The sequence below is a fragment of the Lissotriton helveticus genome, chromosome 2_1 (assembly GCF_964261635.1).
Source record: "Lissotriton helveticus chromosome 2_1, aLisHel1.1, whole genome shotgun sequence".
Classification (NCBI taxonomy): Eukaryota; Metazoa; Chordata; class Amphibia; order Caudata; family Salamandridae; genus Lissotriton; species Lissotriton helveticus.
The window spans coordinates 322,851,482-322,923,570 of record NC_136059.1 but is presented as its reverse complement, the minus strand read 5'-3'; positions in this window follow the sequence as shown (position 1 = coordinate 322,923,570).

Genomic DNA, 72,089 nt, shown 5'->3' with positions numbered 1-72,089 from the left:
AGAGATGATTAGCTTTGATCTGATAGATACCCCTAATTTTGCCTTGATTCTCGGGGGAACCCTGGTTAACAACTCATAACCCAAAAATTGATTGGGTGAACAGAACAGTTACTTTGGATTCCTCATTCTGTAGAACCAATTGCTATCAATACACTGTGCTAGTGTTACACAAGACGGACTAAGTCTCCCTCCTGAATATTCTGACATTAAAGACGTTTTTGATCCAGTGAAGGCTAGTGTGTTGCCCCCACATCGGTCATATGACTTCTGTATAGATCATATCCCAGTGGCCCCTTTACCTAATAACAGAGTATATGCTTTGACTGACGAAGAGACCAAATATTTAAGAACCTACCTAGACGACCTACTACAGTCTAGGTTCATCCGACATTCCACATCTCCGGTGTCATCTCCACTTTTTTTTTATCCCGAAGCCAGATAAATCTCTGCGCACGTGTATCGACTATAGAGGACTAAATAAGGCTACAATAAAAAAAAAATATCCTCTTCCTCTAATACCTGTGTTGTTGGATCAATTAAGACATTCTACTGTATACACTAAACTAGATCTGCGGGGAGCTTACCACCTTGTCCGAATAAAAGAGGGGGATGAGTGGAAGACAGCTTTCAAGACAAAGTTTGGTCTATTTGAGTACACAGTAATGCCCTTTGAGTTGTATAATGCCCCTGCGGCCTTTCAATTCTTTATGAGGTCCTACACGAATTCCTGGATGTTTGTGTCATAGTATACATAGACGACATCCTCATTTACTCTAAGAACCCGAAGAACATACCCAACATGTTTGTGCAGTATTATCAAAGTTAAAAGAAAATCATCTCTTTGCTAAATTAGAAAAATGTACTTTTAATGTCAACAAAGTGGACTTCTTAGGATACTGCCTGTCACCTCAAGGAATAATTATGGATGTAAAGAAAATTAGTGCTATTGCTGATTGGCCAGAACCATCATCTGTGAAGGATGTTCAGAAATTTCTGGGTTTCTCCAATTTTTATAGGAGGTTTATTTCTCATTTTGCAGACATTGCGGCCCCAATAACCACCTTGTTGCGGAAAGGGCAACGATTTTTTTGGTCTGATGAGGCGGCACACGCCTTTCAACTCCTGAAACAAAAGTTCACTTCAGCCCCAATTCTGAAACATCCTGATCCTGACTTGCCATTTTTTGTTGAATTAGATGCTTCATAAGTAGCTTTAGGAGGAGTTCTCTCTCAACGAGATGCAGTAGATGGCCAATTACATCCTATAGCCTTCTATTCCAAAAAGTTATTACCAGCTGAACAAAATTACACTGTGGCTGAAAGAGAACTATTAGCTATCAAAGTAGCCTTTTCTGAATGGAGGCAACATTTAATGGGAGCCAAGTACCCTGTTACCATCTTTTCTGACCATAAGAACCTACAGTTTTTTGGATCACTAAAAGCACTAACTCCACTTCAGATGCGCTGGTTAAATTTTTTTAGTACATTTGACTTCGTTGTAACCTATAGACCAGGTGCACAACAAATTCAATCTGATGTGTTATCTAGATACGGACATACCTCAGACATGAAACAAGACAAAATAGGAGAACCCATTATTCCTCCCCAAAAACTTTTGGCACCAGTACAACAGAAGGATTTCATCACAGATCTATATAATGCACACATGCAAATAGCACCTCAAGATTGGTTAAAGGATTCCCATAACACAATACAACGAGGTTTATTGTATCACGACAACATGCTGTTAGTGCCCACCACAGAATTACAAACACAGGTGATAATTTGGCATCACGCCTCACTGTTGGCAGGTCATCCTGGCTGGGTAAAAACCCTGGAAAATGTGCGAAAACACTTTAGGTGGGATAATATGAGTAAGGACATTAAGCAATTTGTTACTACCTGTCCAATTTGTGCAAGACATAAATCTTCTCATAAGGCCCCTGACGGTTTGTTAATACCAATGCCATCACCCAAACAACAGTGGCACACTGTGAGTGTAGACTTTATTGTAGGTTTACCACCAGTAAAATCCTTCACAACAGTGTTAGTGAAAGTGGATTTTTTGTCTAAAATGGCACATTTTGTACCATTACGGAAATTACCAACTGCGGCAGAATTTGCCGATATTTTTATAAGAGAAATTGTGCGTTTACATGGGTTGCCAAGTAAAGTGGTGTCAGACCGAGGTAGTCAGTTCAACTCTAGATTTTGGAAAAAATTATGCGAGAAACTGAAAATAGATGTGGCACTATCCACTGCTTTCCATCCAGAAACAGATGGACAAACTGAACGACTGAACCAAACCTTACTTCAAACGCTACGTTGTTTATTGGCTGATAATTCTAGTGAATGGTTGGAAGCTCTCCCTGTAGCGGAGTTTGTTTATAATAATACTGAGCATGCAGCTCTACTTTGCTCACCATTCTATTTCATGCAGGGGTATCATCGAAGAGCTATTCTCATTTTGTTAGAAGATTCCCTGTTGCCTACAGTAACAGATAGACTAATGAGATTCGGTGACATACAAGACAAGGCCAGGCAACATTTATTAAAGTACAAAGAAAGCATGAAAAGACAAGCAGACAAACACAGATCTGAGGCCCCAATGTATAAAATCGGTGACAAAGTATGGCTCTCCACAAAGAACCTAAATATAGAGGGATCCCGAAAGCTGCAACCACGTTTCATTGGACCCTTTAGTATAACTGCCATAGTAAACCCGGTAACAGTAAAATTGGATTTACCAAAAGAATACCCAGTACATGCTACATTCCATGTGTCCTTGCTTAAGCCGTACAACCCAAAAACCCGACCCGAACCACCACCTCCACCCATACCAATTAAGGGAAATCTAGAATATGAAGTGAAAAGCATAAAAGACGCAAAATGAATTCATGGACGTCTGTTTTATTTAGTAGAATGGAAAGGATATGACAAAACTGAGAATTCATGGGAACCAGCGTCCTATGTACATGCCCCACGGTTGATTAGACAGTTTTATCTAAAAAATCCAGGGAAACCCCGTCCAGTAGGAGGGCCTTTGAGGGGGGCGACTGTTAGGGTTTGTGCACAGCAAAGAGGATGTCCCCTCTCATTACACTAGTGGTCTCTGTAATAGCTCTCTTTAAACATACTATTGAAAGCCTTTCTTGTCATCTCGCCCCCTCCCTAAGACCTCTGTGTATGTTGCTCAAAGTATTCACAAGTTTGGACATTGCTGTCTTGTTTGCACATTGGACCTTGCTTTTACCAAGGCTTATTTAGAGCACCCCTCCCTAGGCCATGTGTTACTTCAACTCATTTGCATAATAACTGAAGCTCTGCACTCCTTTCAAGAACATGTGCAGCATGTGTTAATTCAACTCATTACCATAATAACTGAAGCTCTGCACACCTGCCTGTGCGAACCACACCCAGTTCTTCGAACCACACCCAGCTCTTCGAACCACACCCAGCCCTGTCTATAAAAGGCAGCCCCTGAGCCTCACCCAGTGCTTGTGCTCGTCTAGCTCCTGCTTACCTGAGAACAGATCCTTCGGCGCTTGCACTCCTGCTCTCTCCAGACCTTCATTGGCTTCAACGGGCACGGCTGCTGGCTCTTCCTTCTTCCGGTTTCCGGCTCTTTCTTGCCTCAGCCCCTCTTCTGTCCACTGCAATCGACCTGCAAAAGAGAAAGAGGACAAGGTTAGACTGATCAGTATCCCTTTTCAGCAACAAGTAAGTGCAAAACTTTTTATTACCTGAAAGAACTTTGACGGCGATTTCTGGATTCATGTATAGACAATTTGGAACAAGATATCTCCCACGAACTTTGTAGTTCAAACCCTTTGTTGCAAGAATACTTTGTGGAACTTTGTAAAATGAAACATTGTTTTACATGGAACTTTTAAGAATCGAACAGAGGAAACCATTGACAGCAAGGCAAACAGTAAATCAAGGACTTGCACAAATTACCTGCTGTATTTTGATGTAAAAGTACAGTATTCGTTTTATAAAAAGTCTGGAAATGTGTGAAAAGTGAGTTTTCTATTAAGAATTTAGACTTTAGTTATATTAAGGTGAATGTTTGATGTTGGAAATTCTGATAATGATATTCGTTTGATTTTATAGAAGTTTTACAGTAATAGAAAGCACATCCCAGAACAGTAACACATTCCAAACCTGGAAGCTAGAGACCAGGATCCAAGAGGTACTTTTAGAAGAGAATTTCTAATAGATTAAGGGTTAGTCAGGAACACATTTAGGGATAGGTTGCACTTATCTGTTCTTTGTTTATGTTTCATTAGGCACCAGTTTCTACAGAAGTCAGAGAGGGCCGCAGATTTTAGCAGCGCTTCAACAGTGGAAACGCTAGAACGGTGTTGTCTCTCTTTTTTTATTTTATCCACTTCCCCCCTTCCCTTGAGCTTCTGGTTCTTAGTGCACTGTTTAAAACTAGTGTGCTGGAACAAGCAGTTTCAGGGTGGGGTCGGACTGTCTTCAATCTCCATCAGAACTGAACCAGTGAGGACCATTTGCTGAGTACAGCAAGTGGTCTGGAGAGGCTCACAAAGGGGGTATGCCTTTGAAGCTTCTCCTGGGGGAGGAGGCTTGGCACCTCGTCCCAGGATGTGCATTGTTTCAGGCCCCCGAGGGGCAATCTCTTGACCCAGGGGTCCACAAACATGTCTGGGGTGGCATCCTCGGCAGCCACTCAGTCGGGTCACTGGGAGTTGGTCGAGTTTCAAGGGGCATCTCTAAGATGCCCTCTGTCGTGCATTTTACATTAAATCCCACACTGACATCAGTGTGGGTTTAATGTGCTGAGAAGTTTGATACCACACTTCTCAGTCTTCAGTGTAGCCATTATGGTGCTGTGGAGTTTGGAATGACAACCTCCCAGCACCATATAGTCTTAATGGCAGCACTACACTTACAGTGCACAGGAATGGACCTGGGTACTGTAGGGGTACAGGGCCTATGCACCTGTCCCCTCACCACTGGCATAGGACACCCAGCTAGAAGGATGACTGATGTATGTCAGGGCAGTGTTTTGTGGGCACGGCATGCTGTGGCATTAGAACAACTCTTGACTAAGACTGTGCGACATTCCAAATCCACTCCCAAAAGGCCGATAGAAATGCAATATTTTTTTATTTATTGACATTTATTTAAGGATGAATCTGGAAATACTTTTATTCCACTGGTGCTTCGACATCATGACGTGTGCCATGTCGACTATTTGTTTTGTTCTGCACCAAGACAAGCAGCCTGCCGAGGCAGTGTGTGTGTGTCAGGGCACAGGGCCTTTAAGGGTGGCACAATAAGAGCTGCAGCCCTTAGGGGCCTTCTCTGGTCACAGTGCCCTGGGTACCTAGGGTACCATTTACCAGGGGCTGACATGTTATGTTAAGGGGGATTTATAAATCGCACAGCTGCTCAGAGAGTGTCCCGGCGCTGAGACAAAAGAAAGATGCAGTTACAATAGGAAGAAAAGACGTTGACCCTAAAAGTAGAGTGATCAGCCTGCTTGTTGGAACAGCCAGGTTTTCAGTTTCTTCCTAAAAGCCAGAATATTTGAAGTTTGCCTAAGCGGTAGAGGGAGGTTATTCCAGGTTCTGGCCACCAGAACATGAAAGGAACGGCCCCCATAGCGGGCTTTAAAACATTTAGGAGTTGCTATCAGGTGTTGGTGAGCAGACATAAGGGGTCTGCCGGGAGTATAGAATGAAATCATTTTACAGGTGTAGAGTGCCCCCATACCATACAGAGCTTTGAAGGCCAGAACCACAGCTTTGTAGAGTATTCTGCAGCGGACTGGTAACCAGTGCAGTGTCTTCAGGTGATGGCCAATTGGGTTTAGGATTCAATGCAGTTTTAGGGAAGATACACAGGCCCTGGGTACCTGGTTGGCAGGAGCCCAGGGCACAATCAGTCAAAGCACATCAGCAATTCATCAAAAAGTGGGGCATACCATGCAAGAAAGAGGGCACTTTCTCACAGTTAAACATGAAAAATTTGAATGATCCATCATTGTAGTAGCGTAGCTTTATCACGGTAAAAAGTAGGTGCCCAAAGTTGAAAGTTAGTATATTAGGGAGAAACACCTTAGGTGAAGAAATGAAAGAGCACAAGATGTATATTTACAGTTAGAGGAGGCCAGTCATGTCACATTTATCAAGCCTGAACAGCGTGAAGACAACAAGTGTTAGAGAAGCACAGAATACATATTTACAGATCCAGGCGGTTCAATCATATCTTTTGAAGTACAAGAAAATAGAAAGGTAGGCAATGTCCTTGTTCTTATACATAATTATACACAAGTACACAGTCATAGATGTCAAATGAAAGATATATCTCGACCCATACGTTATATTGTTCACACAAACTTATCACCACGTGTAATTTAAAACAAAATAATATAGACATTACTCTGAATATTTTCATGATCTGTCCATATGGTGTAGAGATATAAAGCAGTAGATGTTTGTTCATTTAAAATGCATACAGTTCCAAATACATGTAACCCAATACTCATTTATTTAAGAATACATACCATTCCCAATCTGTATTTAATCCAAAATTAACCGCCTCAAGTTTGGTGATTCACGACGTCTCAAGCTTTCTTAATGCATGTTTCCTACCACCACCTCCTGGGTGTTCTTGAGCTACCCCCAGTCCATGGAATCTTAAGAGTGGCAACTCTGCGATCCTATGGTGTGTGTTTAAATGATTGGAAAGGGGATGGGTGCTGTTACAATTTCTATTGGCACAGATGTGTTCCTGGATTCTCTCTTTGAGTGGCCTGATGGTACTTATATATATATATATATATATATATTTGGAATTAAGTTCATAACAGTGTATTTTGGTTGTTTTGAATGAGAAGTGCTGTTTACAGTAAAAAAGACAGTTGATGTATTGTTGCATTTTATATATTAAGAAAGTTCTCTGTTTTTACGATCTTGCCAACCTCTTCATATCGATGTCTTTATTTAGCAGAGAAAGTTTCCTTCATTCGATATGTTGTTGGCACTGCTATGATTCAGTTCCTTTTTGATGACTCTTGCCAGACACTGCGAGAGCCGTGATGCTCTCCTACACAGTGTCATTAACTCTCACTGGGCTCCCGCAAGTCCACTGCGAGAGGCTAGTGCTTGCTCATTTATGCTCCTGAGCGTCTCACGAGAGCGTACTTTCATAATGGAATTTGTATTTGCAATGAACGTATCCTGTTGTAATATACATAATTTATATGCATCAGATTTTCGCTACCCTTTTTTAATGCTATCCTGCACGACACTCGTGAGATCCTAAAATTACTTTTGAAGAAGAATTTGCATTTTCCTTCTACCCAATACTTATCTCATATAATACTAGACTGGCCTCTCCACTGACACCTCGTATGAAGGTAACCAGTGTGTAGAGTAGGGTATAAAGAGACACAGCAATCCCACCTCTCCCCAGACTCAGTAGTATGCATAATAGGGTGAGCAAGGTACTCATCTCACATGTAAGACCTCACTATTCCATAGTAAGTATAACAAGTTTTAACCTCTCCACTGAGACCATTTCCCAGGGAAATACCAATATATAGTAGTGTGTGGGAATGGATTTTCCTATCCACTTACAGCTCTCCCTTAGCATGTCAGACATGTACAGTAGTGTGTAGGGAAACATTGTCCTGTCCACTAAAACATATGTCGAGGGCAACATGAATGACCAGAACGATGTGGGCAAGCAGTGTCCTCTCTGCTGACACCTCTCCCTAGGACAGCAGAGATACATAACGGTGTTAGAGAAGGGGGTGACCTGTTCTTACCAGGGTGGAAGGTGTCAGTAATAGGCTTTCAGGAAAATGTATCTCTCTGCTCATGCCTCTTCCCATGCTGACAGGTATACATAGTAGGCTGTGGGGCGGTACTGCCCTGTTTGCTAACAGATCCGTCTTGCATGATAAGTCTATGTACTACAGTGTGTGGAGAGACTGGCCTTTCTCCTGTGACCTATCTCTTGGAAGATGGTTGTGCAGATTAGACTGAGAAATGGGGCTTACCTCTCTGATTACACTTCTCCCCAGTATGGCAGATGTACAAGTAAGATGTAGAGATGAAATTACCTATATGCTGAGAAGTCTCTCTTGCATAACAATGATACAGACTATGGAAACACACTGCCCTATCAGCTAAGTAATCTCCCCAGAATAACATAGGTGCAAAATTGACTGTGGGTAGAGAATATTCTCTCAGCGCATACCTCTCATCATAGTGATGAATGTCCACAGTAGAGTATAAAGTGCAGTATCCGCTCTGTTCAAAAACTGTCATGCACAACTAGTGTCCATAGTGTCAGGCATATACCAATGGCGACAGTCATACGTAATACTGTGTGAACAGCAGGTAATAGGAGTGCACATTAGAGTATGAAGATGCACTGCTCTCTATGCCAATACCGCTCTCTTCTATCAGAGGTCCCTACACTACAGCGTGGAAAAGGACTGATCGCTCTATTAACACATCACTCTTGCATAACAAGTCGCCATAGCTGCATAACAAAATAATTGCCTTTTCCATTACCAAGTGTGTCTAGAATAAACAATGTGCATACTACAATAAAGATACATATACATGCAGCAGCATATTTACAGTCCCTGAAGACGGAACTGACAGTTTTGGTGAATATTTCAATACTATAATGAAATCGAAATTTATAATAAGTATTAAGCAAAAAAATCAAAAGTAACTTTAAACTTTTTCATTACAACAAAACAGTTTAACAACAATACAGAACTACAACAACTATATTAACAAATTATATGAATAACTATAATACAAAGAAATAAATTAGAAATGTATAAGGTTCTCTCTGTCACTCGTCAGCAGGTGCTAATGTCTCCCCCCTTTTTGCTTTATTTATCTAATGGATTTTGATGTTGGTAGCACTTATTTTCCACTCTTTTAGACAGCTTAGCCTGCTTAACAGTCTTTCGTTTTCATGCAATATCATAGAAGGCTAGGTGGCAATAAAGTCTCAGCAAATCAGCATATCTATACATTACAGTACACAAAGTCTAGCTTGTGCTGCTTAACTGCACATCTGTTGAGTCACTACCACATCCTTCCAACTTGAAAACATTGTGCTTCAATAAGTAGTTATTACTGAACAACACAATAATCTGGCTTTTGTTAACAAGGCCATTTTTGCTGCTTATGTGAGTAGATATTTATTTCCACAGTGACAAGTTTCCATTTTCATCCTGAAAAAATAGATAAATGGTACATACTGGTCAATAACTGATAACAGTAATATATCAGTATATTTTCTAAACCTTTCTACATGATTCAGCCACAATCACATATTTACATCTAATGCACCAGTAACATGTTATTCCTTGCTCCTGAAAAATACCTTACCCTCAGCCAGACTATTTTCATATGTTTGCAAATAAATTATAACATGCATGAAATCTGCTTCCATAACAATCACCTTGACACACCTTCACTAAAACTCCCCACAGTGTTCACCTTAAAAATAGCAAATTCACTACTCAAACATCTCATAGTGCTAAAATAGTCACACAATGAGATTCATAAGAACAGTAGAGCTTGTAGCAATACATTCTTTGTTTTATAATTTAAGAAACAGTACTTCCTTTACTGGCAAGGACATACAGTTGAAAAACTTCATTTTTTAACACAATCTGGAAACCTTGCTCACATCTATCTACGTTGCAATGTGTACTTCTCAAAAGCTATATTAACACAGCTACACCTCCCCAAACAGTGCTTTACTCCGTAAATATAGATTAGCAACATTAGTACACTTACTGACACCTCACAACAAAGTTTATAAAATATATTATTAAATACCTGAACATGGAGTTCTTTCCTAAATGAAGATCAACACGACAAACTCTTTCAGCTCCAAATAAATTAACTTCTGCTGAGCACAACTCAGACTTCCTTCTCTTCCACAGCACCCAGGACAGACTGAACTATATTTGGTTCTCTACCTAAACACATCAAGGCATTTCTTCAACCATGTAATAAGAATGGTAACTATTGGTTGAGCTGTGGCCCTTTTTTGTCCACTTCTCCCCATATGATCTTGCGATACTCCAGCGGCATCATAAAATACCTTGTAGCTGGACTAGTAATTTTGTATCCAAATCTCACTAGAGGATCATGGGATCGCCTCGTGGTAGGCTTTCCCGTGCTTGCAAGATCGAACAAACTCCATAAAAAATTATATTTGATTCATCACAGTACTTATAGCTTACACACTTTCTCTCAAAAACAAGCACCACAATATGCATTCCCACCACTGGAGTGTATTGAGAACTTATGTACTCCTTTTTACTATTCATGATCCTACAAGAGTCCCACGAGACAGTAAAAATTATACATTTATTTACTTCGCAGTAGTTATGCCTTACAGACCTACTTTCTAAACTTAAGGGGAAAGCATGCCTTTCTGCTGGCCCCCTTCTATAGCTTTTTTTTTATTTTATTTACACAACACCTCCAATTTTTCACAGTAAAAAGTAATGTCAGCCATTTCATTGCTAACATTTCAACAGCCAGCCAGGCAGAGCGCTCACTCTTGCGGTACTCGTGGGAGGCTCTTGCTTCCAAGAGAGCATGATGGCTCATGGGAAAATCAGGCCTCTTGGCTAATCACAGGGCCCTATTTTTGATTTTGTACTCTTGTGGGAGGCCCACAAGACTTTCGCGAGTCCAAGTGCAAAAATATTCAATTATTTTTTACCCTAAATTTTCCCCCCACCTTCTATTTTGACTATATCCAAAGTCGGATTGATCTCTTTAATTTCATTAGGAAGATAAAATTGAAAAAACGGTATGAAAAAAGTGATTAATACAATTAAGGGCAATAGAGCAATGAGTTTACCTTCCAGTTTTTATATTGGTGATGATGAATTGCTACAAATGCTCTGTGAACTTGATGAAAATGTGATGTGTGATGATGATCCATTACTTAAATTCGATGGTTTGGGGGTTACTTTGGCGCTGAGTTGCCCGAGTGGCTTTCATCCGAAACCTGTATTCTTCTACCCATTTTGCCTTTTTATACTATTGATGTGTTTTAGAGGGGTGTGATTAAGGATCTGAGAAAACTCAGATTTAAAAGAAATCACTGGGGTTTAAATTTGTCCAAGGAATATCGTAATGCAATAACTAAGTTACAGGAAAATAGTGACATTGTTTTCAGAAAATCAGATAAAGGTGGAAGCACTGTGATATCATCAAAAGATAAATATTTGGCAGAAGGCTACAGGCAACTTGCTGATTCCTCATTTTATATATCTTGCAACAAGACTGATATTGATCTAGCAAATAAAATGTATTGGAGTAAAGTGCCTGATTGGCGTGTGTGAGGGCTTCTTGAGTGGGGAAAATACCAGTTCCTTATTAAGAAACATCCAAAGATACCAGTCTTATATATATTCCTAAAGATTCATAAGGATTTAATCAGTTTATATTATTTTTAGGTAACATTTATAAAGTGCACTGTGACCAAAAATGGTATCCTGGCTAGACCTAACTAGACCTCTATGTAAGGAAGTCGAGCGATAAAAAACTGGAGCTAAAACTAGCTATCAAGAAGGAAAGAGCCAGGTTTTCAAAGACCTTCTGAATTTTAACAGGTCAGAATCGAATCTTAACAGAGCTGGCAGTTTATTCCAGAACTGAGCTGCTTTCGCTGTAAATGCACGTCCTCCTTGTCTGACTTTTTAAAATCTGAATATTTGGACATAATTGCATGTGGCCGATCAGAGGGATCTGCCAGGAGTGTATTTTATTGTTGAAGCTTGTAAGGGTTTCGGTCCTTTGTTGTGTAGTGCCTTATGTACAATACAGAGTGATTTAAATATAATACTCTGTTTGATAGGCAGCCAGTGAAGATCTTTCAGAGCATTTGTGGCAGAAGAGTGTGAATGTATGTTTAATGTTAGCTTTGCTGTAATTATCTGAATGCGTTCCAGCTTCTTTAATAGGTAGCTGGCAGCTCCTAATAAAAGGGCATTGCAGTAGTCCAGCCTGCTTAATATTACACCTCTAGAGATCAATGATTTGGCTGGGAGGTCAAGCAGTGGGTATAACTTCCTGACGGCATGGATCAATGCGATGCAAGTACCAGTGATTCCATTCACTTGCTTTTCCATACAGAGACATTCCTCTATAACAACCCCTAAATTTCGCACTGCAGTTGAGGTGCCCAGCTGGGTTTCCGTTGGCAATGGCCAGAAGTTAGGGAATAAAGATACCGGAATTTTTAGACAGGCAGCAAAGGTGCTCCATTTTGCTTCTGTTCTTAAGTGAATTTTCATTTATCCACTTACAGATGCCCAGGATACATGCCTGAAAGTTGCATTGAGTGACGTCCTGTACTTTATTTAATGACAAATTCAACTGGGTATCGACCGCGTAATTAATCAACTTCATCCGGTGGGACTTATTAAGAGAAATAGGGGGTTTAATATAAATATTGAATAAAATAGGGCTGCGGGAAGAGCCCTGGGGGATGCCATTTGAGGTCATTCTGAATTTAGAAAGAAAAGGGAGAAGAGATACAGCCTGAAAGAGGCCGAGCAGATAGGATTTTAGCCAGTTTAACATCGGACCACCGACACCCTCTGACATGAGTTTGGACAGAAGAGTGCGGTAGTTCACAGAGTCTAGGAGGACCAGTACCACAGATTGCCAGTTGTCTTTTATCCTCTGTATTTCATCAGCAGCGCAAATAAGAGCAGTCTCAGTTCCTCCAGCCATGGATAAGGTAGGTATTGCGAGAATATTGTACTTACATAACGCTCTAAAATTTTAATTGAAACAGAAGAAGGGAAATGGGTCTAAAATTAGCTAGAGCCTATGGGTCAGACTGAGCTTTTTTCCAGTATTAGCTTTACTGTAGCTCTTTTCCAAGAAACAGGCACAGTCTCAATTTTAAGGGAATGGTTACAGAGTTTCTGGAGAGGGCCTACCAGTTCATCTTCCCACTTTATCTATTGCTTTGATAGTAAGGGGTCAAGAGGAGACCCCTGATTTCATGGATCTATAAAATATTTTAAAAGCCTCAACAGAAATAGAGTCCAACATAGTCAACGCCGCTGAAATGAGATCCAAAGGGAGTAGCGACACAGGTTGAAAGGGAGTATTGGTGTTTGAAGTAAGGTTATTTAGTGCAGTAGGTTTATCAATTCCGTCTAAAATGGTTTTGTTCTTCTTATCAAAGTATTCTGATAAATCATCACATAATTTCTGAGAAGTTGTAATTTCTTGCTTAAACCGGGGAGGATTAGTGAAATACTCGAGTATTTCACTCCTCCAGGGAGGCCAATTGTTTTGCACAGTGACTGTCTTCTGGAAAATACATCTCGTTATGTCAATTATTTTTTTAGACCTTTTGTTGAGACACTCTGCTCATATGTCAGAGAAAGCAGTGATTTCCATAGGATCATTGATTGGATCACCTGGGAGAATCATTACTTGGTAATAGGCCTGGATGTAAATATCCTTTATACCTGTATCCCCCATGACTTAGGCGTGCAGGCCTGCCACCACGGTTTGAGAGCCATATCTGCTGCACGCCAAAAGGATCCCTGATATGATCTGGTTCTGTTTGAATAATAGCTTCTTTCTCTTTGACAGAAAGCATTACCAGCAAACCCAGGGCGGTGTTACGGGGACGTGCTTCGCCCACCAGTTAGGCATGTCTTTACATGGGCTGGTGAGAGGAGCAGTTTGTGGTTAACATCTATCTTTATGATGACTGGTATATTGACAACATCAATTGGAAGGAGTCCTGGAATTTTAGGGGGAGTTAAATAGAAAGAATTAAAATCTTGGTTTCACCAGTAATATCCACAACAAGACTTTAGTATGTCTGCTTCTAAAAATTTAGATAAAAGGACTCCAACATAGAAACCAAGCTATTCTGAAAAGTGAAAGCTGGGAAGTGTGTTACACACCCCAAATAATCATCCAAAAACCTGATTTGCAGCATGCCCTACGGTGAACTGATTAGGGCTAGAAGGGATTGCAGCAGATACAATTCTGAAATCCTGAGTGAGTAAAGTGGATAACCTGTAAAGAAAAGCTTTGCTTGTTGTAGGGAATAAGATTTCCAATGTAATTGAACCAGTGGCATTCCTCATTACAATCAGTAAACAGGCAAACAAGGTTAAGCACATGTTACACACACAGTGGCATGTCATTTATGCTGTTAAGATTATATCCCAACATTTGGCAGCTCCTCACAAAATCTCATTCAGGAGGAGTAAGTCATTAAAGGACATGCTTTGTAAAAATATGGTATCCATGACACAGGATGTGAACTATAAGAACTGCTGGTTTGTAACTTGCAAAAATTGCAAAGCCTGCAAATCCAGTAGAAACATACAGGTTGTCATTATACAAGCAACAAACCAGGAGTTTAAAATTCACAAGGGTTTGTCCTGCAATTCCGACTTCTGTGTTTATGCCCTGTACTACATTGGTAGTACAATCTATAGGGTGAAATAAAGTGTGTTGGAACACATGAGGCGGATCACCTGGTGCGACAAGCAAAACTCTGTTGAAAGACATTTCAGGGAGATCACTCTAGTGATAGCAGCAATTTACAATTTTTTTAATATGACTAGGTCCCTATAAATATTTAGGGTGGTGACAGAGTGCTGTCATTACATAGGCTTGAGATTCATTACGTGATCAATTTCAACACTCTGCACCCCTCTGGGTCAAACCTGGATGAAGAAGTGACTGTAAAATTGTGCTATTTAGTTCAGTTTATTTGGAATTACATGGTTGCTCTTTGCATACATTTAACTTTTCTGCTGTCCTTTATTAATCACAATGTTTTTAATTGTGTTTTATTATATTTTCCCACACAGGTTTAATTTGGGATGACTGTGTAGAGAATATGCAACTACTTAAGCCAAGCAAGAACTTTCCTTGTTTATATTCCACTATAATGATTCTGGGCTCCTTTTTAATTTGAGTTTATTTAATAGAGAGTCATTAAAGCCAACTTGGGTTCTACTCTGTGCAGTGTTGTTTATGATGATATGCAATTACCACCTTCAATTCTCATGGTGAATCAGAATATGAGTAATGTTTTCATCTTTGGAATGCTATTTAATTCTATTGATTTGTGCCGACATATTTTCATTTATTGTCTTGACTGTATGAGGAAGGCTTATTATTTTGTAAAGTATTTTTTAATTTATGCCATCTGCTGTTGTGGTACTGGAAGTAAGCCCATTTGGGGGCGATTTATTGTGATTCAATTATTCATCATTGTACCCCTTTTATGTTGTAGTTCATTCTATTGGAATAGAACAGCAGGTGGGCCACTATGATGAACCCTAGAGTAATGCATTAATATATGATGCCTCCTCACAATGTTAGGCTCTGTATTTTTTAGACCTTTTGGCGTTACTCATTACCCTTAGAACCTTCAAAGATGGAGCTTTGTTTCGAAGGGCTAGAATGATTAAAATGCAATTATTCATTTAAGAAGGATGTACGCTTGTGTCAGCAGATCTATTTGAGACAATGTTGTGCTTAGTACCAGTCACACTTCCAATATCTTCAATTTTGCTATTTGTGATGGAGTACTGAAAGTAAGCCCACTGGGGTATTTTCTACCATGATGCCACGAAAAACTATTTAAAATTGTTGTTCACTTTGGTTCAAGTTATTTTATTACATAAGAATGGCACATGGCTTCTAATGTTGAACCCTATATTATTGTACAATTATGCGATGTAAATATATGAAGTTTATGCTCTGAATTTATCATAATCAATGTATTGAAGCTTTATCTATTGTTTTTAAGCCTTCCAATTTGAAGCTGTTATTGGCTGTAATAAACATCCGAAGTCCTTTGTTAATTTCACCAGTACACAACTTGTTTAAAATATCAGACCTCACTTATGAGTGCAATCCCATGATCAGGACAACTACAGTTGTCGAAACATGTTGAGAGTGTGTTTGCCACAAATAAAGAAGATTAGTGAACTATACTCATCTGGAGTGCACATGCATGTCTCTGATATTGGCGGAGATTGTGACAATATATCGGGTTCTCACATCCGAACATGTGCCACAACTAAGTGAACATATATATATTGAAAATATCGATGTGCTACTTCTTTCCGATCTCCCTCCGGCAGTACCTGTGCACACGACGGCAGTAGCCTCCATCTCAATTTGTTTACTTTAGGGCAATTCTTGGAATTCCAAAAATAATTCCTGTGGCACACCTCCAGACAGCATAAAAAGATTTATTTATGCAATACAACGACGCGTATTGGCAAACGCCTTTTTCAAAAACGTGCTGCAGTGAATATTTTTGGAATTCCAAGAATTGCCCTAAAGTAAAGATATATATATATATATAAATATATATATATATATATATATATATATATATATATATATATATATATATATATATATATGTGTGTGTGTGTGTGTGTGTGTGTGTATATATATTCACTATATATTTACACATACATATATCTATATCTATCTTTCTATATATATACATATATTCCAGCTCCGATTCCACCCTTAATGCGCGGTTTACAGCACGCCGGGACGGGTGCGGTACGACGTGGCGGCGGGACCACGTAAATACTGCTGCTCACACTCCTTTTTGCAAAAAAGAAGTTACCGCACTCACAGGTCCATCAAACATCTGTTGTATTCACAAATGTAAATGCTCTGGTTGGGGCGCGTTTCTGCTAATGCCTTCCGTGGCCACTGTTTGTTTATCGGCGAGGTGCGCCATTTTAACATTTTATCGTACATGCGCAGTTTGCATGTTGCCATCAACACAGAAAGCGACTTCCTGTAGTCCGCTCGCAGCTATACATTGCGGGCGCCATTTTTAAATTACTGCAATGAGGTTCAGTCAGTATACAATTTCACAGCAATTGCTACGATTGTATCACCATATATAAAGAAAATTGCATAAAATCCTATAAAGTAAATTAATGACCAGTTATCCAGTTATGTTTTTGAAAACAACTTGATATTCCAATTCCTCGCAGTTGTATAACGTGGCACTGATATTCTTGCATGAAACGCGGAAGGGACGAGGTTTCAATCAAAGCGAACATTTGAACTGTGTCAGTATGTTTTCGGACGAGGCACGCCAGGAAGCGGCATAAGATGTTTTTAAAAGGGCCAAATCTGTCGAAACCAGCACTTCAACAAGAGTGGCAGGCATTCAAGGGGGACTCAAAGCGCAATTTATTAAGCTTGAGCGCCTTTACGAAAGAGAAATAAGAAAGTGGTGGGAGGTGACATCACTGCAAAATGACATTGAAGTTAACCGCATTCCACGCAGTTTGCGCATATACACTATACCCTCTTATGAAAATCCCAATCCAATGCTATTGGAGGAATGGGAGGCATACACCACCGAATCATCAATAGGAATGCTCAAGATAATAATAAAGTTTGCCTGGAGTTAGAGTGCCTTAAGGAAATAGAGGAACTTGAAACAGCTATCCTGACTGACAAGGACAACAAAACGAGAGAAGAATTGTGGGAAGGTTTGAAAAAACATCTGCTGGCTTATGAGGAGAAAATTAAACAGTGGAAACACAGCAAGTTTAATCGTGACACACAGGATTATGAGCAGGGGCGCGTGCTTACATCTGCGTGCAAATATGATGCCCCCAGGAGAGCTTTGAGATCGAATGTACCACGAAAAGTAGTCGAGACCTCTGAGTCTGACATTACAACGGATGCTGAACAACCTGGAGAAGAAGGGCTAGAACAGACACCCGCACATTCCCTTTTTAATGAGGAATTTGAATTAATGCGTCAAACTTGGCAGAGGGGAGGACGCGGCAAACCCTCGGAACGACAACAAAAAAAAGAAAGACAAGAAGAGGAGGCTACAACTAGTACAGGGGTAGCCTCACAAACAAGGAGCAAAGGGGCACCCAGAGATAATAGATGACAATGATGACGGCAATGAATTAACAATTGTAAATTTACCATCTAAGAAACTCTCGGAAATTGATAAAACTACATTGAAGAAAGGACTATCTTTTTGCCCCACAGCAAGGTTTGAATACACACAATCATGGATTGACCTCTTTTTATTTACACGGAAATTAAAATTGCAGAAATTTTTCGAACTAAAAGGATTAAGCAACCAGGCGCAACTACAAAATCCTGAGAACATAGAACCAAGAACTGAAGAACTGTCTGGTGATGACCTAAATTTATTGCGTGTATTGACTGATGATACTTCCATCTCAGAAACTCAAGAGGTAGCCAATACTGTAAGTTTTGGGATCAATCAGCGAAGAATGAAATCAGGGATGAAAAGTAAATCCAAATTCATCCCCAATATGGGGTTCGACACAATTGATGCTTTTGAGGCAGCAGTTTCTCTTGAATTACAACAATTAAGGACAAAGCCATCAAAGAATACCGGAAAGGGTTGTCCAAAATTAAATTTCTTATATGAACAGAAACAAGTCATCAAAAAAATCCAGGAAGACACAGAGATCATCTGCAAGCCATCGGATAAAGGGGGCAATATTGTCCTAATGACCAAAGAGTATTATGTTATGGAAGCGATGCGACAGCTATCTGACATCAATAACTATGTTAAGATTATGAAAACAAGATACATGGAGAGCATCGACAACTATCATGCATTAATACTAAAATGGTTTACTCGCGGAATGCTTGATAAGGATGAGTTTGGCTTTTTGAACTATCAACTTTTTACCACCTGCCAAACATACATAAACATGCAAGCAGACCCCCAGGCCGTCTGATTATATCATCTATCGGAAGTCTGACGGAGCATCTATCCCAATTTGTAGACTTTTTTTATCCCCCTTTGTAAAGACACTATCCTCTCATGTCCAAGACTCTACAGATTTTATCAGAATCATCTCTAACATCAGTTGGGAACCTGACATGTTGATGATACCTTTGGAAATAACCAGCCTATACACAAGTATAGACCACAATCAGGGTATCAAGGCTGTCAAACACTTTTTGAAAAGCAGATCCTTACATCTAACTGAACACAGTTTAAGTTAATTGAGTTTGTAAAATTTTGCCTCTGCAATAATATCTTTTCCAACAGCAACTGTACTTACAACCAAGAGGGAAAGCCATGGGAACCTGCTTCGCCCGCAGCTATGCAAATTTATTCGTGGGCTGGTGGGAGAAGCAGGTTGCCTGGGCTGATGAAAAACAGAGATGGGTTACATGTAGAGTTGGGTGGCACCGCTATATAGTTGACTTATTTATTCTATGGAAAGGTTCACGACAGGAAGCTGAGGAATATATAGCAATTCTGAATCAGAATGAAGTTAATCTTCACTTTATGGTAGAAATAAGTCCGACAGAGGTAAACTTCCTTGACCTGAAAGTATTTATAGCTGATGGGACGATCTGTACTTCCCTTTATCGCAAACCAACAGCGGGAAACTCAATTTTGGAAGCCATGATGTGGCTAGAATTATCAAACGCAACTGGCATATTTTAAAAACAGATGAAATAATAAGTGAAGATTAATCTACTTTTCCTAAGATTACCTATAGAAGAAGCAGGTCATTGAAAGACAGTATTGTGCAAAGCCACTTAGAAATTGATAAAAAGAATCTACCCATGCACAAAATGCAAAGCTTGCAAAAAATACTGTCCTTTGCAGTACCAGGCTTGAATACAGAAAGAAAAATCAACAAATGTATTACATGCAATACTCCATATCGTGTATACTGCCTCTCCTGTCCCTGTAACCTGTTGTATATAGGGAGCACAATTCACCCGAAGAAGTGTATTTTAGAAAATGCACACGCCATAGAGAAGAAAGACCCCCACATACCCCATTGCACGACATTTTGCTGAATCTCATGCCAGCAATAGAAATCTCCCGAGATTCTTTTGCATTGATCACATTTTCCCCATTGACAAGGAGGAAATAGGGAACTCCGTTTATGGAGGTTAGCTTAGAGTCCAGATACATAATCAATTTGCAAACGAGAACCCCGGGAGGGTTAAATAGAGAAGAACTGTCTATACATGTAGGTTAATCCTATCTGCCTCTCTATGCACTGTCATTATTGTACAGAATTCTTGTTTTCATTTCTTATATACTTTTTTTGTTTGAAGTACTCAAATGCTCATCCAGAGCTTTATGTTTGAGTAATTTGATGCAAAATGATTTCAAACGTATGCTCATACAGAGCTAAATCATGATTGCCTGTGCATAACTGGTCATTGATTTACTTTATAGAATTTTATGCAATTTTGTTTATATACGGTGATACAATCGTAGCAATTGATGTGAAATTGTATGCTGACTGAACCTCATTGCAGTAATTTAAAAATGGCGCCCGCAATGTATTGCTGCGAGTGGGCTCTGGGAAGCCGCTTTCTGGGTTGATGGCAACAAGCAAACTGCGCATGTATGATAAAATGTTAAAATGGCGCGCCTCACCGATAAACAAACTGTGGCCGAGGAAGGCGTTAGCCGAAAAGCGTCCCAACCAGAGCATTTACATTTGAGAATAAAACAGATGTTTGATGGACCCATGAGTGCGGTAACTTCTTTTTTGGGAAAGGTGTGTGAGCAGCAATATATATATATATATATATATATATATATATATATATATATCAAATCTGAAGTATGGCGGCTCTGAAGGAGAGGGATGATGCAGGAGCAGCCATCTGATTGGCTGCAGTTTGGTCCTACCTATAATTATATGGATTGGTATACAATCTCACTGGTTTTGGTTTTACTATATGAGACTTTGCTTTATATACTAATTATAATTACCGTTATTACCGTTGGACTCCTACATACCGTTGGACTCCTACATCGGAGACAGGGAATAATCAAGCATGTGAATCTATGAAGGATGTCAATACTAGAGAACCAAAGTGACCAGGTAAGTAACTTATTTTTTCTATCCCTACTCTAAATAAGCAATACAATTTACAATTATAATCAGAATATTTCACAGAGTGGTATTATGTTGGTAATCCTGCAATGAGAATCATAATCTCTTCTAATAATCACAGAAACTAATCACAATGCGTCTTGAACGTTATGCAGGTCCCCTAACTAATCACAGTATACAAAATTAATATAGGATATCTGTAAAACTATATTTAGAAATAAAATATCAGTTCTTGGGTGGTTAGACAAAATATCGGGAAAATATATTGCGCAGACAAAATATTGTGTCAAGAATATTGTGGACAAATATATAGTGGAGGTAAGCTTCTATAGGTAAGCAAAGTTTTACTATATATAAATCCACATAAATGTATCTTGTTGATGATGATGATATATATATATATATATATATATATATATATATATATATATATATATATATATATATATATATATATATATATATATATATATATATATATATATATATATATATACACTCACCGCGACACCGCGACCTGAACAAACTGCACTCTGGGAGTTGCAGTCCTCCCACTGTGAACTACGAGTGATTCCGGTTCAAACGAGGTTCAGGTGTGCTACAATCTACTTGAGAAGAGCCAGTACAAGAGACACTTAGGATTTCAGCGGCAGTGGCATTTGGGAAGGTAATGCATCTGACGAAGGCGAAAGCTGAAACATGTTATGCTACATCCTTCCTGCAAATTAAAATTTTAAAATCCCGTTGTGCCCCCTTTGTCTGCCTGGAGGAGGAAGAGGAGGACTGTTATTGCATACATATATATATATATATAATTACCTCCTGGCGATAGCCAGTAGGTATATATAGTTAGGACCTAGCTACCATAGGAAATCCGCAACATTCTATTGGGAATAACTTTGGAGCCGGTTGGGGAATTTGCGTGTAATTTTCCAAAATTTAGGCCAGCTCCGCTCCGCTTCTTCCCTGGAAGTTTCGGGGGGATTCATCATGCAGGGGCCGAGAAAAAAGGGGGGTCCCAAAACATGTTTTCCCCATGTTAATTTCCATAGGACGAATAGACAAGACTACAGCCCGAACCGCTGAACGGAATTACACCAAACTTTGCAAAATTGTAGGGACTGGTACGCAGAAGTGCCTTTTCTATATTTGGTGAAAATCCCTCCAGTAGTTCCTGAGAAAATCAAAAGAGAAAAAATATATATATCTATAGCAGCTTACTGTAAGCTTACCTTTCCGAGCATGAGCTGAATGCGAATTGGCTGTCAACTGTCTGTCAACACTCCAAACCAGAAAGTGTTTTTTTTAAATCGCGGGGTACGCGTACCGTACAGAGTACAGTAAGCTTATGGTAAGCTTACGGTAAGCCTACTGTACTCTGTACGGTACGCGTACGGTGCACGTACCCCACGATTTAAACATTTTTGGGGCCTGTGGGGTCCTTGTGGGACCCCCTGAGCAGGCCTAGGGGGCAGGGTGCTTCCCTTTGCGTGGTTTGCACCTTTGTTTCACTGCTTTCTTGTCCCTTGGTTCTACCAAGGCACAAGATGGCTGCCAACACTTTCTGGTTTGGAGTGTTGACAGACAGTGGCAGCCAATCAGCATGCCTTCCCGAGAAAGCTGCATGCTCATTGGCTGTCAACACTTCTAACCATAAAGTGTTGGCATCCATCTTGTGCTGGTGTTGACAGACAGTGGCAGCCAATCAGCATGCCTTCCCGAGAAAGCTGCATACTCATTGGCTGTCAACACTTCTAACCAGGAAGTGTTGACATCCATCTTGTGCTTGATAGACAAAGGCAAAAGAAAGCAAAAAAACAAACTTGAAGAACACAAAAAGGGGGTAGGGTAGATACACCCTGACACCCTAGGCCTGCCCAGGTGATCCCACAAGGACAAAAAAGGACCACTTTTTTTTTTTTACACCTGGTCTGTTTTTTTTTAAATTACCCCCCGGGGGACCAAATCGCGGGGGCATAGTGTTAAAGTGTGGGGGGGTCCACAATCCCCCCCACACTTCCTCGGGGACCGCCACCCCCGGGGCAAAGCAATGCAGCCCCTTGGCGCATACTGGAGGCTCCTGATGGGCTAGTTGGCCCCCAGGGACCCCCGGAATGCAAGGGGAATTAGTTCCTACTCTGCAAACACGCCAGGGGTTGCGCTGCAGAGAGGTGTAAAAAAGGGTGTGGCCTCATTACACCTCTATGCAATGCAGCCCCCTGGTGCATACTGCAGGTTCCAGGTGGGCTAATTGGCCCCCAGGGACCCCCAGTATGCAAGGGGAATTAGTTCCCCCTCTGCAAACACGCCCGGGGCTGCGTTGCAGAGAGGTGTAAAAAAGGGTGTGGCCTCATTACACCTCTCTGCAATGCAGCCCCCTGGCTTATACTGGAGGCTCCTGGTGACCTAGTTGCCCCCCAGGGATCCCCAGTATGCAAGGGGAATTAGTTCCTCCTCTGCAAACGCGCCAGGGGTTGCGCTGCAGAGTGTTGTAAAAAGGGGGCGTGCCCTCTGAACACCTGCCTACAAAAATTTTGTAAATCGGTATAAAAAAAACAATTTAATACATTTAAAAATTGTCATTTAAAAAACCTTACAAATTCAATTACAAACCATAGGTTTCAGGCATTATATAGTTAGGAATTAGCATTTAAAAAACCTTGCCAATTCACTGAAAAAAACCATAGGTTTCAGGCCTTATATAGTCAGGAATTAGCATTTTAAAAACCTTGCAAATTCACTGAAAAAACCATAGGTTTCAGGTCTTATATAGTTTGGAATTAGCTTTTAAAAAACCTTTGAAATTCACTCAAAAAACTATAAGTTTTAGGGGTGTTATAGTTAGCTGGACATTTCACTCATACAAAACCATTGAAATTGCTCCTATATAGTTAGTTGTACTAACTATATTTCGCGCACCCGCAATCCACTGCTGATGATGTCACATATTACATCATTCATGACATGGTCAGTGACATCACTGATGACATCTCAAATGACATCAATGATGACATCACTGATGACATCATCCACGTGACAATCACATACACCTTTTCATACACTAGTAAAATCTTTCATCACTCTTTGTAAAATACAGAGTATCATATTTGAATCCATTGACACAGCAATACAAGTATCTAAAAACCCACTCATTGATTCCTAGAGGTATACACACATCTAATCACTTACCTGTAGATTCACTCATACATGCTGTCAATGAACAATAGAACACTATCAAAAATACTTATACACCTATATCAACATTACACACCAGCACACAACCTATTCACATATGAAGTTATCCTACTCACTTATGCAAACAATGGATCATACTTACATACTTACTTAGCTACACACTTATACAAACACAACTTCATCTATTCATTTAGATAGTAAGTCATATTTAGTATATTATAAAATCATTATTACAAGTATACAGTTATCCATACAGTCACTCACACAATCATTGAGTCTTATGTATACTTATTTATATAAAACAACTGACACACACTGCCTTTTATTTTTCTAGTTTGTTGGACATGTACCATTGAGAAATATATTTGCTCATCGCCACACCCATAAAGATATTCACTCACCCAAACAACTGTTAGAACATGTAGTTTTAACTTCATATATCTACTGAATCAACTATTCACACATCTTTGGGCAGTCACACACCCTCCACCGAACCACACACACATTCACTCTCCCATACAAATACTCAATTAACTAATCAATAACTAATATAGACTTTCACATAGCTAGTAACCAACTGGAGAACCAGTTTACACAACAACTGACAAAGTGATACAGATATTCACACAGTTTAGTCACTATCCACTATATTTAGTGAGACACTATACATTGTTAAAGTCCTCCATCCAAATATTTATTTTTATATATCCACTCATACTTCAATGCAAATTGCTATATATATAATGCATATTTAAATAACGAAGCAAACCACATTCACTGGATGATGTCATCAGTGATGTCATCATTGATGTCATTTGAGATGTCATCAGTGATGTCACTGTGGAGAAGTGTGGCTCAATGGTTAGAGCGGCAGACCCTGATGCAGAGGTCTAGTCCGGGACCAGGGTTCAATTCCCTGCCTCGGCGGGTCTTGGGCACAAAAATTCCACGGACCTGATAATTCTCGCCTCGGTGCCTGTTCCAATCATGGAGTCCCACTCTGCAACTCTGGGCAATAGCTTGCTTAATCTCCACAACGGCCCCCACAACGCTAAGGATGCCTGGCCTCCACCTTGGGGGTGCCCAGGAGTGGACACCTCACAGGGAAAGCCAGGATGGGTTCCACAGCGGTATTCGTTCAAGCGCCTTGAGACCCTTGCGGGTGAGTAGTGCGCTATACAAGTATCAATTTACATTTACTGACCATGTCATGAATGATGTAATATGTGACATCATCAGCAGTGGATTGCGGGTGCGCGAAATATAGTTAGTACAACTAACTATATAGGAGCAATTTCAATGGTTTTGTATGAGTGCAATGTCCAGCTAACTATAACACCCCTAAAACGTATAGTTTTTTCAGTGAATTTCAAAGGTTTTTTAAAAGCTAATTCCTAACTATATAAGGCCTGAAACCTATGGTTTTTTCAGTGAATTTGCAAGGTTTTTAAAATGCTAATTCCTAACTATATAAGGCCTGAAACCTATGTTTTTTTCAGTGAATATATATATATATATATTACCTACTGGCGGTCGCCAGTAGGTATATATAGTTAGGATTTTTTCTCTATGGGTTTTTTGAAAATTCTATGTCTAATAACTTTGGCGTTTGTGGACGGAATCGGCTGAAATTTTCAGGAAAATGGCACATTTTGTTTCTGAGCAGCCCTTGAAAATTTGGGGGGGGTTCGTCCAGTGGGGGCCGAGAAAAAAGGGGGGTCCCAAAACGTGTTTTTAACATTGAGTTTTCCATAGGGCGGTTGGCCTCACTTTTAGCCCGAACGGCTGAATGGATTTGCACGAAACTTGGCAAAATTGTAGGGACTGGTAGCCCGATGTGCCTTTTGTAGGTCTCAATATATGTGCTCCAGTGGATTTTGAGAAATTAACGTTTAAAAAAAGATATATATCTGTAACAGCGGACCGGTTAGCGCTCTGGTTCGCGGACTTTTCGCGCAACGGAGCTTTGTGAAGCGAAGCTGATTGGTTCTCCGGCGTCTGTCAACATTCCAAACAGTCCGTAGCGGCCGCCATCTTGTCTCTCGGTAGGATCGAGAGACAAGAGGAGGTCAAAACAAAGGGGGAAATAACTATAAGGGGGCATAGTAGATCCTCGCTGACCCCCTAGGTTTGATGTGGAGGTTTTAAAAGGGCCCCGCGGGGCAAAAAAAAAACAAAATAATAATAATCGAACGGCTGAATGGATTTGCACGAAACTTGGCAAAATATTAGGGACTGGTAGCCCGATGTGCCTTTGCTAGGTCTCAATATATGTGCTCCAGTGGATTTTGAGAAATTAACGTTGAAAAAAAGATATATATCTGTAACAGCGCTCCGCTTCGCGTACTTTTCGCGTTACGGAGCTTTGCGAAGCTGATTGGTTCTCCGGCGTCTGTCAACATTCCAAACAGTCCGTAGCGGCCGCCATCTTGTCCCTCGGTAGGATTGAGAGACAAGAGGAGGCCAAAGCGAAGGGGGAAATGACCATAAGGGGGCATAGTAGATCATTCCTGACCTCTTAGGTTTGATGTACCATTTTGCCAAGTTTGGTGTAATTCCGTTCAGCCATTCAGGCTGTAGACGTATGTAAATGTCCTATGGAAAATTGCATGGGGAAAACACATTTGAAAGTGTTGAAATTTAGAACCAATTAAAATGTTACTTTGGTTTTGTATTTGTGTGTGATGAAAGTTAATTGGTTATGTATATATGTCAAATGAGAGGAAACCACAGCCATTTTGTGATACTACTGTCTGAGGTACATTTGTGAGGAATTTTTGGTGGTGAATTTCTGGTGTTTGATTTACACAGTACTAACACTTCTGCTACTTTTAAAAAGGTGAGTTGTTAATTTGTAAGGGGAACTATGTTGTACACTTGAAGATAATTTGAAAAATGTTTTCTGTTATTTATTTGCAGTCCTTCTGTTATACTAAATACTTGATGAAGTTAGTTTTATATTATGTATTACTAAAAACGATAAATGAAAGTGATTATTTTTTTCTGCAATTTACAGCAAGCAATTTCAAAATAAAATGGCTCACAATGAAGAGACCGTGGCAATTTCTTTTGAATTGTCCACTACATTGATTGAAATTGAGAGCACCAATAATGAAATATTGTCACAAGGAGGACATGACTTGTATGATTCCATTAGATTGATTGAAATGGACAGCACCAAGAATGAAATATTGTCACAAGGAGATGACTTGAATGATTCCACTACATTGATTGAAATTGAGAGCACCAATAATGAAATATTGTCACAAGGAGGAGATGGCTTGTATGATTCCATTAGATTGATTGAAATGGACAGCACCAATAATGAAATATTGTCACAAGGAGGAGATGACTTGAATGATTCCACTACATTGATTGAAATTGAGAGCACCAATAATGAAATATTGTCACGAGGAGATGACTTGAATGATTCCACTACATTGATTGAAATGGACAGCACCAATAATGAAATATTGTCAGAAGGAGGAGATGACTTGAATGATTTTTTTGATCAATCTCTTGATGGCGAATTTATCGAGTGTTTGGAGACCATAGAGTTACAAGAATCATCCTTGCAGACTTTTAATGAGGAGATTCCAGATGAGATGATTGAAGAGGAAATTACTGATGAGGACATGTTACTAGTTGTTTCAAATTTAGAAAATTCTGAAGAATAAATTTATATTTAGAAATCAAAAATTGTTTGAGACATTATTTATTTTTATTTTTAATTTATGAGGTTGTAGCGAAGTGATTGTAGTATAAAATGAGACTTATAGTATAGAGTGCAACATTTTTATGTTACATGGTAAGTTTACTCATATTTACTTCCCTTCTGCCACTATATTATCTCCAATGTGTATTTGACATGTCTTCTTCATCTCCGGCCTCCTTTCTCTCACTGTGTGTCTCCGATGCATCTTATCGCTGGTATTTTGTGTAATTACAGAAGAGAGTAAAATAAAATAGTTCGGAACGTGAAAAGGGGGCAAAGTAGAGTACTCCTCACCCCCTAGGCCTTTTTAGGCGGTCCCAAAAGGATCAGTTTCTGCTTTCCTGAGAGATTATGGTATGAGTTCCATATACCACAATAACTTGCATTACAACATGCAAGATATCTATCTCCTATTACCAACTTTTGGAGATATTCGCGCTAAGCGCGAATATCTCCAAAAAGTAACACCTGCCCTGAGCAGTTCTTAGCCATGTTATCCAATGGGAGGTGGATAACATGGCTAAGAGTATTAGCTCGGTAATGCATGAATATCGCTGACTTTTTAGCGATATTCATGCATTGCGGCCGTTTATTATCGCATTTGCGATAAACCTTGATAATAGTAAGGTTTATCTTCGATAATTTCTGACGATGCTTAGTGGTAAAAAATTGGTTGGTAAGCATCGTTAGCGATAAATATCGCTTAACTTTGGTAATATGCCCCAACGTCTGTTAACGTTCGATTCGAAGGAAATGAGGAAGTGTTGAAAAACATTGTCTGCGCCATCTTGCCTTTTTTGAAATGCCACACTTTTGTCGTGCACGGCAGCCATTTTAGATGTCTTGACCAGACCCACTCTCTGCACGCTGTCGATTCGTAGCATGGCTCCTCACCCTCGTAAGCATCTCCCCCAGGCACTGGTCACCACCGCTCTCTGTCTTATGCATGGGCAATAAACCTTCCCCCATCTGCGCTGCTCTTCCCTGAGAATCACACTCTGTGCCCGCCCGACACCTCCCTTTCGCCCTATTCACTACCGCACCCTCTGACACTCCTCTTCCTCTGTGTCCGAATGTCCAGGCCGGTCCTAGGCTATCAGCTAGCCCTGCAGATGTAGTTTATGGCCCCAGCTGTAAAGAATCACCCCTCTTCAAAGGAGTTATAGTAGATCAAGGCCCACACCCGATGTGATCCGTCACAGCACACGCGTTCCTACTATCTGAAAACCATCCTGTATTGTGATTGGGGAGGGGACCGAGCCTGAAGCGGAAGATTCCAGGAATGACTCTTTGTACATCAAAGTTTTTACAATTATGTGTCACATTAAAAATATATAGCACTCCAACAAAGTAGTAGGAATATAAAACTTTAATAACATATAAATATATACAACAAAACAAAAACAGTAAAAACATTTAAACAACGAAGAGACCGTGGCAATTTCTTTTTAATTATCCAATAGATTTATTGAAATTGACAGCACCAATAATGAAATATTCTTGTCAGTAGCGGTCTGTTGTGCGAATAGTTCCAAGGCAGCAGAACGCGCTGAAATCTAGATGGCACGAAAGTGATGTCTAGTAAGTTGCCGCCCAGCAAAAAACGGCGTGGGGCGCCGCGGGGGTGAGTGAGTCCAGTAGGCACCACAGCTATTCTTACCGGCATTGCAGAATTACTGCTGGGGACAATGCCTGTGCTGTAGCAGGGTCACAGCAGAAACAAAAAGGATTCTGTTGAAGATGTTGTTGGTTTTCAATTTGAAAACAGTTCTGGTGTCAACTGCTATGCTAATGTAGTGGTTAATGTTTTGTTTTCTCTAGAAAATGTAAAAGAGGGGGAGGCAGTCCAAAGTTCCGTTAAAAGGGCAAAGGAAAGGATCGGTGGTTTGAACTATCAGTCAAAAAGGGGAGGGGGTGCAATAATTTTTCCTACCGGGTCACACTGTGCTTTCACCGGAAGTAAGGTCTGCAGGATTGTAGTAATTCAAAGTGAGGCTGGCGCCAGCATGGGAGCGCCGACGTCCCGCGGATACAGTTTCGTCACTCCACGGGCGATCATGGCAGTCATTCCCCATCGGGGGTCGGAGACTCCCGCGGCTCCTCTAGAATCTTCAAGGTCGTGGAGGACTACGGTGGTGGAGTCAACCAGTGACCGGGCCATTTCTTTATGTTGGGCCCGCTCTTGCCAGGTCGACCGCCATTTTGAGAGTTCGGCAGCTACCGGCGATCGCGGGGTCACATGAGCGGACGGGCTCCACCCTGCCGTGCGAGACGTTGCAGCATGGCCACAGTGGAAGAACCGTTATCTAGGTCGTTCCGAAACTGTGCAGCACTGTAGTTGTTAGGATGCCACCGCCTGGAGCGCTGAGGGTGCAGCTGGGAAGCCTCCACCTGGGGAGGCGGGAGAGGCCTGTTCGCACCGTCTCTCCCTCCCAGTGCACCCCACGGCGTCTCGCTTGAGATTTGTTATGGCCGGACCAGGCGATGAGGACGAGGGGGGGGTCGGAGGCATGTGCAAGACATCCCCCTCCAGTGTTGTCGCAGCCATTATAAAAGAAAGAAGTGTCCCGTCCGTCTTCGGGCCGGGCTTCCGGTGGATGTCGGCCGGACGCCCCTGGCTCTGGCCCCATGAACGGGTTTCTTGGTTTATCGGCTGCAGCCGGATCCCGTCGGCCTCGGCCCCCCGACCGTTGGTGGTCGGACCGGAAGAGCATGTGGCGGGACTACCTGCAACTCTCAAGGGCCACCGCGGCCGGACTGGGAGAGAGAGGGGAGGGTCGAGGAGACATTCCCCCCCCCTGCAACTGTTCAGCGTTGTAAAGGCAATCCCCTGGCCGGGTCCCGCTGGTCTCGGCCTCTCCTCCGGCTACACCCTACGTTAGGATCTCCTGGCCGAGGCGTGGCAGCAGGACCTGCCTTATATGGGCTGCTCCCGGCTGGGCGTAGCCGGAACCCTGCCCCACCTTGGAAGTTTCCAGAGTGGGGGTGGATGTTCTACTGACTTGCATTTTCCCTAGTCTATCGATTTTTTTGGCGTGGCAGGCGGTGGGACAGCGAGGGGTGATTTGGTTTCTCTTACTGTTTTTCTGGTCTCTCACCACTGGCATATTTTAACGTTTTCTTGTTTCTAGGACATTAATAGGTTTTATCATTACGTTATGTTATCGTTTCTTTGTTCGTTGTTTAATAAAAGTTCATGTTCATCAGTGGCCTACTGATTTTCGTTTTCCTATTTTTTTCTTTCCAGGTTGTTTCATGGTAAAGTTTCTGTTAACAGGATACAGTGATCACTTCGTTATTATTGCATATGTCCTTTTCACTAGGGGTGCTCTCTGGTCGGGCCAGATGACGTATCTCTAGTAAATGGTCCGGGTGAAAAAGGTGCATCAATCAGTGGGGAGTAGATAGGCATGACAGATTACAACGGGGGAGAACGGTCCGCATTACGTACCCTTTCACTACTTGCAAAGATTTTCCTACGTTTATTTGCAAACAGGGAATACCTCCAAAAAGAACTAATTCCCAAACAGTCAATGTTCGGACAATCAATCAATCAATGAGGAATGAAATAGGTACGACGTGTTAAAGGCTTGCGTTACCTACCCTTCACTATCTGCAAAGGGAGATAGAATATTCCTATTCTTCCTCGTTTGCAGGTAGAGAAGATCGTTAAGAGAATTAACTTCGAACAATTCAATGCTCGATTGAAACAATCAACAAGGGGTACTGTGAACACAAATGAACGCCGCTTATATACATACGCATTGCTATTTTCAACAGGTTGTTCCTAATGTTTCTATTTTAGCGAGGTCAAAAGAGATCCCATTAGTGGCCTACTGATTTTGCTCGATTCCTTTTGTTTTTTTACACGATTTTTCGCTATCTGCAAAGACTAAACAGAGTATTGCGACTCTGTGCTTGTTTGTAAATAGAGAATGAACCAAAGAGAACAATCAATCAAATGGAGAGAGAAGCAGGCACGACGGATTACAAAGGGGGAAAGGGCTACGTTAACTACCCTTCACTATCTGCAAAGAGAGAGTACTCCTAATAGAAATGAGGGGTGGGGGGCAGCAATCAAAGCAGATCAGTGTGCATAAACACGAAAAAAAAAATTCTTACCACGTACTTGACATTCGACAGCTTATGATATTTGCTATTAAAAAACCATTGAAATTCACTGAAAAAACCATAGGTTATAGACCATATATAGTTAGGAATTAGCATTTACAAAACCTTGAAAATTCACTGAAAAAACCATAGGTTATAGACCATATATAGTTAGGAATTAGCATTTAAAAAACCTTATTTTACTCACACAAAACCATTGAAATTCCATATATAGTTAGTTGCACTAACTATATATTGCGCACCCGCAATCCACTGCTGATGATGTCACATATTACATCATTCATGACATGGTCAGTGACATCACTGATGACATCACTGATGACATCTCAAATGACATCACTGATGACATCACTGATGACAACATCCAGTGACTATGTTTCTGTAAAGTTAAAATATGTCTTACATATTGAAGAATGAGTGGATGTATAAGTGTCTGGACGAAGGATTTAGTAGGTGCATGACTGAATGTATGAGTGAGTGATTAAATGTGTCTCACTGAGTGCATGGGTTAGTGACTAAACTGTCTTAATTTGTGCATCATTATGTCTGTTGTTCTGTAAACTGCTGCATGTGTTGATCAGTAGCTATATGAGTAACTATATGGGTTATTGATTGATTGCCCAAGTATTTGCATGGGAGACTGAGTGTGTGTGTGGCTGGATGGGAGGTGTGTGACTCTGTACAGATCAATGTGTACTTGTATCAATGATTGTATAAGAGAGTAAGTATGTGTTAGTATATGGTTGAAAACGTAAGGTGCTCTATGTTTAACTGTATAGAGTAGAAAATGGAAGTGTGATTGATTCTTTACAGGACTGACTAGGTGTGTGAGTAACTCCATGGATGAGTGGCAGAGTGTGAGTGTCTGTATAGGTGTATGAGTGCATATGATTGTGTTGTAAACATGAGTGATTGTATGTATGAATGATTGTATGGGTGAATGAGTGAATGTGTGTGTAGACGTAGGAATCAGTGAGTACGTATGTAGTAACTAGTATTGGTGTGTCAATGGTTTCAAAAATTATACTCTGTTTTTAACACTGGGTGAAACAGAGGTTATATTAAAATGTGAGGAGATGCATTGTATTGTCACATGAATGATATCATCAGTGATGTGATCATTGATGTCAAGTGAGATGTCATCAGTGATGTCATTTGAGATGTCATCAGTGATGTCATCAGTGATGTCACTGACCATGTCATGAATGATGTAATATGTGACATCATCAGCAGTGGATTGCGGGTGCGCAATATATAGTTAGTGCAACTAACTATATATGGAATTTCAATGGTTTTGTGTGAGTAAAATAAGGTTTTTTAAATGCTAATTCCTAACTATATATGGTCTATAACCTATGGTTTTTTCAGTGAATATATATATATATATATATATATATATATATATATATATATATATATATATATATATATATATATATATATATATATATATATATATATATATATATATATACATTTTTTTAAAGCAAAGGATGCAGCACTCTTAAACAGAATTTTGCTGTAGTTTATTAACAAGCGTTCACATCACCAACACGTTTCAGCCTCACTCTGCTTTTTTCACGGTCAGTGAGTCGTTCTTCACCTTACAATTTTATATTGCCCATCTCTGCCTTGACGTGGCATTATGGGAATTGTAGTTTTGAAGATATTTTACACATTGTACAAAACCTTTTACATATTTACAAGAAAGACAATTGCGCCATGTCAACTATTTACATGCTCTGCGATTTCATCATTACGCATTATGAATGTTATTAACAAAAATATGTTAAGCTCATTTTTTAGGTGAGTGACATGCTGTTTTTGTGATTAGATTTTTCAGTTAGGTATAGTACCTAGCATTATAGACATCTATTATTTGTTACCCTATATGTAATTTCATAAGTTCGATGGCATTAATGTCATAAATTTCACAGCGGAAAATGATTGTTCACATTTCATGTTCTTGTTGTTTGGGTTTAGTACCCACTTCATGTCTCTCCAGTACTGCATTCAATTCAAAGACGGCTTTCATATTATTTACATTAAAGAACATTTTTTAATCAAGAAGTACATAAAGTTCTTCATCATTATTTATGCCTCTCGGGCTTTTAGTCCTGAGTCTTATAATGAGACGTGATTCCATTTGTCTTAGCATCTTGACTCTATCACCACCACGTTCTCCTTGGGGTAACATCTTAATTCCATAGTAAACCATTGATTTCCAATCGCATTTTTGGCATTTACTCATGTGTTTTGCTGTCACATACGCCATGTACCATTCTTAACTGTACGAATAAGCTCAAGAATACGTTTCTGAAGCATGCATGTTGTACTGCCAATATATTTCATGTCACATTTGCCTTCTATGATGTAGATTACAAATGTAGATGTGCAGGTGATGTTCTGATCAATCGCAATAGATTTTCCATTGGGTTCCAAAATACACAGCTATGTTTTTTCCTATTTTGCAGGCCTTACATGAGTTACATTTTCTAAATCCTTTATGTTGATCTGATAACCAATTGGTTTGTTGCTTAGGTTGGAAATAACTCCTTACTAGTAGATCTTGAAGCGATGTTGTTTTCCTATAGGTCACCACTGGTTTAGTGCCCACCAATTTGCCTATATCCGGGTCTCTGGAGATTAGGTGCCAATACTTCCTCATTTTGTTTACAATTCTTCCACTTTCCTTACTGTATGTTGTCACAAATCGTGGTGCATTGTTACTTTGAGTAATTTTAGGTTTTTCAATTAAGGTGTCTTCTCTTGTTTTTTTATCAATACGTTGTTTGCATTTTCTAAGTGTTCGTTCATTATACACTCTCATTTTGAATCTTTTTTTGCTTTCTTCGATTTTTTGTTCTGCATCTGCTTCTTTGGAGCAGTTTCTCTTCATGAGTGTGAATTCTCTATAAGGGATGCTGTTTATTAATGGTTTCTGGTGGAAGCTTGTCCCGTGCAAGACACTGTTGGTGGCGGTATTTTTTTCGGAAAAACGTTAATTGTATTTTCCCATCTACTATATAGACCTTGGTGTCCAAAAAATCAATTTCTTTCTTATGCTTTGTACATGTGAATGCTAAACCAATTTGATTGTGATTTAGTTTGAAAAACATTAACAAAACTAAAGTTAAGTTCCATTCCATACTATAAACAGGTCGTCTATATATCGTACTCATAGGATGACCCAGTCAAGGTCATCCTGATTGTCTGCACTCCACACTATGGTCCTTTCCCACCATCCCATGGTGAGGTTGGCATAGTTTGCGGAAAATGAAATTCTCATGGCTGTACCGCACTCTTGTTTGACCAGAAATATGTTGTTCTTTAGGCATATTTGTATCATACTGAGAAGCATTTCCGTATGCTCAAGTTCCGATATGTTCCGTTATTTGAGGAAGTATTTACACGCTGTTAGTCCAATATCATGTCTAATTGACATGTATAACAATACGTCTATTGTGGCCAAAAGATATTCTGGGTTCCATACTATTCCTGCTAAAATTTCAAGGAAGTCTCCAGTATCTTTTAGATACGAGCTCATACTTTGTGCAATTGGCGCTAGGAACTTGTCCACATACTTTGACAGATTTTCATACAGAGAGTTGCAGGAGGAGACTATCGGTCTCCAAGGCAGATTTATAAGAGTCTTATGAATTTTTGGCAAAAAGTATATACATGGTGTCAGTGGAAAGTCCTTCATTAAAAATTTCCTTTCATCTTTATTGATGAGATGTTTATCATACCACTGTTGAGGGTTTGAGTTAAGTTCCATTGTCATTTTATTTATTGGATTGTTCTGCAGTCTACAGTAATTATCCACGTTATTTAATTGTCTTAATGCCTCTTGAATGTAATCACATGTATCCATTATCACAATATTTCCCCCTTTATCGGCCGGCTAAATTGTGATTTCCTTATTAGCCACCAAGTTGTCAATTGCTTTTCTTTCCTTTGTTGTCAAATTTTCTCTGTTTTAGGTTTCGTATTTGTGGAATGTTTTCCAGTTCCTCCATTATTGCATCAGAGAACAGGTCTATTTTATTGCCTGGAGACAATGCAGGGCAGTATTTAGATTTTCTCCTTAGTCCACTTTCTGGTCTCCTATTTGTTTGTATGTCCAGATGTTCCAGTACTTCTTCCTTAGTCATTGCCTCATCCTCCAAGTCATATAGGATGTCAAACATGTTTAAGATCAGACATTTGATCTATTGTAATCGCAAGATCTTCATCATTTTCAGACTGATTTCCACTTTGGGCTTTATTGATGGCATATATTTTCGCAAGCTTGAGCTTCCTGATGTATTTATACAAATCTATTTGTGTTTGTGTATAATTAAAGTGCGACTCCGGACAAAATGACAGACCTTTGTTTAGAACTGATATCTCATCATGTGTTGATTGGTATTGTGAGATATTCACGATCAGGTTGACTTTTTCTACTTGCGACTGCGCAGTGAGTACTGCTTTCTTTCGCTTGGCCCTTCTTGTTTATCTTGTGCTGGTGAGGGGTTTCTTGTTCATCTTCCTTGGTTTGCGGCTATTCCCCGGCCGCCCCCCCTTGTTAGGGTCTTGTCTAGGTTCATCAACCTAATTTCTTCTAAAAAAGTCATCCTTGGAATGCCACTCATGTCCCTCGATGTTTCACCCTCACTCGCCTCTGATTCACTTGTGCTCACTATTGCTGGCTTAGTATATTGCCGTGGATAGTTCTTTTTTAAAGCGTCAAATAGTCTTGTGAACAAAAGTATTCTACCTTGTAGGTAATCCTGTTCATCTTGTTTGAATTTGCGAGCTTTGCGCTCTTGTATCTCTAATTTGTATTTTTCAAGTCTGGTATCCATTTCCTTTCTTATTTCAATACTTCCTCTTGATTTGTCTAATTTTTTGGTATTTCCTCAATGTCTTCCAGTTTTTTCGTTATATCATCCACGTCAATTTTGGTATGTTTAATACGTATGAGCATCATATTTAATGAGCATTGCAAAATGTTCTCAACCCATTCCTCCAGCAGTTCTACTTTGGTATCTGGGTGTGTAGGCATGGTGAAAATTCTTAACCCACGTGGAATGCGTTTGACTTCAATGTAATTTTCCAGGGCTATTATTTCCCAACTTTTATTCGTTTCTTTTTTGTAAAGCCTTTCAATTTGGTTCACTTGTTGCTTTAATGACAAATTTGTTGTTGTATGCACATTATCGCTGCTGGTCCCAGCGTTCGCATTTATTTCTCCAGGCTTAAACATCAACATCGATTTGGCTGCTTGTGTTGCCGCTCGAACCTCCATTGTCGTTAGTTAAATGTAATCTTATGTTAGGATGATGGCGCTTCACTTTTGGAGTAAACAAAACACTTTGTTACAATTCTTTTCACTAAGCTTGTCTATTTGAGCCAGCCGGGTTATGTTGCCGCCCGTATTGTATACATATGCGCTTTCTTTTAACACACTCGGTCATCCGCTTCGAATCTCTGCTACAATGTATCACAATACCATGTCACTCACCTTCTCTTGAAAGGTTCTCGTTTCTGGCGGCATCTTCTGATATCGTCGGTCAGTCTTTCGTCTGAGGGTGATTCCTTTTGTGTTTGCTGATAGCTTTCAGACGCAGGGATTAGGGAGATGTCAATCACACACAAATTGCCCCCAAACTGAACCTTACATTCCGAGAGCGCTCACCAGCGAGGCACTGCATAGGGGCCGTATGCTGGCCCTGAATCAATATTGAAAAGCAAAGGATGCGGCACTCTTAAACAGACTTTTGCTGTAGTTTATTAACAAAGCGGTACAAAGGGGGTAGTGATGGAGGGAGCATCTGAACCAATCAAACACTCACACCCAGTCAACAGATCTGGGTTTAATCCATCACCGTTCTTTAGCCCACTCTGCCACCCCAGTTCAGACATGGCCAAATGCAAATCAGTCTGACCCTGTGCCTCATGGGAACAGTTCAGTAAAAAAGGGGGTGGTGAGGGACGGAGCAGCTGAACCAATCAAACACTCACACCCAGTCAAAAGATCTGGGTTTAATCCATCACCGTTCTTTAGCCCACTCTGCCACCCCAGTTCAGACATGGCTATATGCAAATCAGTCTGACCCTGTGCCTCATGGGAACAGTCCAGCCCGAACTGCCAAGCCATGCCTTCCCTGGACCGGAAACAAGCTTCCGAGGACCGGTTTCTGGCATTACAGGCGTCTTCAGCCCGGCTTGCTTGAATCCAGTGGCAAAGTGAGCAAGGGACTCACGTCTGAGCATACCCTGCCACACTTATGGCGGCCAAAGCGGTACAAAAGGGGGTGGTGATGGACAGAGCATCTGAACCAATCAAACACTCACAACCAGTTAAAAGATCTGGGTTTAATCCATCACCGTTCTTTAGTCCACTCTGCCACCCCAGTTCAGACATGGCTATATGCAAATCAGTCTGACCCTGTGCCTCATGGGAACAGTCCAGCCCGGACTGCCAAGCCATGCCTTCCCTGGACCGGAAACAAGCTTCCTAGGACCGGTTTCTGGCATTTCAGCCGTTTTCAGCCAGGCTTGCTTGAATCCAGTGGCAAAGTGAGCAAGGGACTCACGTCCATCATCCCCTTTTGTATCGCTTTGTTCGCCCTAATTTGGCAGGGTATGCTCAGACGTGAGTCCCTTGCTCACTTGGCCACTGGATTCAAGATAGCCTGGCTGATGAGGATTATGAATCCGAAACCGGTCCCAGGATGCTTGTTTCCGGTCCAGGGAAGATATGGCTTGGCAGTTCGGGCTGGACTGTTCCCATGAGGCACTGGGTCAGACTGATTTGCATATGGCCACATCTGAACTGGGGTGGCTGAGTGAGCTAAAGAATGGTGATGGATTAAACCCAGATCAGTTGACTGGGGGTGAGTGTTTGATTTGCTCAAACGCTCTGTCCATCATCCCCTTTTGTATCGCGTAGTTTATTAACAAGTGTTCACTCCACCAACACGTTTCAGCCTCACTCTGCTTTTTTCACGGTCAGTGAGTCGTTCTTCACTTTACAATTTTATACTGCCCATCTCTGCCTTGAGGTGGGATTATGGGAGTTGTAGTTTTGAAGATATTTTACTCAATGTACAAAACCTTTTACATATTTACAAAAAAGATAATTGCGCCATATGTCAACTATTTATATTCTCTGTAATTTCATCATTACGCAATATGAATGTTATTAACAAAAAATGTTTAAGCTCAGTTTTAGGTGAGTGACATGCCGTTTTTGTGATTAGATTTTTTAATTAGGTATAGTACCTAGTATAATAGACATCTATTTCTTTGTTACGCTATATGTAATTTCATAAGTTAGATGGCATTAGTGTCATAAATTTCACAGCGTAAAATGATTGTTCACATTTCATATATATGTATGTATGTATGTACTGGCGGTCGCCAGTAGGCAGTTATAGTTAGGACCTAGTTTCCATAGGAAAAGCGTTTTTTGATTTGCCAATATCTTTGGCGCCGTTTGACGAATCTTCTTAAAATTTTCAAAATTAATGGGGCGCTCCGGCCAGCTCCCTTTTTAAAATTTTTGGGGTGATTTATCAAGTGCGGGCTGGGAAAGAAGGGGGGGGCCCAAAACATGTTTTCGCCATGTTAATAACTCTAGGAAATTTTGGAACAGGCTAGATGGAGTCTGCACTGCTGTATAGATTTACACCAAATTTGGCATAAGGATTGCTCTTGGTTCAGAAAGTGACATTTGTTTTTAAATGGTGTAAATCCATTCAGAAGGCCCTGAGAAGTTCAAATATAAAAAATATTGATATCTGGTGACCGCGGTAGATTTGCAAACCCTCCCGAGCACAAGCCTTATTCAAACCAGAATAAGTTGGCAGCCATATTGTGACTCGGTTACACCGAGTAATGAGAAAAAATGAAGAAAAGGAGGCAGGTTAGAAACACCCTGACCCCCCAGGCCTGCTCAGGGGGTCCCTGCCAAAAAAAAGCATTTTTCTAAAAACAATTCAGCTGGATTCGCCCTGGGTCCACGAAGCCCCCGGTTGGTCTGGTTCCCGGGGCTTTGCTATATGTGGGCCGCAGCACTGGGGACTGCCAACTCCCCGGGGAGATGCTTATTTAAATGCAGCCCCGGGGACAGTCACCTCCCCGGGGCTTTAATTAACACATGCGGGGGAATGTAGCCCCCCGCAGCCCCTGGGACCGCCTCCTCCCTGTGTGTGGGGAGCTCGAGCCCACCCACACGCCCCAGGGAACACCACATCCCGGGGTACTAATCATGAAAAACTAGGGTTCGGTTGCAGACCCACGGACCTGGGCACCACCACCTCCCCGGGGCTTTACTCACAAAGGGAGGAGGTCCATGCCACCCCCCTCCAGGAAAACCTTCATGGCCACAGCAATGTCCCGGGGTGCCTACCCCTGGGACATTACATTTTGCTATGACAGGAGGGGCGCACGTCTCCCACCCTGCCATAGCAAATATTGCTTTGCTTCATGAAAGCGAGAGCATGAAGCAAAGCAGAATTATTTTTGAGCAAAGCAAGCTGCATGTCAGCAGCTCCCTTTGCCCAAAAGCAATGCCGGCTCCCGCTGGAGGCGGGGAGCTGATTGGGACCAAGGGGGCCTTGGGGCTCCCCCGCAGTCTTAAACGTGAGAGCATGTCCATGGAGTTGGGGTCCCCACGGTGGATACCTAATAATAAAAGTGGGGATTTTTTTTTCATTTGATTTGTGAGTCGCGACTCCATCGTGGCTCTCAGTGTGGCCCTCCTGTGTAACGTCGCATTGGATTCGCAAATCCATCTCAAATAAATGATTTAACAGTATATAATTGAGTAGGTAGTGTTGCATTTGTGAACTTGCTTCATAGAGTTAGTGAGATTGAAGTTAATAATAAGATTAAATGTGAATGAGTTAGTAGTAATATATTTGTTTTAAAGTTCAACTTGAAAAGTGTGTTGTGTTGTAGTGCATTAAATTTGTTCTTTTCTTTTGTGAATCCCCGACGGGTTTGTACATTTAAAAAAAAAAAGAGTGAGAATGTATGTTTAAAAAAAAAAAAAAAACACTGTTAGGTTATAGGGTGGCCCTTGTTTTCATTCTGACTTTGTTGAAGCTACATGTAGGTGCGGGTGCAAAGCTTAAGATTGTTGAGAAACACTCTGTTTCCTTCATCTGTGAAATGCACTCCATCACTTCTGTAGATGTCATTCATATCAAAATGTAAATTGTTCTTATAGATAGAGCCCATCTTATGGTCTCTGAAGTAAGCAGAAACAGCTTTATTGACATTCTTTCTAGCTCTGTAGACAGAATTTATTTGACCACTTCCATTTCTGTCTTTGGCATTTATTAGAGAATACAAAGACAGTTTGAGGCAAAAGCAACATCAATTGTGCAAAGGTATCCTTCATGAGCATTTCTAGTCCTACTCCACCACAGTGCACAATCATGAGGTCAGGGGGTTGGAGTTGCAAAAAAGTTTTACCGAAAGTCATCAATTGGTGCCATTTTAACCCTCTCTGTGCAATCCATTTAATATCCACATTTTGCAAACCTAGGTTTTTGTCAATACCTCTGTGTTCAGCATACGTTTTGCCCCAGAAAACATAGCTGTACCCAACAATCCATACTGTAAGCCTCTTGAAGGGATGGCTGGAAGTAATTAAAAGAGGTCTGTAGTTGGTAGAGTGAGAGGTGTCTAAAATGGTGGAGAAGATGCTATTTTTCAATAAGGTGATAAGTGATTGGCTGTTCATTAACATTGTCCCTTCAAAAATAGGATGCATGTTTTTTTCTGAAGAAGCATGTTTCTTGTTGAAAGGTACAGTAGATAGGATAAGGTAATATTTGGTAATAGTCAACCACACCTGCTATTTGCATTTGTAAGCTGATATGCTGAAGTTCAAAATATGGTGAGCTTGTGACCTGCCAGTACAGTTGAATGTTGCAAAAAGTGTTGCTATGGAAACTGGGATTAAGGTGAATAAGGGAAGGGTTAAAAGTTAAGTTTGGATTTAAAATGTGAAACGATAGCTTACATATAAGAGATGTGAGAAGTTGGCCTGGTATATGATGCTCACTAGTTCTAGTGATCACCTTGTACCATGCCAAGCAACCCTTATGGTGATTGGTTGTAAGTCAACCTTATAGACCAGCTATCCTAGTAGCGTGGACAAAGCAGTCTTAGGCTAAACTCTGTAAAGGCATGTGAAGCAAGCTGTTTTACCATACACAATCCCCTTGAATACCAAATGAAAGGACACCACACAGATATATATTGAAAATATATATATATTTATTTACTACAAATATCCCCTATACTCTTTATGAGCACAGAAGCAAATGCGTTAAAACAAAACACAGTTTAAATATACAAAAGTTGCACAATATGGATGAGCCCTAGGGGCCACTTAAACCATATACTAAAATAGTGGTATAAGAACCACCAATTGGAAAGGAAATAGGCCTAGGGCCTGGGGAATCGCTGGAGCTGTTCGGGACTAACAGTGAAGAAGTTGGGAAAGGCCCGCGGGACTCGGGTGCAGCGCTTAAAGCACACGCATGCACCAATGCAATGTCAATGGTGCGTAAAAGTTATAAAGTTACTGTTTTAGGAACCTTCCGACTGACCTAGAAGGACAAAACTTTAGATCTAGGCACTAAAGGTGTGTACCAGTGTAGGAACACCGGCGTTGCTGAGTTACCTCACCCACAGGAAGCGGGTGCACAGGTGCCAAGTAGTGTCCGGTTTCGTCACGCAGGTTGATGGTGCCTGGAGATGAAGATGCTGCAGGCGGGTCGTCGAGGAGAGTTCCGGTGGATCCAAGGATGGATCTGAAGATGTGAAGACCTGAAAGCAAGACAATGTTCAAAGTCACTAGCCAGTGACTACCATGGAACCAGGCGATGTCGGGTGCAAACAGGCGATGAGGTGCAGCTTGTCTCCGCAGCCACGTGGACACGAAGAGGTCAAGGACATCCAGGAGTCGATCACGAGCTGTCCCACGAAGGCTCCAGCTGATGACGGTATCGGCAACTTGATTGGAGCAAACAGGCCTTGGCTAAGGCAAGCCACGCAGGAAGTGAAGAAAGCTTATTTCTTGGACCAGCAAGGTCAGAGGGGCTGCTCCTTGTTACAGGAGCGAGGGCCAGTCTGGAGCAACCAGACCAGCGGTTTAGATCGTAGATTTCGTCGCCAAGATGGCCACTAGCCACATGGCAAGTGACCGGGATGACGCATCGAGTGGCAAAGTGCAAAAGGGCCCCACGCAGATCGTGGAGATGCTGGGGGGCTGATCTTTGGTGCAGATGCTGCTCGGTGGTGGGGCTTCTCAAACGCCAAAGCACAATGTCGAGGGAGCCTCGGGTGCTGCGCAGTCAGCTTCTCGGGGGTCTTTCAAGATGGCCGGTCCCACGTCTCTCGGTGCCTCCACGGGTCTCTTCTTTTCAGGGACTTTGGATCGGGCTGTGAGATGTCTGGGAATCCAGGTCTTGTCGGGCTCTGGGCTCGGGCTCCGGCGGCAAAGCAGACGTCGAGTTACTGGTTGGTGCCTGTATTCACAGGGTGGTCACTCCTTGGCCACAAGGGAGATTCTCTTCAGTCTTCTGTGCAGCAGAATGTCGAAGTCCAGTTTTCTTCTTAGTTTCAAGTCGAGTTCAGGATGATCTGAAGTCTTGGGACACAGCTCCTACTCTTATTCCAAATCTAAGGGCCGGATTACCTGCTAGGTCCCTCCTCTGGGTGGGACCAGGAAGGGGGGTGGCTACACCCCCTTTCCTTTGTCCATCTCCGCGCCAAGACTGAGGCTGGAAAGCCCCAGCACCAGTTTGGACTGGCTTATGCACAGGGACACCTTGTGTGCCCCAGGCATGTCTCATTCTATTCAGCCCTGTCCTACCCAATACACAAAATCCTGTCTGGGGTGGTGCTAGCACCTCCCAAGGCAGGGAACCCTTTGTCCAAGCCTCCCTCGCTGGAAGGACTCCCAGCAGCAGGAGGTCAGACTTGTGTCTGTGGTTTCAGCATCCATTTTGTGATGCTGAGGCTCAAGTTTAACTTTACCCGGGTTTCAGGTTATGTACATGTCGTGTCCCTCTAGAAGGGTGGAATGCTACCCCCGTCGCCAGAACTGGCGAGGGGGTAGTATTCCAATTCGTATGACACCTTACTCGACATGTTTTGATAAAGCCAAACCAAAGATAGCATTTAACCGCGAGGTTCATAATGCACTTGGGAGTATATGGTATGGCAGTATCATGGAACGGCTAAAGGACGTGGTTCCGAAAGCTGCAGACAGGCTCAGCTCATGCTAGAGCACCATCTCACATATTTCCAAGCACTCTGCCTCCAGGATTGATGAGTCCTTCCATAGGAGTGGCTGATAGGAACATATGTGTCCATTTTAAGTTAGTTATAGACATACTATACCTAAGTAAGGGGTGATTACACCGACTTACCCCAGCTGAGTGATCAGCCAGTTGTGTCAAATATGGAGGCCAGGCCAGGGGTGGCATAATCCATGCTGCAGCCCCTGGTAGGCCTTGGAAGCACCTATGCCCTGGGTACCTGGGGTACACTGTTACAGGGGCCAATAAGGTGAACTAGTTCCAATTCGTAATGCACCTGGTGTGCATTGGCATTAATTTAGAGAGAGAACAGCAGGCTGTGGGTCTGATTAGCAGGCCCACAGCCACATTAAGTCATAAACCAGTGAAGCAAAAAGCAAAAATGTGGGGTGACCATAGGATAGCAGACCCTACTCTCCTACACAACCCCCCCCAAACGCAGGGACATTAGACTAACCTTGACCAGTTATGTCTTCATGTTCTAAGTGGAAGTACATGGAGAGACCATCTACATTACCATGGTCAGTCCCTGGGCGGTGCTCCACTGTAAAGTCCATCCCCTGTAGGGAAATGGACCACCTGAGCAGTTTGGGGTTTTTACCCTTCATTTGATTAAGCCATAAGAGGGGCTTATGGTCGGTCTGAATCTTGAAGTGAGTGGCAAACAAGTATGGTCTCAACTTCTTCAGGGCCCACACCACAGCAAAGGCCTCCCTCTCAATGGCTGACCAACGTTTCTCTCTGGGGGTCAGCTTTCTGCTAATAAAAGCAATGGGCTGGTCTTGACCATCTACATTAAGTTGTGAAAGCACAGCTCCCACTCCCAACTCAGAAGCATCTGTTTGGACAATGAAATCTCTTTAGTAGTCAGGACTCTTCAGGATAGGTGCAGAGCACATGGCCTTCTTCAGGTCATCAAATGCCTTTTGACAGTTTACTGTCCACTGAACCTTTTTTGGGCATCTTCTTTGATGTCAGATCATTAAGAGGAGTCACAATGGACCCATAGTTCTTAACAAACTTCCTGTAGTACCCAGTCAGGCCCAAGAAAGCTCTGACCTGAGTCTGGGTAGTTGGAGGGGACCAGTCCTTTATGGTCTGGATCTTACTCTCCAGTGGTTGAACTTGGCCTCCACCTACAAGGTGGCCCAAGTATACAACTTTACTCTGCCCTATCTGGCACTTTGTGGCCTTGATAGTGAGGCCTGCCTTTTGCAGAGCCTCTAGCACTTCCCTCAGGTGGACCAGGTGATCCTCCCAGGTGGAGCTGAAGACAGCAATATCATCCAGATATGCTGCGCAAAAGTCATCCAACCCAGTAAGGACTTGATTCACCAACCTTTGGAAGGTGGCAGGTGCATTTTTCAAACCAAAGGGCATCACCACAAATTGGTAATGCCCACCTGGGGTAGAAAATGCAGTTTTGGCTTTAGACTCCTCAGCTAACCTGATTTGCCAATAGCCAGCTGCCAAGTCAAATGTGCTCAAATACTTGGCAGAAGCCAATTTGTCTATGAGCTCATCTGCCCTTGGAATAGGGTGTGCATCTGTCCTGGTGACAGCATTGAGTCCTCTGTAATCCACACAGAACCTCATTTCTCTCTTGCCATCTTTGGTGTGAGATTTGGGGACCAGAACCACTGGGCTAGCCCAGGGACTCTCTGAAGGCTCAATAACACCTAATTCCAGCATCTGTTGCCCCTCAGTCTTTATACAGTCCCTGACATGGTCAGGTTGCCTGTAAATCTTGTTTTTCACAGGAAGACTGTCACCAGTGTCCATCACATGGGTACACCAGTTAGTCTGACTGGGTGTCAATGAGAACATATGTCTATATGACTGCAAAACTTGTCTACAGTCATTTTGCTGATGTTTAGTGAGGCTGCCATCTAAGGCCACACCATCAACTGAGCCATATTCGGGGTTCTGAGTCAGCAGGTCTGGGAGAGCGTCACTCTCTTCCTCCTGCCCCTCATCTGTAGCCATGAGCAAGCCCATGTCTGCCCTGTCAACATATGCCTTCAATCTGTTAACATGGAGCACCCTGTGGGGGCTCCTGGGAGTTCCTAGGTCTACCAAGTAGGTAACCTCTCCCTTCTTTTCAATGATAGTATGCGGTCCAGACCATTTGTCTTGGAGTGCTGCTGGGGCCACCGGCTCCAACACCCATACTTTCTGTCCAGGCTGGTACTCAGTCAAGACAGCCTTTTGGTCATGCCAAGCTTTCTGTAATTCTTGGCTGGCCTCAACGTTTTTGGATGCCTTCTCCATATACTCAGCCATCCTGGAGCGGAGACCAAGTACATAGTCCACTATGTCTTGCTTGGGTTTTCTGAGAGGTAACCCCCATCCTTCCCTCACTAAACACAGGGGTCCTCTTACAGGGTGCCCAAACAACAATTCAAAGGGGCTGAAGCCAACCCCCTTTTGTGGGACCTCTCTGTAAGCAAACAGAAGGCAGGGTAGAAGGATATCCTATCTTCGCCTGAGCTTTTCAGGTAATCCTTTGATCATACCCTTTAGGGTCTTGTTGAACCTTTCAACAAGCCCATTACATTGTGGATGATAAGGAGTGGTGAACTTGTAGTTGACACCACATTCCTTCCACATAGCTGTTAAGTATCCTGACATGAAGTTGGAACCTCTATCAGATACTACCTCCTTAGGAAACCCCACTCTGGAGAAAACTCCAAGTAAGGCCCTGGCCACAACAGGAGCTGTTGTGGTCCTAAGGGGAAATGCCTCTGGGTACCTGGTGGCATGGTCCACCACCACCAGTATGAATCTGTGCCCAGATGCTATAGGGGGATCCATTGGACCTACAATATCAATCCCCACTCTTTAAAAGGGGACCCCCGGTGGCCAAGGCGGCTGTGGCTTAAGTGAGCTCCGTCCCGCCGTCACAAAATCCTTCTATTATCTCCTACATCGCCCTGACCTGCAGACTCCCTGATCAAGCCCTTCTTGGCCAGTAATAGGGAGCGAGCTCCGGTGACACTTTGAGCGCGCACCGAGCGGACACACCGGCAGCGCACGGCCCGGAGCGGTGGGGCCTTCGCCGCGCGCTGGAGCCGGGACCTCGAGTTACGTGAGGTCCGGCCGGAAGTGCGGCGGCGCTGGAGGCGACTTCAAGACCTGGACCGGCTCTCCGTGACCGGGAGTGACGCCGACGGCTCCTGACTGTTGCCCGACCGAGCCTGGGGCGGGTGATTCCTGAGGCGCGGATTCTCCGACCTTACACTCCGTCCTCGGTGGTGGAGGGAGTACTCCGGCGGCAGATTTGCGAGCACGTAGGGCGTGCGCTTCAGCGGAGCGGGCCCTAACGCAGTGCGACCTGCGCCGCGCGCCGGAGCCGGGTCCCCGAGTCCAGTGGGGTCCGACTGGAAGTGCGGCGGCGCCTGGGTCGACTACTAATCCTGGACCGGCTCCCGGCGGCAAAGAGAGACGCCGGGCACTGCGGAGAGATCCTGGAGCTGGCCCGACAGTTAGAACACCGGAGTACAAGGGGTAAGCGGCTGCTGGGAGCTAGACGGCATTGAAGAGGGGGGGATACCATAGACGACGAGGTGCTCCCGCTCGGCAGCCAGATCGGACCGCGGGGGGCCCAGAGCCCTAGGGGACCTGAAGGGCTCGGAATACCATCCCCCTCTCTTGGAGGCGCCATTCCACTTGCGAGACCCCCCCCCCTCCACCACCGGCCACTATGTGCCTGATTATTGAAGGGGACACCTGAAGGCGAGCCCATCGGGGTTCGTGTGTACTACCCCCGGCGCCCATGCCTGAACTTTGCTATGTTTGACGGGGACCAGTGTACGTCTGCGCCAGGGTCACGGGGGAGTAAGTGAGTGGGCCTAGACGACCCCGTTGTGGGGGCCCTCACCGGGACACATCTTGATCGAAGCCTCCAGCCAGTTGTACGCACTGTGCTTCGCCGCTGTGGTTGGTGACCTGGGGAGGTGCTGCACGCTGTAGGGCCGCACCGCTATCCTGACACTCTCTCCTGCATTCCCCGGGGCCCGGACGGAGCGGGTTGGCTCCTTCCGGAGGTCCTGAACCGGAGGAGGGCAGGCGCCTACCGACAGTTGTTGTGACATTGTGCCACGGACCCTCATCCACGATGACGAGGGGCGGCAATAGCGGAGGCTCTACGAAACAAGGCCCCATAGATAAATTTACAGGGCCGAGTGGTGGGGCCGGGGCGTCTGGCAGCCAGCCGGGACCGGTGACGAACCCGGACAATGCGCCCCTATTGGCGGCTATAACGCAGTCAAGAGACACACTGGACGCAAAAATTGGGGCAGTTAGGGCCGACGTCACCCTGCTCCGTCAAGATCTACGCAATGCAGTGGCCCGCATAACGGAAACTGAAGCCAGAATCACGGAGGTGGAGGACGATGTTGTGGTCCTAAAGAGGAAAGTGGTGGCTATGGAGGGAATACAGAAGGGCCTGGCGCGCCGGGCCGAAGACGCTGAAGGACGGGCACGAAGGAACAACCTACGATTCGTGGGCCTCCCGGAGGACTGTGAGAAGGGCAACATGGAGGCATTCCTAACACAGTGGCTGGAGGGGTGGCTCCCCCCGGACTCGCTATCGAGATGTTTCATTATTGAGCGGGCTCATCGTGCTCTTCTCCCGAAGCCGCCGACTGGAGCTCGCCCCCGTCCGGTCATTGCCAAACTCCTCAACTACCATGACCGCGACACTATTCTGAGACAAGCGAGGGATAAGGAACCCGTAATGTACGACAATCACAAAATACTGATATTCCCCGACTACACTAAATTGGTGCAGCAACAGCGCCAATCCTTTACTGCGGCAAAGGCACGTTTGAGAGAACTTAAAATTCAATATGCCCTGCTCTATCCGGCCCGCCTGCGGGTGGTGTTCCAGTCTAAGACACAGTTCTTCAACACCCCGGAGGAGGTCTTCGAATGGACAGATGAGACAGTGAGGGTCAAGGTACATACCCCCCCGAGCAGGGACTCTGACTCCTCCTCAGCGACGGGACCCCCGAGGACCCCTAGGAGGTCACGAAGCAGGAGTAACTGGAGGGCACGCTCGCAGAGGAACCGCCCGCCCAAAGATGGGGCGTCGGGGGGCAACTTTGCAGAAGAGGCTCCGGCGCCAGGGCCATGAAGACAAGTGCTGCCCTAGATCCACTATGTGTGTCTTCCTGGATGGGTACAATTGACTCCGAATCCTACCAGGCGCGCCACCTGGCCGAGTGGCTTAACGTCAAACTACATGACTCACACCCACAGCGTGGGGGCGAGACGCAGGTTAGGGGATGCCCGTGAGTAGGCGGACATCACCCCGAACAGTAGAGTAGTTAGTTGGGTTAAGGGTTAGTTGGGATTGGGTGGACAGTTGGTTGGGATCCATTGGCATAGTGGGTCATTGGCCTCCCGTTGGGGGCTAGTGACTGTCTATACCGCGACAGGTACTTCAATGTTACTGAGGTATGGGGAGGGGGGGTGGGGGAGGGTTGTGGGCAGCCGGGAGGGTGGGGGAGGGGGGGGGGATGTGGAAATGCGGGGCAGTTGGGTGGGTGCTCTGAGGGGGTGTGGGGAGGGGGATCGTGTTTTACTGCACAGTGTTTTTCTGGATCCTGTCAATGCAAGATGAATGTGTGTGGCCTCTACCGCACGGACTGTCTGATTTCCTATCCCTAGATGGCGGTTGAAACTCCCGAATCGGGTCTGCAAAGGGCATTGATGCATGTTGTGAGCTGGAATGTGCGGGGGATGCTAGATAGAATCAAAAGAGGGGCAGTCCTGCGCCAAGGGAAGAGGGACAGGGCTGATGTGTTGCTATTACAGGAGACCCACCTCATGGGATCCAAGACCCTTAGCCTACAGAGATATGGCTATCAACAAGTATTTCATGCGGGATTTGTGAGAGGTTCCCGGGGGGGTGGCTATCCTGGTGCATCGCAGGCTGTCCTACACTCATGAAACTCAGTGGGTTGACCCACAGGGCAGGTATGTGTTCATCCAGGGCAAGATAGGAACGGAGCAGATTGTATTTGGGAGTGTGTACGCTCCGCCCCCGCTGCAGGGTGCCCTCATAGAAAAGTTGTTTGGAGTATGGGCTGAGATCCCGGATGTTATGGCAGTCATTGGCGGGGACTGGAATGATGTGATGAATGCACGGATGGACCGACACAGGCTAGGGGGGGAGGTGCTATCGGACACACCTACTAAACTGAATGGCATGGCGAGAGGAATGGGATGGGTAGACACATGGCGACATCAACATGCTCAACACCGCGAATATACATACGTCTCACCAGTGCACAAGTCCTTTTCTAGACTCGAACACCTATTTGTTCCCCAGGCCTGGGTCGGGAGGGTGGATACCGCAGAGATACTACCACGGGGCCTGTCGGATCACTCCCCTGTTGTGCTAGACCTCCACCTGGACAGGAGAAGGCAGCCATTCAGGTGGCGTCTTTCCACATGGCACTTACAGCAAGAACCCTATCAGTCCCGCATGAGGGAGGCTATTGCTCACTACTGGAGCGATAACGATCACCCCGACATGGATGCCATGACCCTCTGGGAGGCCCTGCAGCCCACGCTTCGCGGGGTGGATATTGCTTGGTGTGCGGCTGCCCACAGGAAGCGTAGGGAAGATTTGACTCTGGCGGCTGACCATGTTAGGGACCAAGAAAATAGATGCAGTGCTGGCGGGGGTGAGGAAGAAGTGAGACGTCTTCTATTGATGCAACAGTCATATGCCTCCTTGCAGCTAGACGAGGCTCGACAGTTGTGGTTGGCGACTCAGAGTAGGATCTACCAATGGGGCGATAAGTCCAGCTCGATGCTATATAGACTCTGTCAAAGTACTTTCCACGCGCAGTCTCTGCCTTGTCTGCGAGACGAGACGGGCGAGCCCATGACGGTCCCGTCGGCCCTAGCGGCCACGTTTGCACGATATTATGAGGCCCAGTACACCCCTCAGGAGCTCCTTTCGCCGAGTGACGTGGATAAGTTTTTGGCTGATCTCCCGCCACGATCGATTTCAGACGAGGAGCGGGCTGAACTTGATCTTCCCTTATCAGCGGAGGAACTGGGTACGGCCCTCGGGGAACTGAATACGGGCAAAGCCCCCGGGCCCAACGGATTCCCTTGTGAATTCTTTAAGAAATTTCACCTCCAGTTGGGCCCATACTATGGTAGGGCGTTGGAAGCAGCCAGAGAATGTGGCCGACTTCCGAGAGACTGGCGGCACGCCGAGATTGTGGTCTTCTGCAAACCGGGAAGGCCTCCGGACCGACCCGAGTCCTATCGACCGATCTCACTACTGAATACTGAAGCTAAAATCTTGGCAAAGGCATTAGCCAATCGCCTTCTCCCGTACATCACGGCACTCGTACATCCGGACCAGGCCGGATTTATGCCCCACAGGGCAACACGGCACAATATTCGGCGTGCGCAGGTGGTGATAGAGGCGGCCCGAGCGGCAGGGATCCCCGCGGCCCTTTTACTGGCCGACATAGACAGGGCCTTCGACTCAGTGAGTTGGGTATACCTCCGCGCGCTTCTGTCCCGATTAAACCTGGGGCCCCGCTTCCTGTCCTATATACAACTGTTGTACACGGATCTCACGGCGTCAGTGAGAGTGGCTGGGGCAGTGTCTGCTTCCTTTCCTATAGGTAGAGGCACCAGACAGGGTTGCCCCCTCTCACCATATCTATTTGCCCTGGCCATGGAGCCTCTGGCGGCGTGGGTCCGAATAGACGCACAGATGCGGGGCATTGAGTGGACTGCGGGACCCTCCGACAGAATTGCACTATATGCTGATGATGTCCTCTTTTTTCTTACGGACCTGAACAGATCTGGACCACGAGTCCTTGACATCATGCGCATTTTTGGAGAGGTATCGGGCCTTCACCTGAACCTGCGCAAATCACTACTGTGGGTGCTAGGGGAGCGCCGAGACTTAGGGCCCTGGGCCGAGGTGCTACAGGAAGCGATAGGCGGCCTTAAGTACTTGGGGATATTTCTGACGGACGTACGTGGTGTCTCCTGGGCGCGCAATGTAGTGCCGGTATGGGAGCGTATCCGATCAGATATGACTACGTGGTCCCGCATGCCCCTGAACGTCTATGGCTGTTCGGGACTAACAGTGAAGTAGTTGGGAAAGGCCCGCGGGACTCGGGTGCAGCGCTTAAAGCACACGCATGCACCAATGCAATGTCAATGGTGCGTAAAAGTTATAAAGTTACTGTTTTAGGAACCTTCCGACTGACCTAGAAGGACAAAACTTTAGATCTAGGCACTAAAGGTGTGTACCAGTGTAGGAACACCGGCGTTGCTGAGTTACCTCACCCACAGGAAGCGGGTGCACAGGTGCCAAGTAGTGTCCAGTTTCGTCACGCAGGTTGATGGTGCCTGGAGATGAAGATGCTGCAGGCGGGTCGTCGAGGAGAGTTCCGGTGGATCCAAGGATGGATCTGAAGATGTGAAGACCTGAAAGCAAGACAATGTTCAAAGTCACTAGCCAGTGACTACCGTGGAACCAGGATGGAACCAGGCGATGTCGGGTGCAAACAGGCGATGAGGTGCAGCTTGTCTCCGCAGCCACGTGGACACGAAGAGGTCGAGGACATCCAGGAGTCGATCACGAGCTGTCCCACGAAGGCTCCAGCTGATGGCGGTATCGGCAACTTGATTGGAGCAAACAGGCCTTGGCTAAGGCAAGCCACACAGGAAGTGAAGAAAGCTTATTTCTTGGACCAGCAAGGTCAGAGGGGCTGCTCCTTGTTACAGGAGCGAGGGCCAGTCTGGAGCAACCAGACCAGTGGTTTAGATCGTAGATTTCGTCGCCAAGATGGCCACTAGCCACATGGCAAGTGACCGGGATGACGCGTCGAGTGGCAAAGTGCAAAAGGGCCCCACGCAGATCGTGGAGATGCTGGGGGGCTGATCTTTGGTGCAGATGCTGCTCAGTGGTGGGGCTTCTCAAACCCCAAAGCACAACGTCGAGGGAGCCTCGGGTGCTGCGCAGTCAGCTTCTCGGGGGTCTTTCAAGATGGCCGGTCCCACGTCTCTCGGTGCCTCCATGGGTCTCTTCTTTTCAGGGACTTTGGATCGGGCTGTGAGATGTCTGGGAATCCAGGTCTTGTCGGGCTCTGGGCCCGGGCTCCGGCGGGAGGCGGCGGCAAAGCAGATGTCGAGTTGCTGGTTGGTGCCTGTATTCACAGGGTGGTCACTCCTTGGCCACAAGGGAGATTCTCTTCAGTCTTCTGTGCAGCAGAATGTCGAAGTCCAGTTTTCTTCTTAGTTTCAAGTCGAGTTCAGGATGATCTGAAGTCTTGGGACACAGCTCCTACTCTTATTCCAAATCTAAGGGCCGGATTGCCTGCTAGGTCCCTCCTCTGGGTGGGACCAGGAAGGGGGGTGGCTACACCCCCTTTCCTTTGTCCATCTCCGCGCCAAGACTGAGGCTGGAAAGCCCCAGCACCGGTTTGGACTGGCTTATGCACAGGGACACCTTGTGTGCCCCAGGCATGTCTCATTCTATTCAGCCCTGTCCTACCCAATACACAAAATCCTGTCTGGGGTGGTGCTAGCACCTCCCAAGGCAGGGAACCCTTTGTTCAAGCCTCCCTCGCTGGTTCCGAAAGCTGCAGACAGGCTCAGCTCATGCTAGAGCACCATCTCACATATTTCCAAGCACTCTGCCTCCAGGATTGATGAGTCCTTCCATAGGAGTGGCTGATAGGAACATATGTGTCCATTTTAAGTTAGTTATAGACATACTATACCTAAGTAAGGGGTGATTACACCGACTTACCCCAGCTGAGTGATCAGCCAGATGTGTCAAATATGGAGGCCAGGCCAGGGGTGGCATAATCCATGCTGCAGCCCCTGGTAGGCCTTGGAAGCACCTATGCCCTGGGTACCTGGGGTACACTGTTACAGGGGCCAATAAGGTGAACTAGTTCCAATTCGTAATGCACCTGGTGTGCATTGGCATTAATTTAGAGAGAGAACAGCAGGCTGTGGGTCTGATTAGCAGGCCCACAGCCACATTAAGTCATAAACCAGTGAAGCAAAAAGCAAAAATGTGGGGTGACCATAGGATAGTAGACCCTACTCTCCTACACAACCCCCCCCAAACGCAGGGACATTAGACTAACCTTGACCAGTTATGTCTTCATGTTCTAAGTGGAAGTACATGGAGAGACCATCTACATTACCATGGTCAGTCCCTGGGCGGTGCTCCACTGTAAAGTCCATCCCCTGTAGGGAAATGGACCACCTGAGCAGTTTGGGGTTTTTACCCTTCATTTGATTAAGCCATAAGAGGGGCTTATGGTCGGTCTGAATCTTGAAGTGAGTGGCAAACAAGTATGGTCTCAACTTCTTCAGGGCCCACACCACAGCAAAGGCCTCCCTCTCAATGGCTGACCAACATTTCTCTCTGGGGGTCAGCTTCCTGCTAATAAAAGCAATGGGCTGGTCTTGACCATCTACATTAAGTTGTGAAAGCACAGCTCCCACTCCCAACTCAGAAGCATCTGTTTGGACAATGAAATCTCTTTAGTAGTCAGGACTCTTCAGGATAGGTGCAGAGCACATGGCCTTCTTCAGGTCATCAAATGCCTTTTGACAGTTTACTGTCCACTGAACCTTTTTTGGGCATCTTCTTTGATGTCAGATCATTAAGAGGAGTCACAATGGACCCATAGTTCTTAACAAACTTCCTGTAGTACCCAGTCAGGCCCAAGAAAGCTCTGACCTGAGTCTGGGTAGTTGGAGGGGACCAGTCCTTTATGGTCTGGATCTTACTCTCCAGTGGTTGAACTTGGCCTCCACCTACAAGGTCGCCCAAGTATACAACTTTACTCTGCCCTATCTGGCACTTTGTGGCCTTGATAGTGAGGCCTGCCTTTTGCAGAGCCTCTAGCACTTCCCTCAGGTGGACCAGGTGATCCTCCCAGGTGGAGATGAAGACAGCAATATCATCCAGATATGCTGCGCAAAAATCATCCAACCCAGTAAGGACTTGATTCACCAACCTTTGGAAGGTGGCAGGTGCATTTTTCAAACCAAAGGGCATCACCACAAATTGGTAATGCCCACCTAGGGTAGAAAATGCAGTTGTGGCTTTAGACTCCTCAGCTAACCTGATTTGCCAATAGCCAGCTGCCAAGTCAAATGTGCTCAAATACTTGGCAGAAGCCAATTTGTCTATGAGCTCATCTGCCCTTGGAATAGGGTGTGCATCTGTCCTGGTGACAGCATTGAGTCCTCTGTAATCCACACATAACCTCATTTCTCTCTGGCCATCTTTGGTGTGAGATTTGGGGACCAGAACCACTGGGCTATCCCAGGGACTCTCTGAAGGCTCAATAACACCTAATTCCAGCATCTGTTGCCCCTCAGTCTTTATACAGTCCCTGACATGGTCAGGTTGCCTGTAAATCTTGTTTTTCACAGGAAGACTGTCACCAGTGTCCACCACATGGGTACACCAGTTAGTCTGACTGGGTGTCAATGAGAACATATGTCTATATGACTGCAAAACTTGTCTACAGTCATTTTGCTGATGTTCAGTGAGGCTGCCATCTAAGGCCACACCATCAACTGAGCCATATTCAGGGTTCTGAGTCAGCAGGTCTGGGAGAGCGTCACTCTCTTCCTCCTGCCCCTCATCTGTAGCCATGAGCAAGCCCATGTCTGCCCTGTCAACATATGCCTTCAATCTGTTAACATGGAGCACCCTGTGGGGGCTCCTGGGAGTTCCTAGGTCTACCAAGTAGGTAACCTCTCCCTTCTTTTCAATGATAGTATGCGGTCCAGACCATTTGTCTTGGAGTGCTGCTGGGGCCACCGGCTCCAACACCCATACTTTCTGTCCAGGCTGGTACTCAGTCAAGACAGCCTTTTGGTCATGCCAAGCTTTCTGTAATTCTTGGCTGGCCTCAACGTTTTTGGATGCCTTCTCCATATACTCAGCCATCCTGGAGCGGAGACCAAGTACATAGTCCACTATGTCTTGCTTGGGTTTTCTGAGAGGTAACCCCCATCCTTCCCTCACTAAACACAGGGGTCCTCTTACAGGGTGCCCAAACAACAATTCAAAGGGGCTGAAGCCAACCCCCTTTTGTGGGACCTCTCTGTAAGCAAACAGAAGGCAGGGTAGAAGGATATCCTATCTTCGCCTGAGCTTTTCAGGTAATCCTTTGATCATACCCTTTAGGGTCTTGTTGAACCTTTCAACAAGCCCACTACATTGTGGATGATAAGGAGTGGTGAACTTGTAGTTGACACCACATTCCTTCCACATAGCTGTTAAGTATCCTGACATGAAGTTGGAACCTCTATCAGATACTACCTCCTTAGGAAACCCCACTCTGGAGAAAACTCCAAGTAAGGCCCTGGCCACAACAGGAGCTGTTGTGGTCCTAAGGGGAAATGCCTCTGGGTACCTGGTGGCATGGTCCACCACCACCAGTATGAATCTGTGCCCAGATGCTGTAGGGGGATCCATTGGACCTACAATATCAATCCCCACTCTTTAAAAGGGGACCCCCGGTGGTCAAGGCGGCTGTGGCTTAAGTGAGCTCCGTCCCGCCGTCACAAAATCCTTCTATTATCTCCTACATCGCCCTGACCTGCAGACTCCCTGATCAAGCCCTTCTTGGCCAGTAATAGGGAGCGAGCTCCGGTGACACTTTGAGTGCGCACCGAGCGGACACACCGGCAGCGCACGGCCCGGAGCGGTGGGGCCTTCGCCGCGCGCTGGAGCCGGGACCTCGAGTTACGTGAGGTCCGGCCGGAAGTGCGGCGGCGCTGGAGGCGACTTCAAGACCTGGACCGGCTCTCCGTGACCGGGAGTGACGCCGACGGCTCCGGACTGTTGCCCGACCGAGCCTGGGGCGGGTGCTTCCTGAGGCGCGGATTTTCCGACCTTACACTCCGTCCTCGGTGGTGGAGGGAGTACTCCGGCGGCAGATTTGCGAGCACGTAAAGCGTGCGCTTCAGCGGAGCGGGCCCTAACGCAGTGCGACCTGCGCCGCGCGCCGGAGCCGGGTCCCCGAGTCCAGTGGGGTCCGACCAGAAGTGCGGCGGCGCCTGGGTCGACTACTAATCCTGGACCGGCTCCCGGCGGCAAAGAGAGACGCCGGGCACTGCGGAGAGATCCTGGAGCTGGCCCGACAGTTAGAACACCGGAGTACAAGGGGTAAGCGGCTGCTGGGAGCTAGACGGCATTGAAGAGGGGGGGATACCATAGACGACGAGGTGCTCCCGCTCGGCAGCCAGATCGGACCGCGGGGGGCCCAGAGCCCTAGGGGACCTGAAGGGCTCGGAATACCATCCCCCTCTCTTGGAGGCGCCATTCCACTTGCGAGACCCCCCCCCTCCACCACCGGCCACTATGTGCCTGATTATTGAAGGGGACACCTGAAGGCGAGCCCATCGGGGTTCGTGTGTACTACCCCCGGCGCCCAGGCCTGAACTTTTCTATGTTTGACGGGGACCAGTGTACGTCTGCGCCAGGGTCCCGGGGGAGTAAGTGAGTGGGCCTAGACGACCCCGTTGTGGGGGCCCTCACCGGGACACATCTTGATCGAAGCCTCCAGCCAGTTGTACGCACTGTGCTTCGCCGCTGTGGTTGGTGACCTGGGGAGGTGCTGCACGCTGTAGGGCCGCACCGCTATCCTGACACTCTCTCCTGCATTCCCCGGGGCCCGGACGGAGCGGGTTGGCTCCTTCCGGAGGTCCTGAACCAGAGGAGGGCAGGCGCCTACCGACAGTTGTTGTGACATTGTGCCACGGACCCTCATCCACGATGACGAGGGGCGGCAATAGCGGAGGCTCTACGAAACAAGGCCCCATAGATAAATTTACAGGGCCGAGTGGTGGGGCCGGGGCGTCTGGCAGCCAGCCGGGACCGGTGACGAACCCGGACAATGCGCCCCTATTGGCGGCTATAACGCAGTCAAGAGACACACTGGACGCAAAAATTGGGGCAGTTAGGGCCGACGTCACCCTGCTCCGTCAAGATCTACGCAATGCAGTGGCCCGCATAACGGAAACTGAAGCCAGAATCACGGAGGTGGAGGATGATGTTGTGGTCCTAAAGAGGAAAGTGGCGGCTATGGAGGGAATACAGAAGGGCCTGGCGCGCCGGGCCGAAGACGCTGAAGGACGGGCACGAAGGAACAACCTACGATTCGTGGGCCTCCCGGAGGACTGTGAGAAGGGCAACATGGAGGCATTCCTAACACAGTGGCTGGAGGGGTGGCTCCCCCCGGACTCGCTATCGAGATGTTTCATTATTGAGCGGGCTCATCGTGCTCTTCTCCCGAAGCCGCCGACTGGAGCTCGCCCCCGTCCGGTCATTGCCAAACTCCTCAACTACCATGACCGCGACACTATTCTGAGACAAGCGAGGGATAAGGAACCCGTAATGTACGACAATCACAAAATACTGATATTCCCCGACTACACTAAATTGGTGCAGCAACAGCGCCAATCCTTTACTGCGGCAAAGGCACGTTTGAGAGAACTTAAAATTCAATATGCCCTGCTCTATCCGGCCCGCCTGCGGGTGGTGTTCCAGTCTAAGACACAGTTCTTCAACACCCCGGAGGAGGTCTTCGAATGGACAGATGAGACAGTGAGGGTCAAGGTACATACCCCCCCGAGCAGGGACTCTGACTCCTCCTCAGCGACGGGACCCCCGAGGACCCCTAGGAGGTCACGAAGCAGGAGTAACTGGAGGGCACGCTCGCAGAGGAACCGCCCGCCCAAAGATGGGGCGTCGGGGGGCAACTTTGCAGAAGAGGCTCCGGCGCCAGGGCCATGAAGACAAGTGCTGCCCTAGATCCACTATGTGTGTCTTCCCGGATGGGTACAATTGACTCCGAATCCTACCAGGCGCGCCACCTGGCCGAGTGGCTTAACGTCAAACTACATGACTCACACCCACAGCGTGGGGGCGAGACGCAGGTTAGGGGATGCCCGTGAGTAGGCGGACATCACCCCGAACAGTAGAGTAGTTAGTTGGGTTAAGGGTTAGTTGGGATTGGGTGGACAGTTGGTTGGGATCCATTGGCATAGTGGGTCATTGGCCTCCCGTTGGGGGCTAGTGACTGTCTATACCGCGACAGGTACTTCAATGTTACTGAGGTATGGGGAGGGGGGGTGGGGGAGGGTTGTGGGCAGCCGGGAGGGTGGGGGAGGGGGGGGGGGATGTGGAAATGCGGGGCAGTTGGGTGGGTGCTCTGAGGGGGTGTGGGGAGGGGGATCGTGTTTTACTGCACAGTGTTTTTCTGGATCCTGTCAATGCAAGATGAATGTGTGTGGCCTCTACCGCACGGACTGTCTGATTTCCTATCCCTAGATGGCGGTTGAAACTCCCGAATCGGGTCTGCAAAGGGCATTGATGCATGTTGTGAGCTGGAATGTGCGGGGGATGCTAGATAGAATCAAAAGAGGGGCAGTCCTGCGCCAAGGGAAGAGGGACAGGGCTGATGTGTTGCTATTACAGGAGACCCACCTCATGGGATCCAAGACCCTTAGCCTACAGAGATATGGCTATCAACAAGTATTTCATGCGGGATTTGTGAGAGGTTCCCGGGGGGGTGGCTATCCTGGTGCATCGCAGGCTGTCCTACACTCATGAAACTCAGTGGGTTGACCCACAGGGCAGGTATGTGTTCATCCAGGGCAAGATAGGAACGGAGCAGATTGTATTTGGGAGTGTGTACGCTCCGCCCCCGCTGCAGGGTGCCCTCATAGAAAAGTTGTTTGGAGTATGGGCTGAGATCCCGGATGTTATGGCAGTCATTGGCGGGGACTGGAATGATGTGATGAATGCACGGATGGACCGACACAGGCTAGGGGGGGAGGTGCTATCGGACACACCTACTAAACTGAATGGCATGGCGAGAGGAATGGGATGGGTAGACACATGGCGACATCAACATGCTCAACACCGCGAATATACATACGTCTCACCAGTGCACAAGTCCTTTTCTAGACTCGAACACCTATTTGTTCCCCAGGCCTGGGTCGGGAGGGTGGATACCGCAGAGATACTACCACGGGGCCTGTCGGATCACTCCCCTGTTGTGCTAGACCTCCACCTGGACAGGAGAAGGCAGCCATTCAGGTGGCGTCTTTCCACATGGCACTTACAGCAAGAACCCTATCAGTCCCGCATGAGGGAGGCTATTGCTCACTACTGGAGCGATAACGATCACCCCGACATGGATGCCATGACCCTCTGGGAGGCCCTGCAGCCCACGCTTCGCGGGGTGGATATTGCTTGGTGTGCGGCTGCCCACAGGAAGCGTAGGGAAGATTTGACTCTGGCGGCTGACCATGTTAGGGACCAAGAAAATAGATGCAGTGCTGGCGGGGGTGAGGAAGAAGTGAGACGTCTTCTATTGATGCAACAGTCATATGCCTCCTTGCAGCTAGACGAGGCTCGACAGTTGTGGTTGGCGACTCAGAGTAGGATCTACCAATGGGGCGATAAGTCCAGCTCGATGCTATATAGACTCTGTCAAAGTACTTTCCACGCGCAGTCTCTGCCTTGTCTGCGAGACGAGACGGGCGAGCCCATGACGGTCCCGTCGGCCCTAGCGGCCACGTTTGCACGATATTATGAGGCCCAGTACACCCCTCAGGAGCTCCTTTCGCCGAGTGACGTGGATAAGTTTTTGGCTGATCTCCCGCCACGATCGATTTCAGACGAGGAGCGGGCTGAACTTGATCTTCCCTTATCAGCGGAGGAACTGGGTACGGCCCTCGGGGAACTGAATACGGGCAAAGCCCCCGGGCCCAACGGATTCCCTTGTGAATTCTTTAAGAAATTTCACCTCCAGTTGGGCCCATACTATGGTAGGGCGTTGGAAGCAGCCAGAGAATGTGGCCGACTTCCGAGAGACTGGCGGCACGCCGAGATTGTGGTCTTCTGCAAACCGGGAAGGCCTCCGGACCGACCCGAGTCCTATCGACCGATCTCACTACTGAATACTGAAGCTAAAATCTTGGCAAAGGCATTAGCCAATCGCCTTCTCCCGTACATCACGGCACTCGTACATCCGGACCAGGCCGGATTTATGCCCCACAGGGCAACACGGCACAATATTCGGCGTGCGCAGGTGGTGATAGAGGCGGCCCGAGCGGCAGGGATCCCCGCGGCCCTTTTACTGGCCGACATAGACAGGGCCTTCGACTCAGTGAGTTGGGTATACCTCCGCGCGCTTCTGTCCCGATTAAACCTGGGGCCCCGCTTCCTGTCCTATATACAACTGTTGTACACGGATCTCACGGCGTCAGTGAGAGTGGCTGGGGCAGTGTCTGCTTCCTTTCCTATAGGTAGAGGCACCAGACAGGGTTGCCCCCTCTCACCATATCTATTTGCCCTGGCCATGGAGCCTCTGGCGGCGTGGGTCCGAATAGACGCACAGATGCGGGGCATTGAGTGGACTGCGGGACCCTCCGACAGAATTGCACTATATGCTGATGATGTCCTCTTTTTTCTTACGGACCTGAACAGATCTGGACCACGAGTCCTTGACATCATGCGCATTTTTGGAGAGGTATCGGGCCTTCACCTGAACCTGCGCAAATCACTACTGTGGGTGCTAGGGGAGCGCCGAGACTTAGGGCCCTGGGCCGAGGTGCTACAGGAAGCGATAGGCGGCCTTAAGTACTTGGGGATATTTCTGACGGACGTACGTGGTGTCTCCTGGGCGCGCAATGTAGTGCCGGTATGGGAGCGTATCCGATCAGATATGACTACGTGGTCCCGCATGCCCCTGAACGTCTATGGCTGTTCGGGACTAACAGTGAAGTAGTTGGGAAAGGCCCGCGGGACTCGGGTGCAGCGCTTAAAGCACACGCATGCACCAATGCAATGTCAATGGTGCGTAAAAGTTATAAAGTTACTGTTTTAGGAACCTTCCGACTGACCTAGAAGGACAAAACTTTAGATCTAGGCACTAAAGGTGTGTACCAGTGTAGGAACACCGGCGTTGCTGAGTTACCTCACCCACAGGAAGCGGGTGCACAGGTGCCAAGTAGTGTCCAGTTTCGTCACGCAGGTTGATGGTGCCTGGAGATGAAGATGCTGCAGGCGGGTCGTCGAGGAGAGTTCCGGTGGATCCAAGGATGGATCTGAAGATGTGAAGACCTGAAAGCAAGACAATGTTCAAAGTCACTAGCCAGTGACTACCGTGGAACCAGGATGGAACCAGGCGATGTCGGGTGCAAACAGGCGATGAGGTGCAGCTTGTCTCCGCAGCCACGTGGACACGAAGAGGTCGAGGACATCCAGGAGTCGATCACGAGCTGTCCCACGAAGGCTCCAGCTGATGGCGGTATCGGCAACTTGATTGGAGCAAACAGGCCTTGGCTAAGGCAAGCCACACAGGAAGTGAAGAAAGCTTATTTCTTGGACCAGCAAGGTCAGAGGGGCTGCTCCTTGTTACAGGAGCGAGGGCCAGTCTGGAGCAACCAGACCAGTGGTTTAGATCGTAGATTTCGTCGCCAAGATGGCCACTAGCCACATGGCAAGTGACCGGGATGACGCGTCGAGTGGCAAAGTGCAAAAGGGCCCCACGCAGATCGTGGAGATGCTGGGGGGCTGATCTTTGGTGCAGATGCTGCTCAGTGGTGGGGCTTCTCAAACCCCAAAGCACAACGTCGAGGGAGCCTCGGGTGCTGCGCAGTCAGCTTCTCGGGGGTCTTTCAAGATGGCCGGTCCCACGTCTCTCGGTGCCTCCATGGGTCTCTTCTTTTCAGGGACTTTGGATCGGGCTGTGAGATGTCTGGGAATCCAGGTCTTGTCGGGCTCTGGGCCCGGGCTCCGGCGGGAGGCGGCGGCAAAGCAGATGTCGAGTTGCTGGTTGGTGCCTGTATTCACAGGGTGGTCACTCCTTGGCCACAAGGGAGATTCTCTTCAGTCTTCTGTGCAGCAGAATGTCGAAGTCCAGTTTTCTTCTTAGTTTCAAGTCGAGTTCAGGATGATCTGAAGTCTTGGGACACAGCTCCTACTCTTATTCCAAATCTAAGGGCCGGATTGCCTGCTAGGTCCCTCCTCTGGGTGGGACCAGGAAGGGGGGTGGCTACACCCCCTTTCCTTTGTCCATCTCCGCGCCAAGACTGAGGCTGGAAAGCCCCAGCACCGGTTTGGACTGGCTTATGCACAGGGACACCTTGTGTGCCCCAGGCATGTCTCATTCTATTCAGCCCTGTCCTACCCAATACACAAAATCCTGTCTGGGGTGGTGCTAGCACCTCCCAAGGCAGGGAACCCTTTGTTCAAGCCTCCCTCGCTGGTTCCGAAAGCTGCAGACAGGCTCAGCTCATGCTAGAGCACCATCTCACATATTTCCAAGCACTCTGCCTCCAGGATTGATGAGTCCTTCCATAGGAGTGGCTGATAGGAACATATGTGTCCATTTTAAGTTAGTTATAGACATACTATACCTAAGTAAGGGGTGATTACACCGACTTACCCCAGCTGAGTGATCAGCCAGATGTGTCAAATATGGAGGCCAGGCCAGGGGTGGCATAATCCATGCTGCAGCCCCTGGTAGGCCTTGGAAGCACCTATGCCCTGGGTACCTGGGGTACACTGTTACAGGGGCCAATAAGGTGAACTAGTTCCAATTCGTAATGCACCTGGTGTGCATTGGCATTAATTTAGAGAGAGAACAGCAGGCTGTGGGTCTGATTAGCAGGCCCACAGCCACATTAAGTCATAAACCAGTGAAGCAAAAAGCAAAAATGTGGGGTGACCATAGGATAGTAGACCCTACTCTCCTACACAACCCCCCCCAAACGCAGGGACATTAGACTAACCTTGACCAGTTATGTCTTCATGTTCTAAGTGGAAGTACATGGAGAGACCATCTACATTACCATGGTCAGTCCCTGGGCGGTGCTCCACTGTAAAGTCCATCCCCTGTAGGGAAATGGACCACCTGAGCAGTTTGGGGTTTTTACCCTTCATTTGATTAAGCCATAAGAGGGGCTTATGGTCGGTCTGAATCTTGAAGTGAGTGGCAAACAAGTATGGTCTCAACTTCTTCAGGGCCCACACCACAGCAAAGGCCTCCCTCTCAATGGCTGACCAACATTTCTCTCTGGGGGTCAGCTTCCTGCTAATAAAAGCAATGGGCTGGTCTTGACCATCTACATTAAGTTGTGAAAGCACAGCTCCCACTCCCAACTCAGAAGCATCTGTTTGGACAATGAAATCTCTTTAGTAGTCAGGACTCTTCAGGATAGGTGCAGAGCACATGGCCTTCTTCAGGTCATCAAATGCCTTTTGACAGTTTACTGTCCACTGAACCTTTTTTGGGCATCTTCTTTGATGTCAGATCATTAAGAGGAGTCACAATGGACCCATAGTTCTTAACAAACTTCCTGTAGTACCCAGTCAGGCCCAAGAAAGCTCTGACCTGAGTCTGGGTAGTTGGAGGGGACCAGTCCTTTATGGTCTGGATCTTACTCTCCAGTGGTTGAACTTGGCCTCCACCTACAAGGTCGCCCAAGTATACAACTTTACTCTGCCCTATCTGGCACTTTGTGGCCTTGATAGTGAGGCCTGCCTTTTGCAGAGCCTCTAGCACTTCCCTCAGGTGGACCAGGTGATCCTCCCAGGTGGAGATGAAGACAGCAATATCATCCAGATATGCTGCGCAAAAATCATCCAACCCAGTAAGGACTTGATTCACCAACCTTTGGAAGGTGGCAGGTGCATTTTTCAAACCAAAGGGCATCACCACAAATTGGTAATGCCCACCTAGGGTAGAAAATGCAGTTGTGGCTTTAGACTCCTCAGCTAACCTGATTTGCCAATAGCCAGCTGCCAAGTCAAATGTGCTCAAATACTTGGCAGAAGCCAATTTGTCTATGAGCTCATCTGCCCTTGGAATAGGGTGTGCATCTGTCCTGGTGACAGCATTGAGTCCTCTGTAATCCACACATAACCTCATTTCTCTCTGGCCATCTTTGGTGTGAGATTTGGGGACCAGAACCACTGGGCTATCCCAGGGACTCTCTGAAGGCTCAATAACACCTAATTCCAGCATCTGTTGCCCCTCAGTCTTTATACAGTCCCTGACATGGTCAGGTTGCCTGTAAATCTTGTTTTTCACAGGAAGACTGTCACCAGTGTCCACCACATGGGTACACCAGTTAGTCTGACTGGGTGTCAATGAGAACATATGTCTATATGACTGCAAAACTTGTCTACAGTCATTTTGCTGATGTTCAGTGAGGCTGCCATCTAAGGCCACACCATCAACTGAGCCATATTCAGGGTTCTGAGTCAGCAGGTCTGGGAGAGCGTCACTCTCTTCCTCCTGCCCCTCATCTGTAGCCATGAGCAAGCCCATGTCTGCCCTGTCAACATATGCCTTCAATCTGTTAACATGGAGCACCCTGTGGGGGCTCCTGGGAGTTCCTAGGTCTACCAAGTAGGTAACCTCTCCCTTCTTTTCAATGATAGTATGCGGTCCAGACCATTTGTCTTGGAGTGCTGCTGGGGCCACCGGCTCCAACACCCATACTTTCTGTCCAGGCTGGTACTCAGTCAAGACAGCCTTTTGGTCATGCCAAGCTTTCTGTAATTCTTGGCTGGCCTCAACGTTTTTGGATGCCTTCTCCATATACTCAGCCATCCTGGAGCGGAGACCAAGTACATAGTCCACTATGTCTTGCTTGGGTTTTCTGAGAGGTAACCCCCATCCTTCCCTCACTAAACACAGGGGTCCTCTTACAGGGTGCCCAAACAACAATTCAAAGGGGCTGAAGCCAACCCCCTTTTGTGGGACCTCTCTGTAAGCAAACAGAAGGCAGGGTAGAAGGATATCCTATCTTCGCCTGAGCTTTTCAGGTAATCCTTTGATCATACCCTTTAGGGTCTTGTTGAACCTTTCAACAAGCCCACTACATTGTGGATGATAAGGAGTGGTGAACTTGTAGTTGACACCACATTCCTTCCACATAGCTGTTAAGTATCCTGACATGAAGTTGGAACCTCTATCAGATACTACCTCCTTAGGAAACCCCACTCTGGAGAAAACTCCAAGTAAGGCCCTGGCCACAACAGGAGCTGTTGTGGTCCTAAGGGGAAATGCCTCTGGGTACCTGGTGGCATGGTCCACCACCACCAGTATGAATCTGTGCCCAGATGCTGTAGGGGGATCCATTGGACCTACAATATCAATCCCCACTCTTTAAAAGGGGACCCCCGGTGGTCAAGGCGGCTGTGGCTTAAGTGAGCTCCGTCCCGCCGTCACAAAATCCTTCTATTATCTCCTACATCGCCCTGACCTGCAGACTCCCTGATCAAGCCCTTCTTGGCCAGTAATAGGGAGCGAGCTCCGGTGACACTTTGAGTGCGCACCGAGCGGACACACCGGCAGCGCACGGCCCGGAGCGGTGGGGCCTTCGCCGCGCGCTGGAGCCGGGACCTCGAGTTACGTGAGGTCCGGCCGGAAGTGCGGCGGCGCTGGAGGCGACTTCAAGACCTGGACCGGCTCTCCGTGACCGGGAGTGACGCCGACGGCTCCGGACTGTTGCCCGACCGAGCCTGGGGCGGGTGCTTCCTGAGGCGCGGATTTTCCGACCTTACACTCCGTCCTCGGTGGTGGAGGGAGTACTCCGGCGGCAGATTTGCGAGCACGTAAAGCGTGCGCTTCAGCGGAGCGGGCCCTAACGCAGTGCGACCTGCGCCGCGCGCCGGAGCCGGGTCCCCGAGTCCAGTGGGGTCCGACCAGAAGTGCGGCGGCGCCTGGGTCGACTACTAATCCTGGACCGGCTCCCGGCGGCAAAGAGAGACGCCGGGCACTGCGGAGAGATCCTGGAGCTGGCCCGACAGTTAGAACACCGGAGTACAAGGGGTAAGCGGCTGCTGGGAGCTAGACGGCATTGAAGAGGGGGGGATACCATAGACGACGAGGTGCTCCCGCTCGGCAGCCAGATCGGACCGCGGGGGGCCCAGAGCCCTAGGGGACCTGAAGGGCTCGGAATACCATCCCCCTCTCTTGGAGGCGCCATTCCACTTGCGAGACCCCCCCCCTCCACCACCGGCCACTATGTGCCTGATTATTGAAGGGGACACCTGAAGGCGAGCCCATCGGGGTTCGTGTGTACTACCCCCGGCGCCCAGGCCTGAACTTTTCTATGTTTGACGGGGACCAGTGTACGTCTGCGCCAGGGTCCCGGGGGAGTAAGTGAGTGGGCCTAGACGACCCCGTTGTGGGGGCCCTCACCGGGACACATCTTGATCGAAGCCTCCAGCCAGTTGTACGCACTGTGCTTCGCCGCTGTGGTTGGTGACCTGGGGAGGTGCTGCACGCTGTAGGGCCGCACCGCTATCCTGACACTCTCTCCTGCATTCCCCGGGGCCCGGACGGAGCGGGTTGGCTCCTTCCGGAGGTCCTGAACCAGAGGAGGGCAGGCGCCTACCGACAGTTGTTGTGACATTGTGCCACGGACCCTCATCCACGATGACGAGGGGCGGCAATAGCGGAGGCTCTACGAAACAAGGCCCCATAGATAAATTTACAGGGCCGAGTGGTGGGGCCGGGGCGTCTGGCAGCCAGCCGGGACCGGTGACGAACCCGGACAATGCGCCCCTATTGGCGGCTATAACGCAGTCAAGAGACACACTGGACGCAAAAATTGGGGCAGTTAGGGCCGACGTCACCCTGCTCCGTCAAGATCTACGCAATGCAGTGGCCCGCATAACGGAAACTGAAGCCAGAATCACGGAGGTGGAGGATGATGTTGTGGTCCTAAAGAGGAAAGTGGCGGCTATGGAGGGAATACAGAAGGGCCTGGCGCGCCGGGCCGAAGACGCTGAAGGACGGGCACGAAGGAACAACCTACGATTCGTGGGCCTCCCGGAGGACTGTGAGAAGGGCAACATGGAGGCATTCCTAACACAGTGGCTGGAGGGGTGGCTCCCCCCGGACTCGCTATCGAGATGTTTCATTATTGAGCGGGCTCATCGTGCTCTTCTCCCGAAGCCGCCGACTGGAGCTCGCCCCCGTCCGGTCATTGCCAAACTCCTCAACTACCATGACCGCGACACTATTCTGAGACAAGCGAGGGATAAGGAACCCGTAATGTACGACAATCACAAAATACTGATATTCCCCGACTACACTAAATTGGTGCAGCAACAGCGCCAATCCTTTACTGCGGCAAAGGCACGTTTGAGAGAACTTAAAATTCAATATGCCCTGCTCTATCCGGCCCGCCTGCGGGTGGTGTTCCAGTCTAAGACACAGTTCTTCAACACCCCGGAGGAGGTCTTCGAATGGACAGATGAGACAGTGAGGGTCAAGGTACATACCCCCCCGAGCAGGGACTCTGACTCCTCCTCAGCGACGGGACCCCCGAGGACCCCTAGGAGGTCACGAAGCAGGAGTAACTGGAGGGCACGCTCGCAGAGGATCCGCCCGCCCAAAGATGGGGCGTCGGGGGGGCAACTTTGCAGATGAGGCTCCGGCGCCAGGGCCATGAAGACAAGTGCTGCCCTAGATCCACTATGTGTGTCTTCCCGGATGGGTACAATTGACTCCGGATCCTACCAGGCGCGCCACCTGGCCGAGTGGCTTAACGTCAAACTACATGACTCACACCCACAGCGTGGGGGCGAGACGCAGGTTAGGGGATGCCCGTGAGTAGGCGGACATCACCCCGAACAGTAGAGTAGTTAGTTGGGTTAAGGGTTAGTTGGGATTGGGTGGACAGTTGGTTGGGATCCATTGGCATAGTGGGTCATTGGCCTCCCGTTGGGGGCTAGTGACTGTCTATACCGCGACAGGTACTTCAATGTTACTGAGGTATGGGGAGGGGGGGTGGGGGAGGGTTGTGGGCAGCCGGGAGGGTGGGGGAGGGGGGGGGAGTGTTGTGGGGGGGATGTGGAAATGCGGGGCAGTTGGGTGGGTGCTACGAGGGGGTGTGGGGAGGGGGATCGTGTTTTACTGCACAGTGTTTTTCTGGATCCTGTCAATGCAAGATGAATGTGTGTGGCCTCTACCGCACGGACTGTCTGATTTCCTATCCCTAGATGGCGGTTGAAACTCCCGAATCGGGTCTGCAAAGGGCATTGATGCGTGTTGTGAGCTGGAATGTGCGGGGGATGCTAGATAGAATCAAAAGAGGGGCAGTCCTGCGCCAAGGGAAGAGGGACAGGGCTGATGTGTTGCTATTACAGGAGACCCACCTCATGGGATCCAAGACCCTTAGCCTACAGAGATATGGCTATCAACAAGTATTTCATGCTGGATTTGTGAGAGGTTCCCGGGGGGTGGCTATCCTGGTGCATCGCAGGCTGTCCTACACTCATGAAACTCAGTGGGTTGACCCACAGGGCAGGTATGTGTTCATCCAGGGCAAGATAGGAACGGAGCAGATTGTATTTGGGAGTGTGTACGCTCCGCCCCCGCTGCAGGGTGCCCTCATAGAAAAGTTGTTTGGAGTATGGGCTGAGATCCCGGATGTTATGGCAGTCATTGGCGGGGACTGGAATGATGTGATGAATGCACGGATGGACCGACACAGGCTAGGGGGGGAGGTGCTATCGGACACACCTACTAAACTGAACGGCATGGCGAGAGGAATGGGATGGGTAGACACATGGCGACATCAACATGCTCAACACCGCGAATATACATACGTCTCACCAGTGCACAAGTCCTTTTCTAGACTCGAACACCTATTTGTTCCCCAGGCCTGGGTCGGGAGGGTGGATACCGCAGAGATACTACCACGGGGCCTGTCGGATCACTCCCCTGTTGTGCTAGACCTCCACCTGGACAGGAGAAGGCAGCCATTCAGGTGGCGTCTTTCCACATGGCACTTACAGCAAGAACCCTATCAGTCCCGCATGAGGGAGGCTATTGCTCACTACTGGAGCGATAACGATCACCCCGACATGGATGCCATGACCCTCTGGGAGGCCCTGCAGCCCACGCTTCGCGGGGTGGATATTGCTTGGTGTGCGGCTGCCCGCAGGAAGCGTAGGGAAGATTTGACTCTGGCGGCTGACCATGTTAGGGACCAAGAAAATAGATGCAGTGCTGGCGGGGGTGAGGAAGAAGTGAGACGTCTTCTACTGATGCAACAGTCATATGCCTCCTTGCAGCTAGACGAGGCTCGACAGTTGTGGTTGGCGACTCAGAGTAGGATCTACCAATGGGGCGATAAGTCCAGCTCGATGCTATATAGACTCTGTCAAAGTACTTTCCACGCGCAGTCTCTGCCTTGTCTGCGAGACGAGACGGGCGAGCCCATGACGGCCCCGTCGGCCCTAGCGGCCACGTTTGCACGATATTATGAGGCCCAGTACACCCCTCAGGAGCTCCTTTCGCCGAGTGACGTGGATAAGTTTTTGGCTGATCTCCCGCCACGATCGATTTCAGACGAGGAGCGGGCTGAACTTGATCTTCCCTTGTCAGCGGAGGAACTGGGTACGGCCCTCGGGGAACTGAATACGGGCAAAGCCCCCGGGCCCAACGGATTCCCTTGTGAATTCTTTAAGAAATTTCACCTCCAGTTGGGTCCATACTATGGTAGGGCGTTGGAAGCAGCCAGAGAATGTGGCCGACTTCCGAGAGACTGGCGGCACGCCGAGATTGTGGTCTTCTGCAAACCGGGAAGGCCTCCGGACCGACCCGAGTCCTATCGACCGATCTCACTACTGAATACTGAAGCTAAAATCTTGGCAAAGGCATTAGCCAATCGCCTTCTCCCGTACATCACGGCACTCGTACATCCGGACCAGGCCGGATTTATGCCCCACAGGGCAACACGGCACAATATTCGGCGTGCGCAGGTGGTGATAGAGGCGGCCCGAGCGGCAGGGATCCCCGCGGCCCTTTTACTGGCCGACATAGACAGGGCCTTCGACTCAGTGAGTTGGGTCTACCTCCGCGCGCTTCTGTCCCGATTAAACCTGGGGCCCCGCTTCCTGTCCTATATACAACTGTTGTACACGGATCTCACGGCGTCAGTGAGAGTGGCTGGGGCAGTGTCTGCTTCCTTTCCTATAGGTAGAGGCACCAGACAGGGTTGCCCCCTCTCACCATATCTATTTGCCCTGGCCATGGAGCCTCTGGCGGCGTGGGTCCGAATAGACGCACAGATGCGGGGCATTGAGTGGACTGCGGGACCCTCCGACAGAATTGCACTATATGCTGATGATGTCCTCTTTTTTCTTACGGACCTGAACAGATCTGGACCACGAGTCCTTGACATCATGCGCATTTTTGGAGAGGTATCGGGCCTTCACCTGAACCTGCGCAAATCACTACTGTGGGTGCTAGGGGAGCGCAGAGACTTAGGGCCCTGGGCCGAGGTGCTACAGGAAGCGATAGGCGGCCTTAAGCACTTGGGGATATTTCTGACGGACTTACGTGGTGTCTCCTGGGCGCGCAATGTAGTGCCCGTATGGGAGCGTATCCGATCAGATATGACTACGTGGTCCCGCATGCCCCTGAACGTCTATGGCCGCTCGGCCATTTTTAAGATGGTGGCCCTCCCGCGCCTCATATATCAGTTACAAAACCACCCATACCCTATATCGCCGCGGTGGTTCAAGTTGGTGAACTCAACACTTAGTAATTTCCTTTGGGCTGTGGGAGCGGCGAGAGTGTCGCTCCGCACGTGCTTTCTGTCCACATACTGTGGCGGGCTGGCAACGTCGGATGTCCTGTCTTACTATCAGGCTTCCCACCTCTTAGTGCTGAACGAATGGTGGTATGGGG